Raw genomic sequence first — 72,089 nt, forward strand, 5'->3', positions numbered from 1 at the left:
ACTTTAGCTTCCTAACCATCATATCAAAGAATCTCAGAAAGAAAATTTAAATTTTTTGCTGAATTGTAAGAAGAAAATGATTCATATTACTTATATAACTAATATCCTAACTTGGTTTCCCCACACAGTTGATGATATTGTTTCTTGAAGCACCTGAATTGAATTTAGCAGTATGACTATGTAAAAGGATCACTTTTCACATCTCACTGATATTAATATGGGAGTGAATCCACTATAACCATGGCAAATTCTGAAGCTAAAGGGCATGCTAAGAGAATTAAATTCAACCCTGGCTTGGCCTCTTCTTACTTTTGACCTTCAGTGACAATATATCCATGAATATGAACACATATACCTTACTTATTTCACACAGTAAAGAATAAAATTAATAAGGTTACAAACAAAAAAAGAATGTCCCAGAAGCTTTTAATGCAGTTCTAAGATAACTTCTTTAATTTGATTTTGGCCCTTATCACCATTATTGTTTTTAACTTTTTTTTTTAATTTTTATAAATTTATTTTATTTATTTTTATTTTTGGCTGCATTGGGTCTTCGTTGCAGTGCGCGGGCTTCTCACTGCAGTGGCTTCTCTTACTGCAGAGCACGGCGTGCGGGCTTCAGTAGTTATGGTGCACGGGCTTAGTTGCTCCGCGGTCTGTGGGATCTGCCTGGGCCAGGGCTTGAACCCGTGTCCCCTGCATTGGCAGGCAGATTCTTAACCACCATGCCACCAGGGAAGCCCATTAACTTTCTTTTTTGATCTGTATTCTTTCCTCATTTTGAAGTCCAATGACGGATGAACTCAAGGGATGAACTTAGACATACACCATCAGTGTTCAATCATATCTGTATCATTTCACTGGGCAACAGTTCTAATGCAAAATTAATGGCACACGATAGTGGCAGGAAGATGTAGATTGCTTTAATTAGTGCTATAAATTGTCTAAGTATCTGTACATAAGAATCAAATGGGATTTACATTCAGCCTCCCAAGTTTCCTTACATGATCTAATTTTTAAGATTTATTTCATGTTTTACTTATCTAACTTTGTCATTACTTGGGATACAAAGGCTTAGTAAATCAAGAACAAACATTACATGACATAATCTGCCTCTGGAACTACTGCAAAATGGTCAATTCTAGAAGTGTTGCTGCTGGAATATTTTAATAAGCCAAGCTACATTTTATGATTTGAATGCCAATTGTAAATATATGAACTAGATACAGTTCATGGCATCTTTGGGATATAAACAGAGCTTTAACATGAATAATTTAGTTACAACTCCTACGTAAAACTGAAGTTAGTTAGGGGTGCTAGTGGACTTTCTTTAGGAATCTTTGCTAGTCACAAAGGAAAATTGCTGGGAGGATCTAAAACTGTGGCCTTAATCTAATAAAAACAACTGTTTCCTTACTCTCATCCCTCCTCTATAGTTTCTGCTGCCCCAAGTAGAGTTGATAATGTTGTGGGATTGACTTGGAAGACACGATCAATGGACTTGGAAGAGAAGCTACAGATCCTCTTACGAACTCTTTTTTGATTTAACAGTGAGAAAAACCAAGGCTCAGAATCCAATTAGGCAGCCTTCTGATTCCCAGTCCGTTGTTCTCTTTTCTACTCTCCCTCTACTTCCGTTTAGCACCTTCAAACCACACAAGGTCAACAGCTTATTTGATGCATTAAGTCACTAACTGTCTGCTTTCTACCCAACCTAAATGAGGTTTCTAACAGGTTGTTGAAGAGCTGCACAGCTCTTGTTTCTACCTATAATAACAAAATTCCCCTAAAGCAAAAGATCCCTTACTCAAAAGCTATGAGAGCCAGAAATATGTATTTCTTGTTATGCAGTAACAAGTTTTGAGAAAAGAAAAATAAACTTTTTAGGTGGCTTCAAATACCACTACACTCTGTTAGGTTAGATTTTTCCTAGCTTACTCCCGTTCATCTCTTTAGGCATTTAGACTTTAAATTTTAACAATGTTTGACTTCTATGATAATTTCATGATATTTAATGATAAGACTCTCATGCCATTGCACACTTGAAAAATCTATATAATGCATTTTGGACTTCATAGACTCTTGGAACTAGGAAGATATTGTAAATAATAAAATGTAAAACAAATCCACTAAGGTACACTTCTCTGTTGGATGACATATGTACTAGCAAACCACGTTTTAAGAAATGTAAGTACTCTTTAATGACATATGACTAAGAGGGCCCATTTAAAAATGCTATTCGATATGTACTTAGTAGCAAATCAAAATCAAATGATTCCAGTGTCAAGGATGCCCCCTTTTCATATTCTATTATGTACATAATTGAAATCTGAAAGGGAAAAGTTTGTTTTTCTCAAAGAATGCTACATTTACTTTGAGCTCTAAGTGATTTATAAAAACAGATAGGAGTACCAAAGTACTTTCCAGATAAATGAATTACATGCTAATTTTTAAAAGGTAATGTCTTCTAAACTATTTGTCTTATAATTTTTAGTATACAAAGTAACTATTCTGGGTAGCGTCAGGGAAAAATGAGATGTGTGAAAAAAGTATTTCCCTGCATGATAGGATATACATTAATAGGAACAGACAGAGGAAAAGCAAAGGGGCACATTTTGTCCTGAGCACCGCAGCTCTCTATGTTCTAAGCCTCTCATCTAGGTCAATGGAAGCGCTAGCCATCACAGACCTTCCCCGAGTCGTGGAATCAGTGGGAGGACCCTGACCAGGACAGCCAGCCACAGGCTCCCAGCCAGACTTCCTTTCACCTCTCCTTCCCTTCTTCTCCCTGCAATCCTATGCTGGTACTCTTTATGGAGTTTCTCTTGGCTAATTTCTGGAATAGGTTGCCCTGGTTGGACTTTTTATAAGAAACTATTTGAGACTGAAAACAAGGTCTTTTGTTTTTAAATTTCATTTGATCAGATGATGCCTTGTAGAGATGACACCTTAATGGTAGTATTTTAAGCATCCGGGGGAGGACGTAGGTGAGACATTTAAAAACACAGGCTTTCCTGGTTCCTCTACTCAAATTATACAGTCAGCCACCATAGCAAGCTGATTGGTTCCAATAATGTGAGTCTCCCAGGCAGTTTGTATTTTCATTCATTTATTCATCCAACAAAAATTTACTGAATGCTGACAAAGGGTCAGGCACCGTCCGAGGTGTTGGGCCAACAGCAATGAACAAGATAGGCACAATCTTTGCCTTCACGGAATTTACAATATGACAAGTGAGATACATGTGATGCATATAATGAAAGGTGAAGGACAGGTCGTTATGGGAACACAGGACAGGGAGAGCTAACGTATTTGAAGAGGCAGAGAAAGACTCTGGGATGAATAAGCCAGAAACAAGGGCTGACCAGGTAAGTTAGCCACCCAGCAGAGCCCCAGATGCCTGCTATCTCGCTAGCCAAAGACATTTCTCTGCTTTCTGTCAGGCTGTTCTCGTCATTCCCAGCCTAATGATGGTTGGCACAGAAATGAGAGAAACCATAACCTTTGCTGAGGATTGACATTTATACTTCACTTTCTATTATTTACTTGGTTGATTTGGCTTGTGCTTCATTAAAGAGTAGAAACTTAGGACATTTTTTGTAAATGTGGTAGGTCTTCTGATCAGTTTTCATTAGTCTGACATGAAACTGAAGGTTTGGGAAACAGATAAGTACTTAGAATTATAAAAGATTAATATATAGTAGGGGCTGAGCCAGAAAGAATGCTTAAAAATAAGGCAAAGTCAGAATATTTACTTAAAACACGACTAAACAGTTCAAAGACTACATTCAGAAAAGAAGACCTTTTAAATGACCTGGTAAGAATTATAATTCACTTTTCATTGGACACTCCACACTAGAATACACACACAACACACACATACAACTCTCTCAATGACTATGTGTTTTTCTTAAGGTTAGAATGGTGCTTTAGTAATAGGAATATTTTAAACATTGTGCTGTTAGAAATTTTTGTTTTAAAACAAAGTCAATATTCTTTAAACAAATACTTTCTGGATAGCTGCGGGTGGCACTCTGCCACACGCTAGAAACGAGGAAGGGCACAGGACAAAAGCAGTCCTGCCTCTGCACTGCTTGCAATGTATTTTGATTGTTTTACTCAAACTCAGAGTGTTTTCACTGCTCTAAAAACTTTCAAATATGCTCTTTTAGTGGAAAACTTCAAAACATTATTCTAAAATAATACCATGTAAAATGCTGTCATCTACTTCATCTTAAGTGTTCTATAAAATACTTTCAAGTTCAAACGTGTATGGTTTTCATTTGACCAATCCGCCCAATAAGCACTAGATTGCTGAGAATTCTATACAGTACCTACTTTTCACCTCTCAAGGGTTGACACACTGGTCTACTAGATTATTTCTTATATGACTGTACCATTAACAGATTTGAGGAAGTTTATTTTCTTTATTGGACCCCTTGTTTCTTTAATGCCTTTTTAAAAAATTATTAATTCTTGTTAGGTGGCAATCACAAGTCAGGCCCTCTCCTATGTCTGTGTCTTTTGCTTCTGTATGTGCCATTTTTTCTGACTTTGAACTCTAAGAAGAAAAGCATCATCATTTTTTACTCCACTCAGCACAAGTTTTGTAGGTGAAAGCAAGATACTCTGGGCAGAAATCTAATTCAAATAAAATTAAGCACTGTGAAGAAGAAGCTATATAGACCTCCTTTTAGGAAATATTTAATGAGTGTAAGACAAGTATATATAGGAGACACTAGTTAAAATGTGAAGGAGTTAGTTTTAGAATAGGCAGGTGCTAATTTTAACAAGGGAATAAAACAATCTATGAAACTCATTAATTTTAATGCCTGGTATAGACCTCCAGTAATCTTTACATCAGGGTTGTCAAACTGGCCTGCAGGACAAATCTGGCCCATGGTCGCTTTTTGTAAATAAAGTTATAGTGGGACACAGCCTTGCCCATTCCTTCATGTACTGCCTATGGCTGCTTTTACACTATAATGTCAGAGTTGAGTAGCTGCAGCAAAAACTATATCACCCACAAAGCTGAAAATATTTACTATCTGCCACTTTACAGAAAAAGGCCTACTCTAAATAATTTTGCTTTGTTTCTCCTTTTTTGATTAACAGTAGATCAACTTCTACTAGTCAAAGACAGTTGTCCAACAGAAGCCTGCAGTGTTATATAAAACTGGGCAAAAGAATCAGATTTATAAACCGATCATGAATTATATTGCCTTTTAGTACAGACAGTAAGTTATATGACATACGAACCCAACTGATCTCTGCAAAATTCTCTGGAACTCAGATGCAGGGAGGCAAAAGTTTGTAAAAATGCAAACTTCAGAGAAATATTGTGTCTCATTATGAAGCGAAAAAAGTCAGAAATACCTCTGTGACATTTTTCACAAACACAGATAGATATAGTGATTACACCCTCAGGCAGCAATCTATTCCCTCAGGCAGCAATCTATTTCAAAAAGAATAGGCTATGAGGATAAGTACATCTGCTTTGAATTCTTATTGATTTTCTAAGTCAGTGTTTATACAACAAATGACCTGATGACTCGCAAATGTCAATTTCATCTAGGACTCAAGTAGAAAAAAATGCTAATTGAATGACTAGTGTGAAATGTTTCATAGGTTTGTACATGACTCAGGCTTAATCCATCAAAAATCATCTTCCTGTCTAAATTATTTACCTTTCCAGCCTACGGCTTTTTTGATGAGCATCTTTATATTCCTATTCTCTATATAGCTTTCTATTCTTTATAGTCCTATAACCTCATGCCTGAGCTTGATATGTGGGTATATGATAAAATAACAATACTAAGCTATATCAAATATAAATTATTATAGCTTATACAGAGCATGTGAATATTATCTGATCCCCTCAACAACTCCCTGAGATAGAGCAGATATCCTCAATTTGTACGTGAAGAAACGGAAGCAGAGAGAAGGTAAATTCTTTGTCTATAGTTTAATAATAATAAGTAGAATCAGTATAAAAAGCAGGGTTTTTTCCTAAATCCAGGGCTTATGTCTTTGAATCTACTGCCTTCTCAGACAGAGAATCAGATTATTTTCAATCTGTGAAATGTCATGATATATAACTATTATGTTTATTACTATTATTGTCATTCATAATGCAATAGTTGGTTTTCCCACTGTGAACACAGGCTAAAATTTGAGTGTTGAGAGGATCACAATAAATAGCTATGTTAAAAATATTTGTATAATTTGTAACTCTGATTTAATCAGGCACCATACTTGATTTTCATGGAACAAGTTTAAGGGTTCCCTGAGAGAATCAGTCGGTTGGGTGGGATCATTATAGAAATTCCATTTGTGTATTATTTTATTATCTCTATAAAGCAAATTGTATACATTTGCAAGATAGCAGCAGATTTTTAAGGAGTAAGGGTGAGACACAAAGGTCAATGATATTTAATTAAATTTGTAAGCTCATTTCTTTCTTTCATTCTTTCTTTTTTTTTTTTTTTTAAACTGATGTATGATTGACCTACAACACTATGTTAGTTCCAGGTGCACAACATAGTGATTCAATAGGAGTTTTATGGTTTCAGATCTTATGTTCAAGTCTTTAATCCATTTTGAATTTATTTTTGTTTAAGGTGTGAGAAAGTAGTCCAGTTTGATTCTTTTACATGTAGCTGTCCAGTTTTTCCAACACCATGTATTGAAAAGGTGGTCTTTCCCCCATTCTACATTCTTGCCTCCTTAGTCATAGATTAATTGACTATATAAGTGTGGGTTCATTTCTGGACTCCCTATTCTGTTCTACAGACTTTTCTGTCTGTTTTTTTACCAATACCATACTGTTTTAATTACTGTACCTTTGTAGTATAGTTTGAAATCAGGGAGCATGATAACTGTAGCTTTGTTCTTCTTTCTCAAGATTGCTTTAGCTATTCAGAGCCTTTTGTGTTTTGTGTTCCATACAAATTTTACAGTTATTGGTTCAGTTCTATGAAAAATGCCATTGGTATTTTGATAAGGATTGCACTGAATGTGTAGACTGTCTTGGGTAGATGATCATTTTAATAATATTAATTCTTCTGATCCATGAGCAAGGTATGTCTTTCCATTTGTCTTCGTTGTCTTCTATTTCTTTAATCACTGTCTTATTGTTTTCTGAGTACAAGTCTTTTACCTCCTTGGTTAGATTTATTCCTAGGTATTTTATTCTTTTTGATGCAATTCTAAATGGGATTGTTTTCTTAATTTCTCTTTCTGATAGTTCATTGTTAGTATATAGAAATACAACAGATTTCTGTATACTAATTTTTTTTTTTTTAGATTCCATATATATGTGTTAGCATACAGTATTTGTTTTTCTCTTTCTGACTTACTTCACTCTGTATGACAGTCTCTAGGTCCATCCACCTCAATACAAATAACTCAGTTTCATTCCTTTTTATGGCTGAGTAATATTCCATTGTATATATGTGCCACATCTTCTTTATCCATTCATCTGTTGATGGACACTTAGGTTGCTTCCATGTCCTGGCTATTGTAAATAGAGCTGCAATTAACATTTTGGTACATGACTCTATTTGAATTCTGGTTTTCTCAGGGTATATGCACAGTAGTGGGATTGCTGGGTCATATGGTAGTTCTTTTTTAGTTTTTCAAGGAACCTCCATACTGTTCTCCATAGTGGCTGTACCAATTTACATTCCCACCAACAGTGCAAGAGTGTTCCCTTTTCTCCACAATCAATCCAGCATTTATTGTTTGTAGATGTTTTGATGATGGCCATTCTGACCGGTGTGAGATGATATCTCATTGTAGTTTTGATTTGCATTTCTCTAATGATTAATGATGTTGAGCATTCTTTCATGTGTTTGTTAGCAATCTGTATATCTTCTTTGGAGAAATGTCTATTTAGGTCTTCTGCCCATTTTTGGATTGGGTTTTTTGGTTTTTTTTGATATTGAGCTGCATGAGTTGCTTGTATGTTTTGGAGATTAATCCTTTGTCAGTTGCTTCATTTGCAAATACTTTATCCCATTCTGAGGGTTGTCTTTTCGTCTTGTTTCTGGTTTCCTTTGCTGTGCAAAACCTTTTAACTTTCATTAGGTTCCATTTGTTTATTTTTGTTTTTATTTCCACTTCTCTAGAAGGTGGGTCAAAAAAGATCTTGCTGTGATTTATGTCATACAGTGTTCTGCCTATGTTTTCCTCTAAGAGTTTGATAGTTTCTGGCCTTATATTTAGGTCTTTAATCCATTTTGAGTTTATTTTTGTGTATGGTGTTAGGGAGTGTTCTAATTTCATTCTTTTACCTGTAGCTATCCAGTTTTCCCATCACCACTTATTGAAGAGGCTGTCTTTCCTCCACTGTATATTCTTGCTTCCTTTATCAAAGATAAGGTGACCATATGTGCATGGGTTTATCTCTGGGCTTTCTATCCTTTTCCATTGATCTATATTTCTGTTTGTGTGCCAGTACCATACTGTCTTGATTACTGTAGCTTTGTAGTATAGTCTGAAGTCAGGGAGCCTGATTCTTCCAGCTCTGTTTTTCTTTTTCAAGATTGCTTTGGCTATTCGGGGTCTTTTGTGTTTCCATACAAATTGTGAAGTTTTTTGTTCTAGTTCTGTGAAAAATGCCAGTGGTAGTTTGATAGGGATTGCATTGAATCTGTAGATTGCTTTGGGTAGTACCGTCATTTTCACAATGTTGATTCTTTCAATCCAAGAACATGGTATATCTCTCCATCTATTTGTATCATCTTTAATTTCTTTCATCAGTGTCTTATAATTTTCTGTATAGAGGTCTTTTGTCTCCTTAGGTAGGTTTATTCCTAGATATTTTATTCCTTTTGTTGCAGTGGTAAATGGGAGTGTTTTCTTGATTTCACTTTCAGATTTTTCATCATTGGTGTATAGGAATGCCAGAGATTTCTGTGCATTAATTTTGTATCCTGCTACTTTACCAAATTCATTGATTAGCTCTAGTAGATTTCTGGTAGCATCTTTAGGATTCTCTATGTATAGTATCATGTCATCTGCAAACAGTGACAGCTTTACTTCTTCTTTTCCAATTTGGATTCCTTTTATTTCTTTTTCTTCTCTGATTGCTGTGGCTAAAACTTCCAAAACTATGTTGAATAAGAGTGGTGAGAGTGGGCAATCTTGTCTTGTTCCTGATCTTAGTGGAAATGGTTTCAGTTTTTCACCATTGAAGACAATGTTGGCTGTGGGTTTGTCACATATGGCCTTTATTATGTTGAGGGAAGTTCTCTCTATGCCTATTTTCTGCAGGGTTTTTATCCTAAATCGGTGTTGAATTTTGTCAAAAGCTTTCTCTGCATCTATTCAGATGATCATATGGTTTTTCTCCTTCAATTTGTTAATATGGTGTATCATGTTTGTTGATTTGCATATATTGAAGAATCCTTGCATCCCTGGGATAAACCGCACTTGATCATAGTGTATGATCCTTTTAATGTGCTGCTGGATTCTGTTTGCTAGTATTTTGTTGAGGATTTTTGCATCTATGCTCATCAGCGATATTGGCCTGTAGTTTTCTATACTAATTTTGTATCCTGCAACTTTACTCTATCCATTTATTAGTTCTAATTGTCTTTTGATGATGTGTTTAGGATTTTCTCTATATAGTATCATGTCAACTGCAAACAGTGACAGTTTTACTTCTTCCTTTCCAATTTGGATTCCTTTATTTATTTATTTATTTTCTTGTCGAGTTGCTGTGGCTAGGACTTCCAATACTATGTTGAATAAAAATGGCAAGAGTGGACATCCTTGTCTTGTTTCTGATCTTAGAGTAAATGCTTTCAGTTTTTCATCATTGATTATGATGTTAGCTGTGGGCTTGTCATATATGCCCTTTATTATGTTGTGTTATGTTCCCTCTATGTCTACTTTGTTGATAGATTATGTCATAAATGGATATTGAATTTTATCAAAAGCTTTTTCTTTGCAGCAACTGAAGTAATCATATTATTTTTATTTTTCAATTTGTTAATGTATTGCATCACTTGGATTGATTGATGATGGGGTGTGATTCTTTTAACATGTTACTGAATTTGATATAGTATAATTTTGTTAAGAAGTCTTGCACCTATGTTCATCAGTGATATTGGTTTATAATTTTCTTTTTCTGTATGCTTTGTCTTTGGTCTTGGTATCAGGGTAATGCTGGCCTTGTAGAATGAATTGAGAAGCATTCCTTCCTCTTCAATTTTTTGGGAATAGCTTCTTTAAATGTTTGGTATGTAAGCACATTTCTTATGTAAGCTAGTATATCCTTCTTTGTAGCTTCATGTTATATCTCTAGGATTTTTATTATTCTCCTTTATCATGAAAGAACACGAGCATATATTGATTGAATATGCTCCTATAATAAATATGCATATTTTCATTATTCTATGATTTATATGTGTATTTATAGTCTAATACATTATGCAAGTTTTAAATAAAAATGGAATAGAAACAAAATAGTATGAGAAAATAATTTTAAATTAGTTTTTAATTTTAGCTATTTGCAGTCATCCTGTCTCTTTCCTTCCCCCCAAACAAAAACAAAACTGAGCCCATACAGACTTCTTGACTGCTATTTTTATATTAATTTCTATGTAGCTCTTTGTGATACTTATTACTACTGGTTATCATAGCTGAGGAAGATTCCCATAAGTGTATGCAAACCAGAATAAAACAAGTGTTTTATTGGCTGCTTTACTAACTCAGGATACTATTATTTTTAAATGTCAGTCACAGATTAAATAAAGGGCTTATTTGGTGATTTTATCAGTAAATTTATATAGTCCTTAAGGTCAATTGTTTATTCATACAAAACAATCAGATTTTGTACAATTTTAATAAACTAGTTCAAAATCCACTGAAATATCTCACCTGAAACATTTTTAAATGAGTCAGATAATTTTATGTCCAGGTGATATTTTTCCAATGTTTTTGCACATTGCACGCAAAGTTTTATTAATTTATTTCTGAATCCAATCATGTAATAATGGAAATTTCTCCAAACATCCATTTTCAACATACTCTTTCCACAGCACAGATATTTTTTAAAAAGCAATTACTTCTTCAGTGATTAAAAAAAAGTCTTCTTTACAATACGGATATGGAAAAAGATCTTTTATTTTTTTCCCCAAATACATCCTAGGTAACATTAGCTTACGAGATCATTACTCGTCACCCCCTTGCGCCCATGTGGCTAACAAAGACAGAAGAAGTCAGCTCTGCCATTTTTTTTGGTTGACTGCTTTTGTTGATATGTGTAATAATAATGATATTATGTTCAATCCCTAGTTTCCTGGACAAAAATTTTATGGACCTTCCGCATTTTAAAAATAAGTATGACTTTAATTAAAACCACATAATATAGTTTACTAAACCACTTAACTGGCTAGCTTCAAACCGTGGGACTCTTACTTTTCCATCAGAATAATTCTCTTCTTTATGCTATAGAGGTCTAAGTGAGCCTGACAGCATCAGCTTTATATTCATATTAGCTGAGCTTAATCTTGTATTTTTTCATAATAATTAAATATACAAAATATATTTTGTTCTAAAATATATTTTGGAACAGGGTTCCAAAATTTTCTTCTCTTGTTCTAGTCTAGTAGACGACCTTATACATCAATAGATGCACACAGCCCACTTTGGAGCAAACATGGATGCATGGTTCTACTGGTGAGACAATTGTAGTTGACTATGGAGCATTTGAAATGCAGATGCCTAAGCACTGACACCAAGCCTCTGGAATCAGATCCAAGGGTTGGAACCCCACTTCATTTAATGTATGAATCTAGAGCTTATGGAACACCAGGTCCTGGGGCAACAGTGTATGCCCCCATTCTGGTACCCTTTTGAGTAACTGCAGGAACTTTGGCAGCATTGGAGTTTGTCATACCTCAGAGCCTAGAGAATTGTAATGACCTGTTGTACCCTAGGATCATCTCTGTGACAGCTGGAGAAAATGAGTCCTGAGTTTTCAAAAATACTTCCAGCAAGATAGTAGCAAAGCTGGTCCAAATGTGATGACAAACAGGACTGCTGCTTTCATTTAGAGCTCTTACTCTTTTTTTTTTTTAACATCTTTATTGGAGTATAATTGCTTTACAATGGTGTGTTAGTTTCTGCTTTATAACAAAGTCATTCAGTTATACATATACATATATCCCCATATCTCCTCCCTCTTGCGTCTCCCTCCCTCCCACCCTCCCTATCCCACCCCTCTAGGGTGGTCACAAAGCAGGGAGCTGATCTCCTTGTGCTATGCGGCTGCTTCCCACTAGCTATCTATTTTACATTCGGTAGTGTATGCGTGAAGTCACTACAGGTTTCTGTCAAAGTGAACTTTACTTGAACCTGTTTCAAAGGAAAATACAAGGGGCTTACATGAATGCATAAAATTTTCATAATTTGGACATTAAAAAGAGCCAGATGTCCTTTTATTAAATATATACTCCTATTCTGAGCATAGTCAATATTAAAGGAGGTGAGTAGGGATGGGAACATTCAAAACAGAAGCAATAACACAGTGTAGTTGTTGCTGGAACATTTTTAGTTCTTGGATATGATTACAGGTGTATCTTTGATGCTTGAAATTGAAATTATTTTATACAAAGTTGTTAAATATCTATGTCTAAGAAAAAAACAAGTTGTGTTACAGTTAATGATATGTAGCTTTTGTCAGAGACTAGCCAGATGTTCACCAAAGGCATTTATTTTTCTTTCTGGATAAGCAGTTAGGCTACAAATCCCATTCTCCCTTGCAATCAGGTCTGGTCCTGTGACTGAATTATAGCCAATGGAATATCAGTGGAAGAATGGGTGCTACTTTAAGGCTTGGGCTATAGAATCTTTCTGTGCATGATTATTTCTTCCTCTGTCTGCTAGCCAGCTTCTGAGAACCTGGCAAAGACCTTGGAGATGGCCTAGTTGTAAGATGGAAGGAGCTGGGTCCCTGAATCACTGATTAGAAGATTCTGCAGTAAACACCTCATTGGACTGTGATGGACTCTGTATGGATGTCCAGTGGATTGTGTTAAGCCACTGAGAGCTGTCTGGTTAAGCAGCAAGACATTCTGCTGGCTGATACATCGTGTACCAGTCCCTTTCTATTCTGCAAACTCATGCCACATCAGTGCCATGTACAAAAAAGAAATGGTCAATTTTATTTAAAGAGATGGAAGATACTATCCTTGAGTGGTAACTTGAAAAATCATAAGGTGAAGAGCAGTGTTATGTACAGGAGGACAATTCTTCTAAAAAGGAATTTGGAGTTTTGGGTAAGACAACTTTGAATTTATAAAATTGATTTTTTATGTAGAATAATATGAAACACAATAAAACCCCTTCCTTCTCCTTCCAGAAATACCTCTCCTTCTTGGTTTGTTATGGTGTACAAAGGCCCCTTTAGCTTAAGAGATTATCTTCAGAAATCTGGTACTAAAACGTATTTTTAACTAAAAGGGAACAAAGTTATGGGGACCACCTTTTTTCTAAGATACTGCGCATGTGTTCATTTATCCTAGGAGCTTGTCACTTTGGAAATCAGAGAGTAGAATATCTAAATATACAGAAATCCTTCAGCGGGATTTCTCTTTATTAATATCCAAATAAAAAGCTTGAGCTTCCAGTCCACATTTTGTGAGACGTCTCCACCCTCTCTCAAATTATGTAATTTCACAGGGGACTATATTATTGGGTTTATTCCTTAGTCCACATTTCTGATAATGCTGAGTCATTAATCATGTCAATTGTTGCCTCATTTCCTTGGCTGTCTTCTTTTCTTCACACCACTCTGGGTACCATTCTTCCTTCCACTCTTCTTTAATTCTTCAAAATAATAATGTAAAACTTTTGAGTGCATCTGATTATGAAAACAATGATACTTTGCCCTGCTGACATCACGGATAAGTGGAAACTTCTTTCGATAAATAGAGAGAACAATCACTACATCCTGAGATAAGTCCAAACAGCAAAACAAAACCAACAGCAACAGTAGCAACAACAAAATAGGTTTCTGATTGAATTCTAGTCTTCCGAAGAAATGAAAACTCCAGCATTCGCCTTAAGTTGTTGACTTCCTAACACAAAGAGCTTTATTCCTGGATTTTGCAATGTAGTACCTGATGATATGAAGACATTTGTGGGTCTGATATTCATGTAAGAAAATTGCTTTACATTATGAATAGATGAAGTCTAAACTCAGTAATATGGTTAAACTTTTACCATAAAGTACCTGTTTTATTTTTAACATCTTTATTAGAGTATAATTGCTTTACAATGGTATGTCAGTTTCTGCTTTATAACAAAGTGAATCAGTTATACATATACATATATCTCCATATCTCCTCCCTCTTGCATCTCCCTCCCTCCCACCCTTCCTATCCCACCCCTCTAGGTGGTCACAAAGCACCTGATCTCCCTGTGCTATGCGGCTGCTTCCCACTAGCTATCTATTTTACATTTGGTAGCGTTTATGCGACCTAATGAAACTTAAAAGCTTTTGCACAGCAAAGGAAACCATAAACAAGATGAAAAGACAAACCTCAGAATGGGAGAAAATATTTGCAAATGAAGCAACTGACAAAGGATTAATCTCCAAAACATACAAGCAACTCATGCAGCTCAATATCAAAAAAACAAACAACCCAATCCCAAAATGGGCAGAAGACCTAAATAGACATTTCTCCAAAGAAGATATACAGACTGCCAACAAACACATGAAAGAATGCTCAACATCATTAATCATTAGAGAAATGCAAATCAAAACTACAATGAGATAACTGTTTTATTCTTATTTGATTAACCAGTCTTCTAAAGTCTAGATCCCTTGTAATCCTTTGCAAATAACTTTTTTTTTTCTTTTTCAAATCCTTCCTCTCTAAAGGGAACCCCCCTACACTGTTGGTGGGAATGTAAGTTGGGGCAGCCACTATGAAAAACAGAATTGAGGTTCCTCAAAAAACTAAAAATATAGCTGCCATATGATCCAGCAATCTCACTCCTGGGCATATACCTGGACAAAAATATAATTAAAAAAGACACATGCACCCCTAGTTCATAGCAGCCAAGGCATGGAAGCCAAGACACGGAAGCAACCTAATGTCCATTGACAGATGAATGGATAAAGAAGATGTGGTACATATATACAATGGAATACTCTCAGCCATAAAAAAGAATGAAATAATGCCATTTGCAGCAATATGGAAGGACCTAGAGATTATCAAACTAAGCGAAGTAAGTCGGAAAGAGAAAGACAAATGCCATATGATATCACTTAATGTGGAATCTAAAATATGACACAAATGAACTTTTATGAAACAGAAACAGACTCACAGACATAGAGAACAGACTTGTGGTTGCCAAGGGAGGGGTGGCGGGAGAGAGATGGGGTGGGAATTTGGGGTTAACAGTTGCAAACTATTATATTTAGTATAGGTATGGTCCTACTGTATAGCATAGGGAATTATATTCAATTTTCTGTGATAAACCATAATGGAAAAGAATATAAAAATTGCATATATACGTATAACTGAATCATTTTGCTATACAGCAGAAATTAACACAACATTGTAAATCAACTATATATATATATATATTTTTTTTTTTTTTTTTTTTTTTTTTTTTTTTGCGGCACGCGGGCCTCTCACTGTTGTGGCCTTTCCCGTTGCGGAGCACGGGCTCCGGACGTGCAGGCTCAGTGGCCATGGCTCATGGGCCCAGCCGCTCCGTGGCATGTGGGATCTTCCCGGACCAGGGCACGAACCCGTGTCCCCTGCATCGGCAGGCAGACTCTCAACCACTGTGCCACCAGGGAAGCCCAAATCAACTATATTTTAATAAAAAAATTAAAATCTGGGGAAAAAATCCCAACAAATACTTCATCTCTGAGTATGAGAAAACAGAGAAATCTTTCCACAAATTTAAGGGATTTATATGTTTAGAGAAATGTAGGAACATATTTTTCTTCTCCTATTTGACCAGGAATATATGTTTTCTAAAAGCATGTGGTGACTGATCCTACAAACATAATTTCACAGGTATTTGGGAAACCATTTCAAGTGAATAAATTCATGCTAGTTGAAGGCAGAAAATAGTTTTCTTTCTTAAAAATCAGAGCTGAATCCAGCACACTGTCAGCTAATACAGTAGCAGTAATTTTAATACAAGAATATTATTACATACAATAAAATAAAACATAATTCAGAAATTCTTGTTTTGTGTTTCTCAGTATAATGTGGCCCAAATCCTTACCAATATGGGCCTCTTTTCTCATGTTCTTTTTTTTTTTTAATAGATCTTTATTGGAGTATAATTGCTTTACAATGTTGTGTTAGTTTCTGTTGAACAACATAGTGAATCAGCTATAAGTATACATATGTCCCCATATCCCCTCCCTCTTGAACCTCCCTCCCATCCTCCCTATCCCACCCCTCTAGGTGGTCACAATGCATTGAGCTGATCTCCCTGTGCTATGCAGCAGCTTCCCACTAGCCATACATTTTACATTTGGTAGTGTATATATGTCAGTGCTTAAAGATGTGTTTACTGTAGAAATAGGTCATATGGTTCTCTAGTAATGAAGAAGCTGGACACTGGTCTGTGATCTCAAGCCCACAACAACGAAGATAATTCCTGGCTGCTTATTTTTTGCTGTAGCCCTGGTTGGGCCCCCCCCCAATTATAGATGAGCACACATAGAATTTTCCAAATGAAGACAAGTGCTACTGCTAGACTGTTGGGTCCTGCTGTCTATTGTGCATTTGTTATTCATTATTTTGGAGTCTCCATTCCAGACTCAATTTTCATTTGCAAGGATTACTACATTAAAAGAAGTAGTTCTATTAAGTCAAATGTGCAATAACAGAGCTACCTGCTTTCACAGGGAAGGAACTATAGGGAGAGGGCTTATACCTCCAAAAAACAAACCATAAGATCCTTATTTTATCTCAGAGTGATAGGAAAAATAGTGAAAACAAGAGGGAAACTACTGGCAACTGAACCCACTTCCCATTTGAACAACTTAGATCCTTACAGACATCGAGTTCTGGCTCCATTGGACCTTTCTGAATCTGTACCTCGGGAAGGGACTCAGGGTTTGGAAAAAGTTCTCCCAGTGGGATCAGCGTTTGACCAAGTTCTATTAAGATTATTTCGATGTTCACTCTATGCTTATTCAGTTACGAATAGATTCTAGTATTCTAAATTAGAAGTAGGATGATGTTCATTGTATTATGTTTTCTTCTCTATTGCAGATGACTTTTTGAAAGCAGGCCCGGAAAGTTGAAGAAGAAATATGTCTTTGAATTTGTCTCTAATGAAATGGAAATGGATTCCAAGCTGTTGGAAATTTTGGTTCCTTCTAGAAGAGAAGCAGGGCTGCCCACAACAACAACAAAAATGGGGAATTGCTATATAGTAAGTAGGATAAATAAACTGGTACAAGGTTCCTTATGGGATGATTCTTTTAGCTAAATTTGTCTTCACCCTTCACCCTCTTCCTTCCCACTCAAAGAGGGAATCTCAACCTCATGTCTTCTTTTCCTGGCCTCATTCCAATGATGCCAAAAAAGTTGCTCAATTTAATAAACTTAGGGAAATATGTTGGTAAAACCATCTTGAAATCATAAAAGTAGATATTCAGTTGATTGAACTATTTATTTTTCAACTGAATTTCACAATTTTTTTCCCCTCACTTCAACAGAGTATTACTGACAAGCAAATTGATTTGATTTCAAGTGCAATCTGAAAACAACACAGAAGCCAGTAGGAGAAATAAGTCTCTGATCCCATCACCTTCCCTTTTTGCAGCTAGCTTACTATTTTGCTTTGTTTTATCTTATATCTGCCCAAAGGTACAAAATGCCTTCCTAATGCTCCTGGTGAACCAAGCATGTTACTCCAGCTTGCTTACTTATGGGAGGGCTGAGATACTGTACTAGCCCAATGTCCCTCATTCTTTCATAGTCTACTCTTGATGTACGTGCTTAGAAAGGAGTTGATGTACTTAGCACATTATTCACTTCAGGAGTGTTTAAACAAGAGATGTACTCATCTCATGACTAAATGAAGCTCTAATGGTGAAATGTTGGCATCTAGAAGTCCAGGGGGAGTCAATTTTGAGAGAAATTGACTCATCAAACCTTAAAATCCCAAATGTAGTTGGTTTTCTCTACCTCCTATGAAGTCACCACAGGACAATACCCAAATCAATTCTTAACGCAGAGTTTATTTATTTCCCCTCATCCAGAACTGAGTGCTTGGGTCATAAATTGTGCATAAACTCACAAGGCTTGGTAAAGTCTGAGTGCCCAGCAGAAATAAATATTATTGGTGAACTGAAGGCCCACCACTTTCCATACTGAAATTGAGATTGGCAACAAAAATCAATGGTCTTGGAAATTTGGCCCCAAGAATAGTAAGAACTAGGAAAACATTTTGAGCTTCGGTATGTCATAGTGCATTAGTCTTGCTGTCTGCACATTTACATATGAACATTTACAAGAGTTTTTTTTTTTTTTTAGCATTCTTCTTTGATTTTAATAACTCTACGAAAATATTCTCTCACGATACAACCTATTTACTCTTGTTTCCAAGCCAAAGACAAACTTATTCAGCTCTCCCATAGTTATAAAGGAAGGGCAAAAGACTCCAAGTTAGTCAAAATATGTTTTGTTTGTTTGTTTGTTTGTTTGCGGTACGCGGGCCTCACACTGTTGTGGTCTCTCCCGTTGCGGAGCACAGGCTCCAGACGCGCAGGCTCAGAGGCCATGGCTCACGGGCCTAGCCGCTCCGCGGCATGTGGGATCCTCCCGGACCGGGGCACGAACCCGTGTCCCCTGCATCGGCAGACGGACTCTCAACCACTGCACCACCAGGGAAGCCCCTCAAAATATGTTTTGACTAAACATATTTTGAAGTGCATCCGGGCTATGCTCTTAAAGTTTGCAAAAAGCAATCCAGTCCAATTTTTCAATTGATTGTCACTTAAGATAGAAGTCATTTTAATTTTCAAGATCTTAAGTAATGCATTTTTCCACCAACGTGCTATTACAGAAAATAATCGAAGTTACAGTTTAGCAATAGCTCTCTATTTTTAGTACTCTGATGAGAGGTCGTGTTGATAGAGAACTGGCATTTTCAAGGACTCCTGATGAATATAAGTTCTCAGGCTTGAGGTTGGAAATCTATAACGACAGAGACATATTTCTAATTTCTAATCTACCACAAGGAGGAAGGAATGGTAAGAATGAATGGTGATACTGATGGTAAGGTTATTCACTTTCAGTTTTGTGTGTGTACATAAAAATTTATATTATTGTGTTAACTGAGATTAGGTTCAGTTGCATGTTATAGAAAATCCCAAATAACAGTGGCTTAAATAGGATGGAAATTTATTTTTCATTCAGGTAAAAGTTCTAAAGGTGTCTAAGGCATTGCAGCGTATCAATGACTCAAGATTCTTACAGAATCCTGCTCCACTGTGTCTGACTGCCATTCTCAAGATCACCTCATGACCCAAGATGGCTGTTGAAGATCTAGCCATTACATCTGCATTACAGCAATCAGGAAAGAAGGCAAATAAGAGAATATAGTTTCTCCCTCTACAGCCACTTTCTATCACTTCTACTTTTACCTCATTAGTCAGAATATAGCCAAGTGGCAATACCTAGTTCCAAGGCACTGTAAGAATGTAGTCACTATTTTTTTTCAGCTAAGACTCAGGGGTCTAGTAATAGGAGAGAATGAATATAAGAAGACAAATACAAGTCTCCATTATAATTACATATATAATGTGTGACTTTGGACATGTTACTTTTCTCAGTCTCAGTTTTCTCAGCTATATAAAAAGGATGATATTTTCTACCTTTTAGAGTCATTGGCAGGATTATATGAGATAGTATATATAGACACATTTGCAAGGTGTTTGACATACGACAAATTCACAGTAAGTCCTGTTATTGCAATATACAGCATTTTGGGTCCAAAAACCTCCCATAAGTGTCGGTGATCCTTTATAGCAATGGTTCTTAACATCTTCCATAATCTATGGAACTATAGGGGTATAAATATACCCCTAGATTTCCCTGTGATCCTTTCATACCAATATGACCTCAGGATTAAGAAGAGTACTTTGAACATGCTAAAGCATGATGTTGAGAGACAAAGGAAGCAGTCTTAAAGAGACTGAGAAATATCTAAGCATTTAGCAGTAAATCATTTACAATAATGCTAGGCCTCTCACAAGTATTAGGTAAGTGTTAGCTATTACTATTATTATTATTGTTTTAATATTACTATCATCATCATCATTTTAGTGGATAGACTCTATGTCAGAATGTGGTTGGAAATATCTCATTTGAGAGGGTTGAAATTAGAGATCATAGGTCTAAAATAATATGAATGCATTAGTCAGGGTTAAGTCACGGAAGCAGAGCTCCTTTGAGCATTTGGGGATTGAGAGAGTTATTACAGACATTAGATCTTAGAGAAATGTGGGAGCAGCTGGTGAAGTGAAGGTCTGGAACAGGGAGTAGAGATCAGACACAGACTTCTAACCAGTTCATCTGCCAAAAACATTGGCAAGAATGGATAAGTCAGAGCTTGAAGGTAAATACAAAAGCTAAGCGTGCCCAGACAATGAAGTAGGTGCAGAGGGGAATGCCATGGAGATGTCTACAAGAAGCTCTTAACCTCCATGTAGCCATTGCCAAACACCTACTTGTGGGCCCAGAACAGCAGTTGCCCAGCCTGGTCCTGGGCTGGGAAGGCAAGCTGATTAGAGAGCAGGAAGGAGAGGGGACAAGCTAGGATCGCTGGGTGCCTCTGTATACGAACATCTTTGTAAATGATCTCACTGTCCTTCAATGAATCATGGCTGCTATTTAACTTCCACCTTCCAAGTCCCATCTAGCACAGAGAAGGAGATTCAGGAAAACATAAATCCCAGCTTCACCAAGTTGACGTAGCACAGTCCAGCACCGGATTTAATAAATGAAACTCTTGTTTTCAACTAGAAGTTCACATTAGTTAGTAAATTTGCTCCCCTTAAATCAATATGTATTTAGTAACTTTACAGTTTTTAGATTCTTTAACAATTTATTTATGATGTTACAGAGAACTATTCTTAACTTGGAAGTAAATCAGCAAGATGATTGTGCAACCTTTTTTTTTTTAACATCTTTATTGGAGTATAATTGCTTTACAATGGTGTGTTAGTTTCTGCTTTATAACAAAGTGAATCAGTTAAACATATACATATGTTCCCATATCTCTTCCCTCTTGCGTCTCCCTCCCTCCCACCCTTCCTATCCCACCCCTCTAGGTGGTCACAAAGCACTGAGCTGATCTCCCTGTGTTATGCGGCTGCTTCCCACTAGCTATCTATTGATTGTGCAACCTTTCAATACTATGCCAAAGCATTATCCAACACACCTGCCTCCCTCAGAAAATGGAACTTTCACTGTAGTAATCAAAATTGATTAAGATCCAGGCATTTTACAGATTTGAAATACAGAATTTAAGTTGTGCAAAACTGATAAGATGCAATGATTTGTTTTTCTTCTGTCAGACTTGAGGACTTCAAAGTCACAGTTTTATTGCTCTGTAGAACATAACTCAATTTGCATTTAATTTAGCCATTTTATTTCAGCACCTTTCTTCACTGACCATATTAAATTCCTATTTTTCATTCTACTGGTTCCCTTGTTAATGAGTTAAATAAAACTGTTAGGTATGCTCACCACTATCTATATGTATGTGTGTGTGTGTATACACACACACACACACACACAATTAATTTTTTAACATTTTGAAAATTAAACTTTGACAATCATCACAGGCTATTATTATTTTTATAAACAAGAGGACTTTTCAAAGCCTGATAACACATAAAGGTAGGTAGGACTGAATGTGGGGAATCTGAGAATATTAGCACTGAGAATCTCACTGGAACGGTGTAATGGAGAAAGGAGGCAATTGCAAAGATACTTAGCAGGAGTGGGGAAAACAAGAGTGTTTGGAGGAACACTAAACCCCATAGAATGATGAGGCAATAGAATGGTCACCTAAAGTAAAATGAGCCTGGTTCCCATATGGCACTATAACTTTGGAAACGTGGGACTCATAGGATGAAATCAGAAAATTACTTTATGTTCTCCATTTCTCATACAATCTTGCTCAGCCCTAATCCTTGAGTGAAGTCCAGTACAAGCCTCATAACTCATAGGTAACAAAATAGCCTTTAGTCAGTCCCTTCTCAATTGGTTCAGTAATGATACAACCAGGTCAACCTGGCACTTCTCTGGGCTGGACACCTGCAGTTGGAGGAAGGAGCCATAGACTATTTCATCCCTATTGTTCTGCCTATTTCCTCAGTTACAGTTATATTCCCCCTTCACCACCCACTACATTTCCCCACTGGACCCTTCAGACTTGAAAAAGGAAAAGCAAAGAGAGTAATGCTAGTTTCCCATTGCTGCTGTAACAAATGACCACAAAGTTAGCTAAAACAACACAAATTTCACAGATTTGTTTTCTGATAGTTTAGAGCAGATACCGGTCTGTGACCTGTTAGGAACCGGGCTGCACAGCAGGAGGTGAGCGGTGGGCGAGTGAGCGAAGCTTCATCTGTATTTACAGCCACTCCCCATCGCTCTCATTACCACCTGAGCTCCGCCTCCGGCCAGATCAGCAGCAGCATTACATTCTCATAGGAGCGCAAACCCTCACAGCATGAAGTGTGCATGTGAGGGATCTAGGTTGTGCACTCCTTATGAGAATCTAACGCCTGATGATCTGAGGGGGAGCTGAGGGGGAGATACTAGTGCTGGGGAGCGGCTGCAAATACAGATTATCATTAGCAGAGAGGTTCGACTGCACAGAGACCATAATAAATCAATTGCTTGTAGACTCAGATCAAAACCCTATCAGTGAGTGGCAAGTGAAAACAAGCTCAGGGCTCCCACTGACTCTGCATTATGGTGAGTTGTATAATTATTTCATTATATATTACAATGTAATAATAATAGAAATAAAGTGCACAATAAATGTAATGCACTTGAATCATCCCAAAACCATCCCCCCCACCCCGCATCCATGGAAACATTGTCTTCCATGAAACCAGCCCCTGGTGCCAAAAAGGTTGGGGACCACTGGTTTAGAGGTCAGAAGGCTAAAATCAAGGTGTTGTCAGAGTTGTGTTCCTTCTGGAGGCTTCAGGGGAAGATCTGTTTCGTTGTAATTCTCACCTTCTAGTGGCCTTGTGCATTTATGGGCTAATAGCCCCTTCCTCCATATTCACAGTGCATCATCCAACCTCTGCTTCCATTGTCCCACCTCCTTCTACCTTTCACCCTCTTGCGTCCCTCTTATAAGGACCTTTGTGATTATATTGGGCCTTCTTGGATAATTCAGGGTAAACTTCCTATTTCAAGGTCCCTAACTTAATCACATCAGCAAATTCTTTTACCCTGTAGGGTAACATTTCACAGATTTGGGGGATTAGGATGTAAACGTCTTTGGGAAGGCAGGGGCATTATTCTACCACAGAGGGAAAAATCTTATTTGTACTTGGAAGTTATCTAGCACTGGTGATCTCTGGGTTTGGTAGGTATTTAAAAGTGATTCTTTCTGTTAGGAAGTTTCCACCATGTGTTCTTTGAGGACTACTAACCCTCGGCCCCGTTACTGAGAATCTGTCATTCACGGGCTCATTCTTGTGAGGAACAAATACAACTCTGCATCTAGCAGAGTCCCTAGTTGTTTGTTTGTTTCCTGCCAAGGTCTTCACAGTCGTCCTGGAGGCCCCTTTGGGCAGACTCTAAGTCAGCTCTAGGCGGGCTGTCTTACCTGGATGGCTTATATCTGGTCCATGGAAAACATCCTTTGCTCTTAGAGTATAAGTTTTAGAATTCACAAAATAGGGTTTTGAGACATGGAATATGACATAATAGAAAAAAATGGCTTTGGGTGGGGGCAGTCAGAATGTAACTGAAGCTCTGTTCTATCAGACAAAAGTGGTACAATCTTAGGTAAGTTACCTTTATGAGATAATTTCCTCCTATTTTAAAATGACAAAATAATAATGCTTACGAAAACACCTAGCACATTTTAGGCTCATAATTGTCCTGAAAAAAATTTGCTACTATATTACATTCACATGGACAATGCTTTGCCTAAGCAGAAAGAATCATCTGTTGAAGAATTATCATGAATTATTCAAGATTTAATTGCATCAGGATAAAATAAGCTTTCACATGGTTTAGATACAACAGATCTTTGCAAAGCTAAACGAGCTTACTGACCGCTGAACCTTTTAAATTAACTGAGTTTAACTTTCACATGACCAATTGTTTTTATGGCTTATATAATCATTGACCATTTTTTCAAAAGCATTTGAAATGACTGAGAAACAAAGGTTTCCAAAGTCTATGAAATAAGTAAAATCATATCAATTAGAATTAGAACATTTACGTTCTTCAAGGAAAAAAATGTTACTGGCTTGACCATTTCTGTCTACTCTGAGTTGAGAAAATGAATTCCCTCGGAATTTTGTCTCAATTTTGCTAGCAAATATTGAACTACTTAGAAGCTACTCACCAGTCTTAAACTTTTAACTCACATCCCACATCTTAATCATCCCAAGCTGAAGGGATGATTAATATAAGAGCTCTTCCCTTCCTTTCCTTTACTTTCTTTCCCTAATTTTAAGAAAGAATCTCCATGACTGTCAGGTATTCGGTGTGTGTTTTTTAAGCTATACATTCTTTTGGTTACCAGACATTTTAGCGATGATCAAATATTTGGGAAGCATTCTGAAAAACAAGGTCAACAAGTTCACCTCAAATAGTTATTCAAACTTCAATAACAAAATTTAAAATATTGGGTTAATGACACACTACATGGATAGAGGAGACAGGACTAGTTGTAGAAATTAATTCCTATGAGATGTGAATTATAATCAGTTCCAAGATAATCCAGGTATCAGAGAAGCATATATATTCTCCACAGGGATTAATGTGCAATTCTGTGGAATCGAATGTAAACAAGGCAACATACCTCAAGAAGATCGTAACTACATTTTCAAATTTTACATCCTGTAGAGTGTTTCTTTGTCATAAGGTTTCTTATTCTAAGTGATTACTTATTAATCTGGATCAGAGTAAACTCCTGGAGAAAGGGGCTACGGATTATTCATCTTTCAATGCCCAGTGGATAGCCCAGATCCTGGCCCTAGGGCAGACTCTTAATAAATGTTTATATGATTCATAATCATAAAAAAAGAAGAGCATAACTACTAAAAAACTAAGTGAGAAATTTGATTTATATACTGTTGTATATAATGATAAATCAGAAGAAATAGAGAGCTATGCAATCTGATCTTTCACATTTCTAGATCCTGGTAGTTGAAAGTCTAACCGTCCCTCTTCTGTACAGGATACTCTTAAAAGACTAGAGGTTTTTATGTTCTTAATTCAGTGTTGTAGTTCTTAGATAATATTTCTTGCATGTTTTATATTGTATATGAAAGTATAATACGAAGCACACTTCAATGGACGATTTTAATAACTTACTCTCTTTTTTCTTGTGATGGAGCCAAGGGTCACTATTAACTTCATACTTAATTCTTATTATTTCATCATGTAATCTGTCACCCAGTCCATGGCAAAAAATGTTTCCTACATTTCCTGTTGTAATAGTATAATGATCTCAGGAATCACCACTCTCATTGGGTCCCACTATTTATTTTCTTAGTAACTTTTATTTTTTGTATCTACTATTAATTCAAAATAGAAAACACTTAAAATTTTATCATTTCTGTTCACGTTCTTATAGTATAGGTATTCAGAGGGAATACACAAAGCTCGTTTCCCTGAATTATTTAGGTACTAAATAATTAAATTAATTAATTTAATTTAATTAAATAAATTAATTAAAAACCAGATTTTTAAATTAAATTTATCAACATTATGTGCTAATTACCTTCAAATATCATGCTAATTATGGAATATGTACAGGAAAAAGACTAGCACAATCGAGAATCCCTTAGCTGATTTTTCAGCATGAGATCTTTTGTCACAAACTTTACCTAATCCCAATACATTCCTTCCCTTGAAAGATCTGCCTTTCATCACTGGAGCTCAAACCCCAAACCCTATAAATATTCTCCCTTAAACTTTCCACTCTAAGACATGATTCAGACTCCGTCCATTTGTTATTCCTCCTATCTGCGGTTGAGTCTTCATTAACCTCATTTGATCACCATTTTCTCCTGGTGGTCCCTTGGGGAGTTGAGAGTAGAAATAAGGAAGTATCACCGTGTTGGAAATTATAGTCTCTTTTTCCAGAGGAATATTCTAACCAAGTTATACTCTAATTTTTTTTTTTACAATAAACATCTGCTGCGTCCCTGTATGTGCCTTTACATGTATTGCCTTCTAAAATCCTTACAAAACCCTCCTCAGGTTTGTAGTATGAGTATTTCTATTTTACTGAAGGAAACTGAGGCAAAAAGAAGTTAACTTTCCCAGAGTTACCACATAGTAAGCATCAGAGCCACTTAAAAATTTCTGGCCAGGCACAAAGGCTCTGGATTACTAGACGTAGCTTTGTGAGAAAAATGGCACTGACGGGCTCCAGCCAGACTCAGATTTCCCTGTGTCCCACGTCTCTTGCCGCAGCCTTAGACAGGGTTCTGCTTAAGGCTATCTATCGGGATTGGAAAGACGGGAAGACAGGTTCACACACCAGCCTCGTTCTCACTCACCATTGCATTTCCCTTCCTGTGCTGACTGGCTACAGACTTACCCCTTGAAAACTGGTGGGACTCGTCTCCAAGGAATATTCTCAATCACAATTCAAACAAAAATATCTCCTCCAAAAACTTAAAGCTTTATCATTTTTGTTCAGGTTTTCATAGTATAGATGGTCAAAGGGAAACAATACACAAATCTTGATTCCCTGAATTATTCAGGTTACAGATAGGAATACCAGATTTTTAAAATTAACCTTATCAACATTGGCATCTCTGTAGTGTAGAATTGTCAACCTGCCCATGATTAGTTTGTAAGAAGATAGGATTTGCCACACTGCCCTATACTTACAATCTATTTAGCCCTCCGTTTTATTGCCAAAAAAGTCTCCAAGGGACAGACAACATATTTGATATACAGTCTTTAAAAAAATTTTGTTGCTATCAATTTTCTATTTATAAACTCACTGCTTGTGTAAATATTTTGTTGTGCTTTTTCCCAAAGATTTACTACTATTATTATTCATGTCCATTGGGGGAAGGAGAAAGAGAAAGAGATGAAATGCTCACATTTCAGCCCTTGGTAGTTCTTCAAAAAATTTAAAATACAATTTCCATATAATTGAACATTTCTGCTTTTGGTTATATACCCAAAAGAAGTAAAATCAAAGTCTAGAAGAGATATTTGTACACCGTGTTCGTAGCAGCATTACTCACAATAGCCAAAAGGTGAAAGCAGCCGAACTGCTCATCTACAGACGAAGGGATAAACAAAATGTGGTCTCCATCAATATTTACAAAGGACAATTACTTTAGCCTTCAAAAGGAAGAAAGCTCTGACACATGCTACAATATGGATCAACTTCGAGGATGCTTTGCTAAGTGAAATAAGCCAGTCACAAAAGATGAATACTGTGATTCTATTTATATGAGGTACCTAGAGTAGACAAAATCATAAAGACAGAAAGTAGATGGGTGGTTGCCAGGGGCTGGAGGGAGCAAAGAATGGGAAGACTGTAGTTTAATGGAAATGGAATTTGGGGTTTGCAAAATAAAGAGAGTTCTAGGGACTGGCTGTACAACAAAAACAAAGGTACTTAGTACTACTGAACTGCACACTTATAAGTGGTTTAGGTTGTAAATTTCATGTTACCACAATTTAAAAAAATTATCACTAAAAAAAAAAAAAAACAACCATGGTGCCAGGCTCATAGTAAGTGATCAAAAAAATTAGCCATTACAATTTGAATGTAATGATTCTCTTTAATGATTATCTTTAATGATTAATACTACAAGGTTGAGGAGAGGCAGATATTTTGTTTATATTTTTCAACTGAATGAACTGAGAAGGGAGGTAGGATAGTTGAGCTCATACAGAACCAGTCCTAAATATTGGATGGACTAAGTGTGGCATAGGGAAAAAAGGCTTGAACTGTCATTTCAGAAGACATTCGTTCTAGTCTTGATCCTATTAATAACTGAGTGGGTGACCTGTAGCAATTCACTTTGCTTCTCTGAAACTGAGTTTCTTCAACTAAAATTTTGTTGTTAAAATGGATCATCTCTAGATTTCCTTGCCCACAAAAATACACATTCACAAATTGTGATTTAACTCCACTTGCTTCCTAGTGCCTTGCATACATGTACTCCTCGTCAACAAGTTTACAGTCAAGAAGCAAATTACTACTGCTACGGGCATACTGTTGACTACATATGAATCCTTGACATTTTATTTCATAATAATAGTACTTCCCTAAACAATAGTTCCAAATATGTGAGAAGTGATATGAATATAATGGGATACACAATATAAAATACAAAACTAGATCAATTTTAAGGCTTGAATGTTGGATTGGACCACCTGCCTACAGATCATTTAGCAGAGAACACAGGGAATAATTCTGCCAAGGAATAGCAAAGGAAATATTAAACTTGTGAAAAAAAAATACCACATTCAAATAAGAGTATGTGGGTACAGATTCTTATATAGTCATTTACATTTTTTGAGAACACAGTATTTACAGTAATATCAGCCAAACCTGTCATCCAATCGCTGATGAAAATCTAAATATATTAAATGAACTTCAAAAATCTCAATAGATATGTAAAAAGACCCTAGAAGATGTGATCTGCATTTGTAATATCTCATGAAAAAAAGGGGGTGAATACCCAAGTGACAGTAAATGAGTAAAATATGCATACACTTTCACCTGATAATTTCATATGAAAATTCATTTCATAGAAATAAAACTCCTAGTACATATGGATAAATGTTCAAGGATGTTTATTGCAGCACTGTTTATAGTGGTAAAAAATTATAGGGCTTCCCTGGTGGCGCAGTGGTTGAGAGTCGGCCTGCCAATTCAGGGGACACGGGTTCGTGCCCCGGTCCGGGAAGATACCACATGCCGCGGAGCGGCTGGGCCCGTGAGCCATGGCCGCTGAGCCTGTGCATCCAGAGGCTGTGCTCCGCAACAGGAGAGGCCACAACAGTGAGAGGCCCGCGTACCAAAAAAAAAAAAAAAAAAAAAAAAATTATAAACAGCTGGCATCCTCATCACTTAAGGAATGGAGAACTACATTCATACAATATAATGTCATGTAGTTGTTTAAAAAATGATGCATTAGTGTAGTCCATTTGTTACAATTGATGAGATGATGTTGGTACATTATTATTAACTAAAGTCCATAGTTTACATTAGTACCATGTTAATGCAAGATGTTAATAACGGGGGAAACTGTGTGTGTCTGAGGGAGTATGTGGGAAGTTTCTACTTTAGCTCCATTTTTCTGTAAATCTAAAACTGCCCTAAAAATTACATTAATTAAAAAAAATACACAAAGCAATGATACAAAATTGAGTCAGATGCATATTTTCTGAGTTGAAAAAAGGATCTTTAATGCACTATTAAGTGAGAAAGCTGGTCAACGATTAGCATATATAAGTTGAGTTGTAAAAACAAATATCAACAAAAGTGCCCTATTTTTTTATTGTGATTATATGAAAAGGGTCAAATGAGTGAAATAATACACACTAGGCTACTGACCTGCTTATTTGGATGCAGTTATGTGTTGCGAGGATGGAGAAGAGAAAATGACTTTATAAAAATAGAAAAATATAAAGTTAACTGAAAGTGAAGAAAATAATTTTTCTCTATTTTATCATTAGAACAAATATAACAAATATGAAACTGAATATTCATCATCCTCCATAACTATGGTAAACCTCTAAGCTCAGACTTCCATGATTTAATATGTAAAGGAAAGCTTTTGTAATACAGAAAAAAGCTTTCATATTTCAAAGAAACCTTTCAAGGCCATAATGTCATTATAGATTCAAAAATTTATTTTGAGACTTGAAGTTACCACTTCCTTCTTTGTTCTGGGTGATATCTACAATCTGTGGGGACCTGCAGGGAAACTTGATCTATGAGAAATTGATTTAATATACCAGTTTAATGTTTTTCAAAGATATTATTTTTGTCATTCAGGACAATTATAAAACAAAGTTTTACTCTCCCCAATAAAAGTGAAATAAAATAGTAAGAAAATAAATATAAGTTCTTCATTATGTTGTGTGCTAATAATCTATGAAAAACAAACATTTCTCAATGTAATTCTCAGAATGAAAGGTAAGTGGGTGATAATGATTTACTATCATCACAGAGGCCTTCCTCACCTTAACAGAGAAGTGGTTACCTGCTAGGGCTGGTTGCCGGCCCTCCAGGGTATAGAGGCAAGTACAATGGATTAGGGACGATAATGCTTCCTACCTCTATTTATATACATCTCTCAGCCCTAAATTTCTATAAGCTGACAATAAGACTCAGGTAGACCCAGTGCCACATGGGATATGAGGATGGGTTGATGAAGGGGGTTGGATGGCTGGGTGCAAAGAGGGAGTAGGCTCTTAGAAACAGGAAGAGAAGTCATCAGCTGTTGGAGAGTCAGCTAGTGTTTGGGGTTTAATCACCCCCCTCTCCCCATCTGAGATATTTATATATCAACTGTCAACTGATAGACATTAAAATATCATTGTTATGATTGGTAGAACTGGTTTTAGAGAATATGACTTGGATTAAAAGACAAATAGGCTTCCTTAAACTTTTTCATATTCCCTCAAATTGGAATAATTCCCAAATAGTCCTAGATCCTACGGCTCTCACCACAGAGGTAGACATCTTATAAAATAGGCAAAAAACGTATCTGCTGTGAGCAGGTTGCTCCAAAATAAAGGGACTGAACTACACATACAACTTATCCCAACCTCATAAGTCAGATAAGAAGGTAAAAGAGTGGCCTTAAGTGTAGATTTAATGGATAGGTCCTCAAGGGAATATGAGGATTGGGGACCAGGATTCCTTCAACAGTAAGTGTGTAATATCTCAAAGAGGTGATGGCTGTAATTATCTCACACTTTGCTCTCTAAAAGCAAATAAGTAAATAGGAGCTAGTAAGGGTGACTAATTATAAAAGGAACCTCTAAAATTTGTTGAATATATATATTATTCCAGCCTGCCAGTTCAGTATGATTTAATTCATTGCAATTTAATGCTCTCTATCAGCTACCACACCAGGCAGAAAAAATATAAAGATGAATGAAACATGCTCCCACCCCTCAAGGAGTTTATAACTTGTATACCTTTTCTTAGCATTGTTACACAAGCTTCTCAAATCATTTGAAGGGCATTTTTTTAAAGTCTATCACTGTATAACTGTTTCTAAATTTTGGGTTTTCTGGGAACCATAGTCTGAAACACAGTGTAGCAGACGTTTTTTGCAGGGAAGTCAAATTGAAGTACAGGCCTAATAACAGCCTCTTCCAGGGAGCTCTGGAGTTAAAGTGGCACGGGGAGGGCTGGACAGTAATGGATCACCCCCCACTCCATCAGTCATTGAATGTGGGTCCCCTCGGGAAGGACATGCCTGTGGGTACGCTGACTCTCTTCAGATGAAGCTGGAAGCCGGAGACTACCCATTGACAAGTTCCCTGAAGCTGGGCACCATGTCCTTTCTTGAAGGAGATCTGAGTGTTATATCTCCATGTCCCTCACAATGTACGCCTGCACTGCTTGGAGTCACTTCTTATATATTTGGGGAGGAATTCCCCTAGGCATTTGGTGGGCCTCACTTCCCAAGAGAAAGAGGCAGGTGGGACCAACTACAGCTCTCTCCATTGCGGCTGACTTTGGGGTCACAACAAGTGATCATGGTCTCCTTCCTCTATTATCCATTCTAGATTTTTCTCAATTCAGTGAACAGCTTTGCTGGCCTCAGTGGCTTATCTGGTGTCAGGACTAAGACCATACTAAGACCACAGCGGATCTGAAACTGTGGTTACGATCCTCAGACTGTGGCGCTACACTTGTCCATTTAACATCTCAGCATGGCCAGGGAGTGACAGGAAGTGCTCTAGTCGAAATCAAATATATTCCTCACTGCTTCCCTGCTTCAGAGAGCAGCCCTACCTCTTCCCAATAGTTAGGGTTAATTGCCAGCTACTATGCTGATTCTTCTTACTGCTGGTACTGACCTAAAATGCCCAGAGAGCAGCTAAAATTTATAGATCAATGGGGTTCTTTCTGTGTCCCCTGGAGGAAGTGTTAACTCTTTGGAACAATGAACTCTTAACTCTGCAGAGCCCAGAGTTGTGGGTATGAGAAGAACAAGTTCCCCAAGTGGATTATTGGAAGTGAGAGTTGGTAGGGCCACTCCTGCTTCTATCCCTTGGTTCCTAACCACTGTATTCTTTTTTTTTTTTAATTATTAAAAATTTTTTATGTAGTAGGTTCTTATCAGTTATCCATTTTATACATATTAGTGTATACATGTCAATCCCAATCTCCCAATTCATCACAGTACCATCCCCCCACCACGTTCCCCCCTTGGTGATCATACGTTTGTTCTCTGCATCTGTGTCTCGATTCCTGCCCTGCAGACTGGTTCATCTGTACCATTTTTCTAGGTTCCACATACATGCGTTAATATACGATATTTGTTTTTCTCTTTCTGCTTACTTCACTCTGTATGACAGTCTCTAGATTCATCCACATCTCTACAAATGACCCAATTTCATTCCGTTTTATGGCTGAGTAATATTCCATTGCATATATGTACCACATCTTCTTTATCCATTTGTCTGTCGATGGGCATTTAGGTTGCTTCCATGACCTGGCTATTAAAAACAGTGCTGCAATGAATATTGAGGTGCATGTGTCTTTTTGAATTATGGTTTTCTCTGGGTATATGCCCAGTAGTGGGACTGCTGGGTCATATGGTAATTTTATTTTTAGTTCTTTAAGGAACCTCCATACTGTTCTCCATAGTGGCTGTATCAATTTACATTCCCACCAACAGTGCAACAGGGGTCCCTTTTCTCCACACCCTCTCCAGCATTGTTGTTTGTAGATTTTCTGATGATGCCCATTCTAACTGGTGTGAGGTGATACCTCGTTGTAGTTTTGATTTGCATTTCTCTAATAATTAGTGATGTTGAGCAGCTTTTCATGTGCTTCTTGGCCATCTGTATGTCTTCTTTGGAGAAATGTTTACTTAGGTCTTCTGCCCATTTTTGGATTGGGTTGTTTGTTTATTAAATATTGAGCTACATGAGCTGTTTATATATTTTGGAGATTAATCCTTTGTCCAGTGATTCGTTTGCAAATATTTTCTCCCATTCTGACAGTTGTCTTTTCGTCTTGTTTGTAGTTTCTTTGCTGTGCAAAAGCTTTTAAGTTTCATTAGGTCCCATTTCCTTATTTTTGTTTTTATTTCCATTACTCTAGGAGGTGGATCAAAAGAGAGTTTTATAGTGTCCAGTCTTACATTTAGGTCTCTAATCCATTTTGAGTCTATTTTTGTGTATGGTGTTAGGGAGTGTTCCAATTTCATTCTTTTACATGTAGCTGTCCAGTTTCCCCAGCATTGCTTATTGAAGAGACTGTCTTTTCTCGGTTGTATACCCTTGCCTCCTTTGTCATAGATTAGTTGACCATACGTGCATGGGTTTATCTCTGGGCATTCTATTCTGTTCCATTGATCTATATCTCTGTTTTTGTGCCAGTACCATATTGCCTTGATTACTGTACCTTTGTAGTATAGTCTGAAGTCAGGGAGTCTGATTTTTACAGCTCCATTTTTTTCCCTCAAGACTGCTTCGGCTTTTTGAGGTCTTTTGTGTCTCCATACAAATTAAAAAATTTTTTTGTTCTAGTTCTGTAACAGATGCCATTGGTAATTTGAAAGGGATTTCATTGAATCTGTAGATTGCTTTGGGTAGTATAGTCATTTTCACAATATTGATTCTTCCAATCCAAGAACATGGTATATCTCTCCATCTGTTTGTGTCATCTTTAATTTCTTTCATCAGTGTCTTAAAGTTTTCTGCATACAGGTCTTTTGTCTCCTTAGATAGGTTTATTCCTAGGTATTTTTTCTTTTTGTTGACATGGTAAAGGGGAGTGTCTCCTTAATTTCTCTTTCACATTTTTCATCATTAGTGTATAGGAATGCAAGAGATATCTGTGCATTAATTTTGTGTCCTGCAACTTTACCAAATTGATTGATTAGCTCTAGTAGTTTTCTGGTAGCACCTTTAGGATTCTCTATGTATAGTATCATGTCATCTGCAAACAGTGACAGTTTTACTTCTTCTTTTCCAATTTGTATTCCTTTTAATTCTTTTTCTTCTCTGACGGCTGTGGCTAGGACTTCCAAAACTATGTTGAATAATAGTGGTGAGTGTGGACAGCCTTGTCTTGTTTCTGATCTTAGAGGAAATGGTTTCAGTTTTTCACCATTGAGAATGATGTTTGTTGTGGGTTTGTCATATATGGCCTTTATTATGCTGAGATAGGTTCCCTCTATGCCCACTTTCTGTAGTTTTTATCATAAATGGGTGTTGAATTTTTTCAAAAGCTTTTTCTGCATCTAGTGAGATGATCATATAGTTTTTATTCTTCAGTTTGTTAATATGGTGTATCACATTGATTGATTTGCATATACTGAAGAATCCTTGCATCCCTGGGAGAAATCCCACTTGATCATGGTGTATGAATCTTTTAATATGTTGGATTCTGTTTGCTAGTATTTTGCTGAGGATTTTTGCATCTATATTCATCAGTGATATTGGTCTGTAATTTTCTTTTTTGTAGTATCTTTGTCTGGTTTTAGTATCAGGGTGATGGTGGCCTCATAGAATGAGTTTGAGAGTGTTCCTTCCTCTGCAATTTTTTGGAAGAGTTTGAGAAGGATGGGTGTTAGCTCTTCTCTGAATGTTTGATAGAATTCACCTGTGAAGCCATCGGGACCTGGACTTTGTTTATTGGAAGATTTTTAATCACAGTCTCAATTTCAATGCTTGTGATTGGTCTGTTCATATTTTCTATTTCTTCCTGGTTCAATCTTGGAAGGTTATACCTTTCTAAGAATTTGTCCAGTTTTTTCAGGTTGTCCATTTTATTGGCATAGAGTTGCTTGTAGTAGTCTCTTAGGATGCTTTGTATTTCTGTGGTGTCTGTTGTCATTTCTAATTTTGTCATTTCTAATTTTATTGATTTGAGTCCTCTCCCTCTTTTTCTTGATGAGTCTGGCTAATGGTTTAGCAATTTTGTTTATCTTCTCAAAGAACCACGTTTTAGTTTTATTTATCTTTGCTATTGTTTTCTTTGTTTCTATTTCATTAATTTCTGCTCTGATCTTTATGATTGCTTTCCTTCTGCTAACTTTGGGTTTTGTTTGTTCTTTCTCTATTTCCTTTAGGTGTAATGTTAGATTGTTTATTTGACATTTTTCTGGTTTCTTGAGGTAGGCTTGTATAGCTATAAACTTCCCTCTTATTTTGCTGCATCCCATAGGTTTTGGATCGTCATGTTTCCATTGTCATTTGTCTCTAGGTATTTTTTGATTTCCTCTTTGATTTTTTCAGTGATCTCTTGGTTATTTAGTAAGTTATTGTATGGCCTCCATGTGTTTGAGCTTTTTATGTCTTTTTTTCCCTGTAATTGATTTCTAATCTCATAGCGTTGTGGTCTGAAAAGATGCTTGATATGATTTCAATTTTCTTAAATTTAGTGAGGCTTGATTTGTGACCCAAGATGTGATCTATCCTGGAGAATGTTCTGTGCACACTTGAGAAGAAAGTGTAATCTGCTGTTTTTGGATGGAATGTCCTATATATATGAAACAAATCTATGTGGTCTATTTTGTCATTTAAATCTTGTGTTTCCTTAGTAATTTTCTGTTTGGATGATCTGTCCATTTGTGTAAGGGACGTGTTAAAGTCCCCCAGTATTATTGTGTTACTGTCAATTTTCTCTTTTAGAGCAGTTAGCAGTTGCCTTATGTATTGAGGTGTTCTTATGTTGGGAGCATGTATGTTTATAATTGTTAGATCTTCTGCTTGGATTGATCCCTTCACCATTATGTAGTGTCCTTCCTTGTCTCTTGTAACCTTCTTTATTTTAAAATCTATTTTATCTGATATGTGTATTGCTACTCCAGCTTTCTTTTGATTTCCATTTGCATGGAATATCTTTTTCCATCCCCTCATTTTCAGTCTGTATGTGTCCCCAGGTCTGAAATGGCTCTCTTGTAGACAGCATATATATGGGTCTTGTTTTTGTATTCATTCAGCGAGCCTGTGTCTTTTGGTTGGAGCATTTAATCCATTCATGTTTAAGGTAATTATCGATATGTATGTTCCTGTTACCATTTTCTTAATTGTTTTGGGTTTGTTTTTGCAGGTCGTTTTCTTCTCTTGTGTTTCCCACTTAGAGACGTTCCTTTAGCATTTGTTGTAGAGCTGGTTTGGTGCTGCTGAATTCTCTTAGCTTTTGCTTGTCTGTAAAGCTTTTGATTTCTCCCTCGAATCTGAATGAGATCCTTGCTGGGTAGAGTAATCTTGGTTGTAGGTTCTTCCCTTCCATCACTTTAAATATGTTCTGCCACACCCTTCTGGCTTGTAGAGTTTCTGCTGAGAAATCAGCTGTTAACCTTATGGGAGTTCCCTTGTATGTTATTTGTCATTTTTCCCTTGCTGCTTTCAATAATTTTTCTTTGTCTTTAATTTTTACCAATTTGATTACTATGTATCTCAGCGTGTTTCTCCTTGGGTTTATCCTGTATGGGAGTCTCTGTGCTTCCTGGACCTGAGTGGCTATTTCCTTTTTCATGTTAGGAAACTTTTCTACTATAATCTCTTCAAATATTTTCTCAGGTCCTTTCTCTCTCTCTTCTCCTTCTGGGACCCCTATAATGCGAATGTTGTTACATTTAATGTTGTCCCAGTGGTCTCTTAGGCTGTCTTCGTTTCTCTTCATTCTTTTTCTTTATTCTGTTCCATGGCAGTTAATTCCACCATTCTGTCTTCCAGGTCCCTTATCCATTCTTCTGCCTCAGTTACTCTGCTATTGATTCCTTCTAGTGTAGTTTTCATTTCAGTTATTGTTATTATTCATCTGTGTTTGTTTGTTCTTTAATTCTTCTAGGTCTTTGTTAAACATTTCTTGCATCATCTCGATCTTTGCCTCCATTCTTTTTCCGAGGTCCTGGATCATCTTCACTATCATTATTCTGAATTCTTTTTCTGGAAGGTTGCCTATCTCCACTTCATTTAATTGTTTTTCTGGGGTTTTATCTTGTTCCTTCATCTGGTACATTGCCCTCTGCCTTTTCATCTTGTCTGTCTTTCTGTGAATGTGGTTTTTGTTCCACAGGCTGCAGGATTGTATTTCTTCTTGCTTCTGCTGTCTTCCCTCTGGTGGATGAGGCTATCTAAGAGGCTTGAGCAAGTTTCCTGTGGGAGGGACTGGTCACCACTGTATTCTTCTTGTTGGGCCACAGAACCATTTCAGTTATTTGATTCAATGTAGATACTGTGTCCTAGAGTATGTAAGCACCATCCTCAAAAAGAATTATATCTGAGCTGATGCTTCAGCTGTGCCTTCGGGAAGTTGTTCCAGCATTCAGTGAGGCCAGCAGCTTGTGGATGGCATGATATGTGACAGGATTAGTGGATGCTATGTCATGGACCTACTCCCCAGTATTCTTGACTGTAAAGTGAGCTGCCTGGTCTGTTGTGATGGTATGTGGGATTCCATACTAGAGGGTCAAATCTTTTATAAGCTCTTGGGTAGTGCTGCTGGTTGTAACTGTAGTCAAGAAAGAAAAATCCATACCCAGAATATGTATCTATTTCTACCAAAACAAACAGCTGGCCTGTGCACTAGTGATTAATGATGCAGCTAGTTGGTCTCCTTGAGGAATGGTGCCATATTTTTTTTGTATGTATGTATGTATGTGTGTGTATGTGCATGTGCGTGTTCTTCATTTTAATTTAATTTTATTGTAATAAGAAACAACATAAAGCATATCCTCTTAACTAATGTTAAGTGTACAATACATTACTGTTGACTATACCTACTGATCTCTATAGCTTCTTTAGCTTACTTAGCTGAAACTTTATGCTCTTGATTAATAACTCCCCATTTCCCCTCCCCCAGCCCCTGGTGACCACCATTCCAGTCTTCGATTTTATGAATTTAACTATTTTAGGTAACACATATAAGTGCAATCATGCAATACTTGTTTTTCTGTGTCAGGCTTCTATCACTTAACATAATATCCATGTTGTCACCTATTGTAACATTTCCTTCTTTTTAAAGACTGAATAGCATTCCATTGTGTGTTTATATCACATTTTCTTTATCCACTCATTTGTCAATGGACATTTATATTGTTTCTACATCATAGCTATTGTGAATATGGGGGTGCTAATAGCTCTAAAGATACTGATTTCAGTTCCTTTGGCTATATACCCAAAGTAGTAAGATTGCTGGATCATATGGTAGCTCTATTTTTAACTTTTTGAGGAACCACTGTACTGTTTTCCATAGTGGCTACAGGAATGGTGTCATATTGGAGGTTCAATGTTGTTCCCTACTGAGAATAGTATTAGTTCTCCCCTCTTATTGGCAGGTTGGAGGTTCAGTGATAGCACTAGTTATATCATATTTGGTCCATCTTTGCCACTGTGACCATTTTTTTAATGTGCCTATCATGTCAGCACTGGAGTAGCTAATAATAGATGCTGGCTTATATCAGCTGACAAATCATTTTGTGTACTTGGTGGTTTGGTGCCTCTTCTGTGATGGTTGATCTCTTGTGCATGTTAATATACGCTACAAAAATCTCCATATTTAGTCTCCTCTGGTAGGTCTAGCCACATAGTCTGTTCTAATCTTTCTCTCCTCCAGGCCCTTGACTAGCTAGTTAAATCATTCTTTACTGCTCATGAGTCCTTTCCTTGGATGTGATTATTCTTCTGAGTTGGTACCTTTGCCAAGAGTAGGGAGGATAGTGTTATGAGCTTTCACTTGGCTTCTTCCATTGTGATACCTCTTGCTTCCCAGGCCAAGGCCTAAAAGTGGGGGTTCTTTCAACTTCCAAGTATGTCTGTGGCAATTATCACTCAGGCCTAAGAAGAGAATCTGTGGCGCATTTCTGTGTCTATCACACATACAACACGTGATGCTCTGAAGTCAGTGGATACTGTGTTGACTTGAGAAATTGTATTTTGTCACACATTTATTATGGCTCTAATAAAGGAAATAAACTAAGTTTCTGATAATTCCATGTTGCAATTGATTTCTGGTTTTACTGTTTTCTTATTTTTCTTCATCAATGGGATTGAAATGGTCTTTGTCGCTCCTAGAAAAACTGTTTAGTCAGGAACCAGACCCTAAGTTATCAACAATAATTTTTTTAAAGAGCAGGCATGGCACAATGGTTAAGAATCCACCTGCCAATGAAGGGGATGCAAGTTCCACCCCTTCCCAGGAAGATCTCACATGCCACGGAGCAGCTAAGCCTGTGCACCACAACTACTGAGCCTACTCTCTGGAGCCTATGAGCCACAACTACTAAGCCTGAGTGCTACAACTACTGAAGGCTGCACACCTAGACCCAATGCTCCACAACAAGAGAAGCCACAATAATGAGAAGCCCACACACCACAATGAAGAGTAGCCCCCACTCGTTGCAACTAGAGAAAGCCCTTGTGCAGCAACAAAGACCCAACACAGCTAAAAATTAAAACAAATAAATTAATTAATGTTTAAAAATTCATTTAAAAAGCAGACATAATTACATAGTCCTTCAGCTCTAAATATTTCAATAACTTCTTACTGTTTCCAGAATAATCAAATAGGCAATCATTGTAATAGATCAAATGAGAAAATTTCAATTTATGAACTAGTGCTAAATTTATGAAAGTTAAATGTATGAACTAATTTGTGTATTAGAAGAGAAATTTTCAAAAACATTTTGGAAATGAATTATGCAGACTCTTATAACCAATGTTGTATGATACATGAGGGGGAGAGAAATTTGAGGAGGATGCTGAGATTTCTAGCTTGAGCTAAGTCAATGGTAACTCCATTCTCCATGAAAGAGAATAAAGCAGGTATAAAAGTTGTTTATGCTTAGATGTTAATCCCTTCTATTGGACGCTAATCTATTTGATAAATACACTAATTCATCTTTTTACTCCTTACAGTATTTAATATACTGCTTGTAATATTAGTCTCAAACCAGTATTTGATTTATGAGTGGATAAATGTGGACTACCAAAATCTTATCTACAGACCACAAATCTTCTGAGGTTATTTGAGAAACCAGTCAGAGCAAAAAGGCTGTTTTAAAAAATCCTGACATTCAGATACACATGTAGGGAATCCATATTATATCACTGACACGAAGGCAAAAATGATTATTTCTCCTTCTTTTAGACTCCACATTGACAGACTAGGACTTCTGTTTTCTTTCAAGACTATTCTTTTTTTTTTTTTTTAACATCTTTACTGGAGTATAATTGCTTTACAATGTTGTGTTAGTTTCCACTGTATAACAAAGTGAATCAGCTGTACGTATACATATATCCCCATATCCTCTCCCTCTTGCATCAAGACTATTCTTCATGTTGATGTGAATAAGTAGGGAGCCCTGGAGTGGGAAAGGGAGATTTGTTCACCGGCCACATCAATTGTGCTAAAAAAAAGTGTAAAAGTCTCATAGGATTGTGAGTTAAAATGCAATTTCAAGGTCTTCGTTCTTTAAACTTCAGTTGAGTATAACTACTTAGTTTGCCTCATGGGCAGGCTCAGTCTTTTCCACTTCATATTTGGGGTAGTGAAGTAAATGATAAAGGGAGGATGTAAAATTCTAGCTAGAAGTGGTGACAGGTCCAAGAGTGGTGATTTTGAAAACTAAAGTGGAAAGTAAAACAAAAACCTATTTGCCTTGTTTGGACTCCAAAGAGCATCCAAGGTCAAAGGAGATATCACATTAATAGGCTGTGAAAAAGGCAACTGCCATCCTTGGTATATGTCCAACTCAGAGCCCAGGTGGCCTGGCTCCTTGTTTGTGGGACTGACAAGGTATCTGGCACTGAAAAGACATCATAGAGGAAGAACAAAACCCTGCCCTGGGAAATGGCATCACTGAGGAGCACTAATTCACTTAGCCTGGGACGACTAGGTCTTTTTGTTTGCACAAGCATATGGGTAGTATTACTGGAGTAGCTGATTTGCTCTACTGCATCTGTTGCTAATACAAATAGAACCTCTCAAGCTGCCTTATTTATACCTTCTGTTTGCATGACCAAGAGAATGATTTTCAGTCTGGTCGTGGCACATCTCATAGCAACACATGGTTGTTATTGTAAATAGGTTAGTTTAACTTACTGTCTCCCCCACATGTGAGGAACAGTTTGCTGCCTATGCAAACAGAGCTATAGGCTTGGATGGAGATTCCAGAGGCTTAAGTGAACTGTAACAAAGGGAACTGGGGAACAACTGCCAAAGAGAGAAAAAATTACAGACAAGGCAGAATGGATCAAAGCAAAGGGAGGACAATTATACCAAAACATCTCCTTAAATGCCACGAATAAGTACATAAGAAATCGGGTAAACTGGTGCAATGAACCTTACAAGTGGCAAATAGATTATTATGCCACTATGTTATTGGTAACATTACTACAAAAATAGTAATAATGATCAGCATTTTTGTTGCTGTTTTACAGTTTACAAAGCAGAGCAAATAAGAAACCTGTATGGCATTCACTAGGGAGAACAGTATGGAGGGTCCTTAAAAAACTAAAAATAGAGTTACCATATGATCCATCAATCCCACTCCTGGGCAAATATCCAGAAAAGGCAAAAACTCTAATTCAAAAAGATACATGCACCCCAATGTTCACTGCAGCACTATTTACAATAACCAAGACATGGAAGCAAACTAAATGTCCATCGACAGATGAATGGATAAAGAAGATGTGAGATATATATATATATATATATATATATATATATATATATATATATATATATATAATGGAATACTACTTAGCCATAAAGAAGAATGAAATAATGCCATTTGCAACAACATGGATGGACCTAGAGATTACCATACTAAATGAAATAAGTCAGACAGACAAGACAAATATCATATGATATCACTTATATGTGGAATCTAAAAAAAAATGATACAAATGTACTTATTTACAAAACAGAAATAGACTCACAGACATAGAAAACAAATTTATGATTACCAAAGGAGAAGGGGTGGGAGGGATAAATTAGGAGTTTGGGATTAACAGATATACACTACTATATATAAGATAGGTAAGCAACAAGGACTTACTGTATAGCACAGGGAACTATATTTGATATCTTGATACAACCTATAATGGAAAAGAATCTGAAAAAGAATATATATAGCTGAATCACTTTGCTGTACACCTGAAACTAACACAACATTGTAAATCAACTGTACTAAAAAAAAGAAAACAGTATGAAAATATTACATTTTGAATTTATATATTGAAAATAAACTGTTCATTGAGGAATATCTAAATTCTCAAAGCTAGTTAAGGACTGAGTCAGCCCTGCAACCGAAAGCCTCCTTATACTTTGCCTGTTTTTTCCAGAGGCCCAATTCTTCTTCTTTTTTTTTTTTTTTTTTGCGGTACAGGGGTCTCTCACTGTTGTGGCCTGTCCCGTTGCGGAGCACAGACACCGGACGCGCAGGCTCAGCGTCCATGGCTCACGGGCCTAGCCGCTCCGCGGCATGTGGGATATTCCTGGACCATGGCACGAACCCATGTCCCCTGCATTGGCAGGTGGACTCTCAACCACTGCGCCACCAGGGAAGCCCAGAGGCCCAATTCTAGCACTTAAAATAAAAGTCAAGCAAAATAAGCTAAAATATTAACAATAAAATAGTCTCATCATCTCATTATGCCTGCACTGCTCATTCCTCTCTGTATTTTCATCAAGAATATATAAAGATTGCATATGTCATGGCATGTATTTATACGAAGACTATCAAGCTCATTTCACCACTGGGTGCATGGGTCCGGGTAATATCAAGTCTCAGAACACATAGAAAAGATAATCAGTGTGTAATTGTAACATCTTGGAAGTTGAGGCACTTGTCTTCTCCATAACGATTTACTAGATTTGGGGAAGAGGCAATGGTATCAAAAGTTATCTCCAGAGGGTGCAGTCAAGATGGCAGACTAGGAGGACGCAGAATTTTTGTCTCCACATAACTAGGGCACCTACCAGGCACTGGTGGGGGACCACGGACGCCTAAAGGGATGGGAGGAACCCCACCACCACCATTGACTGGGTAGGATGTGTTGTGTGGAGGGAGTGAAGGGAGAGCAGAAGTGGAGGTGAGATGGGACTGGCACTGCTGAGGGGAGGCTGGGGGAGAGGAAGGGATCTCATGCCCAAAGGGGGAAATTGGGGGACCATTGGGAGGGAAGAGGATCAGAAGGGAGCATTGCCAGGTTTCCCCTGCCCACTTGGGCCCCCAGAAGCCTGCTGAGATCACAGGCCTGATCCTCTGCCCACCTAGGCCTCCTCCAGCTGCGCAGGTCCTGAGGTAGTGGGAGGGAAGGAAGGGGGAGCAAAAATAAAGTCCAGACCTCTGGGCCCAGCACCCCTGACAGGTGGCTGGGGGAGGGGAGGAGTTCCTACACCCAGCAGGACCCATCCATGGTTAGGGGTCCAGCCAGGATGGGGGAGACCCTTGGGAAGATGTGGGGGGATGCGGAGGAACAGAGGGGAATGCAGCCTGTCCACTTAGGCACTGGGAAGCCTGTTGGGCTCCTGGGCCTAATCCTCTTCCCTTGGAGCCTCCCTCCTGCTATGTAGAGCCCAAGCTCCGCCCCTACACCCCCACCCAGGGCCCTACCTCTACACTCGGAGACCCCCTCTGAGACCCCCTCCAACACGCTGGGCCTAAACCCCACCCACACACCCTCACTCAGGGCCCTACCTCCAAACTCCGGAACTCCACACTCCAGAGGCCCTCCTTTCCACATGCTGCCTCTCCCCTTCCAGGCAGGTCCTAAGCAGAGGCCCTGCCCCACTCTTGAATGTTGCCCCACCTAAGTTCCTTCCACAGAACCTTTTCCGGTCCTGAGTCTAGGCCCCACCCCACAGTCAAACGTCACCCGCCCCACATGCCTAGGTTCTGCCCTGCCTTAAACCCTGCCCCTGCCTAAGTTCCATCACCACCTAAACTCTGCCCCTAAAGCCAAAGCTTTTTTTTCTTTTTCTTTTCTTTTCTTTTTCCCTCTTTTAGATTGGGGTTCTGTTTTATCTTGTTGACTCATTGTTGTTCATTCATTTATATTTTTATTTTTCCTAATAAATCTTTTATTTTTCTAATTTTATTTTACTCTTTATACTTTGCTATTATTCTCTCCTTTTGGCTTGTTTCTCCCGCATCCTTTTTTTTTTTTTCTGTTGTGGTTTTATATTAACTTGTTGCAGTTGTTTTAATTATATTTTTATTTTTCCTAATATATTTTTATCTTTCTAATTTTATTTTGTTTTTTATTCTTTGACATTGTACTGCTCCTTTTTTTCGTTCATTCTTTCTTTTGTTTTTTTTTTGATTTGCCATGCCACGCAGCTTGCAGGGTCTTGGTCCCCAGGCAGGAGGTCAGGCCCAAACTCCTGTGGTGGGAGCTCTGAGTCCAAACCGCTGGACTAACAGAGAACCTAAGAACCCAGGGAATATTAATTGGAGTGAGACCTCCTGGAAGTCCTCATCTCAGCACCAAGACCCAGCTCTATCCAACTGCCTGAAAACTCCAGTGCTGGATGCCTTAATCCAAACAACCAGTAAGACAGGAATACAGCCCCACCCATCAAAAGAAAAAAAAAAAAAAGAAATAACAAAAATATATGGTACAGACAAAGGAGCAAGGGAAAAACCCACAAGACCAAACAAATGAAGACAAAATCGGCAGCCTACCTGAAAAAGAATTGAGAGTAATGGTAGTAAAGATGATCCACAATCTTGGATCAGATGTAGAAAATACAAGAAACATTTAACAAGGATCTAGAAGAACTAAAGAGCAAACAAACAGTAATGAACAACACAATAACTGAAATTAAAAATACTCTAGAAGGAATCAATAAGAGAAAAACTGAGGGAGAAGAACGGATAAGTAAGCTGGAATATGAAATGGTGGAAATAAATGCCAGGGAGCAGAATAAAGTAAAAAGAATGAAAAGAATTGAGGACAGTCTCAGAGACCTCTGGGACAACATTAAATGCACCAACATTCGAATTATAGGAGTCCCAGAAGAAGAAGAGAAAAGAAAGGTTCTGAGAAAATATTTGACAATATTACAGTTGAAAACTTCCATAACATAGGAAAGGAAAAGGTCAATCAAGTCCAAGAAGCACAGAGAGTACCATACAGGATAAACCGAAAGAGAAACATGCAGAGACACATATTAATCAAACTATTGAAAATTAAATACAAAGAAAAAATATTAAAAGTGGCAAGGGAAAAACAACAAATAACAAACAAGGGAATCCCCATAAGGTTAAGAGCTGATCTTTCAGCAGAAACCCTGCAAGGAAGAAGGGAGTGGCAGGAAAGTGATGCAAAAGGGAAAAACCTACAACCAACATTACTCTACCCAGCAAGGACCTCATTCAGATTCAACAGACAAATTGAAACCATTACAGACAAGGAAAAGTTAAGAGAATTCAGGACCACCAAACCAGCTTTACAACAAATGCTAAAGGAAATTCTCTAGGCAGGAAACACAAGAGAAGGAAAAGACAAACAAAAACAAACCAAAACAATTAAGAAAATGGTAATAGGAATATACATATTGATAATTACCTTAAATGTAAATGGATTAAATACTCCAACCAAAAGACATAGACTGGCTAAATGGATACAAAAACAAGACCCATATATATGCTGTCTACAAGGGACCCACTTCAGACCTAGGGACACATACAGACTGAAAGTGAGGGAATGGAAAAAGATATTCCATGAAAAGGAAATCAAAAGAAAGCTAGAGTAGCAATTCTGGTATCAGAAAAAAATAGACTTTAAAATAAAGACTATTACAAGAGAAAAAGAAGGACACTACATAATGATCAAGGGATCAATCCAAGAAGAAGATATAACAATGGTAAATGTTTATGCAACCAACATAGGAGCATATCAATACATAAGGCAAATGCTAACATCCATAAAATAGGAAATCGACAGTAACAAAATCATAGTAGGGGATTTTAACACCCCACTTTCACCAAAGGACAGATCATCCAGACAGAAAACTAATAAGGAAACACAAGCTTTAAATGACACATTAAACAGGATGGATTTAATTGATATTTATAGGACATTCCATCCAAAAACATCAGAATACACTTTCTTCTCAAGTGTTCAAGGAACAGTCTCCACGATAGACCATATCTTGGGTCACAAATCGAGCCTTGGTAAATTTAAGAAAATTGAAATCACATCAAGTATCTTTTCCGACCACAACGCTATGATACTAGATACCAAGTACAGGAAAAAAAAACTGTAAAAAATACAAACACATGGAGGCTAAACAATATGCTATTAAATAACCAAAAGATCACTGAAGAAATCAAAAAATACCTAGAAACAAATGACAATGAAAATGTGATGACCCAAAACCTATGGGATGCAGCAAAAGGAGTTCTATGAGGGAAGTTCATAGCAATACAATCCTACCTCAAGAAATAAGAAAAATCTCAAATAAACAACCTAAACTTATACCTAAAGCAATTAGAGAAAGAAGAACAAAACTCCCCAGAATTAGCAGAAGGAAACAAATCATAATGACTAGATCAGAAATAAATGAAAAAGAAATGAAGAAAACAATAGGAAAGATCAATAAAACTAAAAGCTGGTTCTTTGAGAAGATAAACAAAATTGATAAATCTTTAGCCAGACTCATCAAGAAAAAAAGGGAGAGGACTCAAACCAACAGAATTAGAAATGAAAAAGGATTGGTAACAACTGACACTGCAGAAATACGAAGGATCATGAGAGAGTATTACAAGCAACTATATGCCAGTAAAATGGACAACTTGGAAGAAATGGACAAATTCTTAGAAAAGCACAAATTTCCAAGAATGAACCAGGAAGAAACAGAAAATATGAACAGGCCAATCACAAGCATTGAAATTGAGACTGTGATTAAAAATCTTCCAACAAACAAACGTCCAGGACCAGATGGCTTCACAGGTGAATTCTATCAAACTTTTAGAGAAGCGCTAACACCTATCCTTCTCAAACTCTTCCAAAATACAGCAGAGAGAAGAACACTCCCAAACTCATTCTGTGAGGCCACAATTACCCTGATACCAAAACCAGACAAAAATGTCACAAAAAAGAAAACTACAGGCCTATATCACTGATGAACATAGATGCAAAAGTCCTCAACAAAATACTAGCAAACAGAATCCAACAGCACATTAAAAGGACCAGACACCAGGATCAAGTGGAATTTATCACAGGAATGCAAATATTCTTCAATATATGCAAATCAATCAATGTGATACACCATATTAACAAATTGAAGGATAAAAACCATATGATAATCTCAATAAATGCAGAAAAAGCTTTTGACAAATTTCAACACCAATTTATGATAAAAACGCTCCAGAAAGTTAGGCATAGAGGGAACCTACCACACATAATAAAGGCCATATATGACAAACCCACAGCCAACATCATTCTCAGTGGTGAAAAACTGAAACCATTTCCTCTAAGATCAGGAGCAAGACAAGGTTGACCACTCTCACCACTATTATTTAACATGCTTTTGGAAGTTTTAGCTACAGCAATCAGAAAAGAAAAAGAAATACAGGAATCCAGATCAGAAAAGAAGAAGTAAAACTGTCACTGTTTGCAGATGACATGATACTATACATAGAGAATCTTAAGGCTGCTACCAGAAAACTACTAGAGCTAATCAATGAATATGGTAGAGTAGCAACATACAAAATTAATGCACAGAAATCTCTTGCATTCCGATACACTAATGATGGAAAATCTGAAAGAGAAATTAAGGAAACACTCTCATTTACCATTGCAACAAAAAGAATAAAATACCTAGGAATAAACCTACTTAAAGAGACAAAAGACCTGTATGCAGAAAATTATAAGACACTGATGAAAGAAATTAAAGATGATACAAACAGATGGAGAGATATACCATGTTCTTGGATTGGAAGAATCAACTTTGTGAAAATGACTATACTACCCAAAGCAATCTACAGATTCAATGAAATCCCTTTCAAACTACCAATGGCATTTTTCACAGAAGTAGAACAAAAAGTTTCACAATTTGTATGGAAGCACAAAAGACCCCAAATAGCCAAAGCAATGTTGAGAAAGAAAAATGGAGCTGGAGGAACCAGGCTCCCTGACTTCAGACTATACTACAAAGCTGCAGTAATCAAGACAGTATGGTACTTGCACAAAAACAGAAATATAGATCAATGGAAAAGGACAGAAAGCCCAGAGATAAACCCATGCACGTTTGGTCACCTTATCTTTGAGAAAGGAGGCAAGAGTATACAATGGAGAAAAGACAGCCTCTTCAATGAGTGGTGCTCGGAAAACTGAACAGCTACATGTAAAAGAATGAAATTAGAAGACGTCCTAACACCATACACAAAAATAAACTCAAAATGGATTAAAGACCTAAATGTAGGGCTTCCCTGGTGGTTCAGTGGTTAAAAATCTGCCTGCCAATTCAGGGGACACGGGTTCGAGCCCTGGTTAGGGAAGATCCCTCATGCCACAGAGCAACTAAGCCTATGTGCCACAACTACTGAGCCTGCGCTCTTGAGTCTGCAAGCTACAACTACTGAGCCCACGTGCCACAACTACTGAAGCCCACATGTCTAGAGCCCATGCTCTGCGACAAGTGAAGCTACTGCAATGGGACGCTCACACACCACAACGAAGAGCAGCCCCTGCTTGCTGCAACTACAGAAAGCCCGCGCAAAGCAACAAAGACCTAATGCAGCCAAAAATGAATAAATAAATAAGTTAATTAATTTTTAAAAAGACTTAAATGTAAGGCCAGACCCTATAAAACTCTTACAGGAAAACATAGGCAGAACACTCTATAACATAAATCACAGCAAGATACTTTTTGACCCACCTCCTAGAGAAATGGAAATAAAAACAAAAATAAACAAATGGGACTTAATGAAACTTAAAAGCTTTTGCACAGCAAAGGAAACCATAAACAAGATGAAAAGACAACCCTCAGAATGGGAGAAAATATTCCCAAATGAAACAACTGACAAAGGATTAATCTCCAAAATATACAAGCAGCTCATGCAGCTGAATATCAAAAAAACCAACAACCCAATCACAAAATGGGCAGAAGACCTAGACATTTCTCCAAAGAAGATATACAGATTGCCAACAAACACATGAAAGGATCCTCAACATCACTAATCATTAGAGAAATGCAAATCAAAACTACAATGAGGTATCACCTCACACTGGTCAAAATGGCCATCATCAAAAATCTAGAAACAATAAATGCTGGAGAGGGTGTGGAGAAAAGGGAACCCTCTTGCACTGTTGGTGGGAATGTAAATTGATACAGCCACTATGGAGAACACTATGGAGGTTCCTTAAAAAACTAAAAATAGAACTACCATATGACCCAGCACTCCCATTACTGGGCATATACCCTGAGAAATCCATAACTGAAAAAGACGACAATGGACCACATTGGACCACAATGTTCATTGCAGCTCTATTTACAATAGCTAGAATATGTAAGCAACCTAAGTGTCCATCAACAGATGAATGGATAAAGAAGATGTGGCACATATATACAGTGGAATGTTACTCAGCCATAAAAAGAAATAAAATTGAGTTATTTGTAAGGAGGTGGATGGACCTAGTAGAGTCTGTCATACAAAGCGAAGTAAGTCAGAAAGAGAAAAACAAATACCATATGCTAACACATATATTTGGAATCCAGAAAAATATATATGGTTCTGATGAACCTAGGGGCAGGACAGGAATAAAGACGTAGAGAACAGACTTGAGGACGTGGGGAGGGGGAAGGGTAAGCTGGTATGAAGTGAGAGAGTAGCACTGACATATATACACTACCAAATGTGAAATAGATAGCTAGTGGGAAGCAGCTGCATAGCACAGGGAGATCAGCTCAGTGCTTTGCGACCACCTAGAGGGGTGGGATAGGGAGGGTGGGAAGGAGACACAAAAGGGAGGGGATATGGGGATATACGTATGCATATAGCTGATTCACTTTGTTATACAGCAGAAACTAACATAACACTGTAAAGCAATTATACTCCAATAAAGATGTTAAAAAAACATTCATCTCCACCACCACTTGTTTGACTGTGAGTTGAATGGAAGAAGAAACAGTTTTTACGAAGCAAAATAATCAGAAAACAATAAGTTTTTAAAATGTTGAGGCACAATGTATCAAACAGGAAGGCATGGAAAGAAAAATCAGCTAGTCATTTAACTATCTCTCATCCTACTGCCTCATTATCCTGCCCTTATTTTCTTCATTTATTTCTCTTTTCACTGCTTTTTCCTTCCCTGCCTTCTTGAAACCCCTCTCTCACTTTCATTTGTTCTGTCATCTTTTCTTTTTGCTCCCATCTTCCATTTCCCTAATCTATTTCTGGAAAGTTGAAAACAGGAAGGGCTTTGGGGTAAAATGACTATATGTGTTTGCTAACATCCATGTCTGGGATCTTAAGTGATTATTTTAAATTAATTATATTTTTAAATGAATTCAAATCTATCTATTTTCTGTTATGCAGAGAGAGAAAAGGAAAAAAGATAATTGAATTAAAAGTTTTGATTTAATTTTAATGTTCTTGGGTTTTTTTTAGATAGAATACAACCATTTTCTTTGTTAGGATATTTGACCACTAAGCTTCCAGGTTCAGAGCATAATTCCCTGATAAATTGGCATAGCTAAGAGACAGGCTTTTTAGCAAATACCCTGTGGCAAGGCTAGACTAAACCTGGAACCCAAACATTTTGCTCACTGATAGTTACACTTACTTTGGATTGGCTGCGTTTACCAATGAACCTAAAAATGTAATTAATTAAATCACTGTTTGTCTGAGAGAGAATTTCAGGAAAAAAAGTGTAAAGAAGTCATAAACATTCAAAATTATTCAAGTGGATTTGTGGGAAAATGTAAAAATACCAAATTTCCTGAAAACTTTTCCAATGCAATTTTAATTCACCTAATCTGGCAAAATCTACATCTACTAAAGACAAATGTCTTAAATTTATGCCTTGGCAGAGCTCTATTTCTTTAATATGACAAAGTCCAGAGTTGTTTTCATTCTAATTTTCCCGACATGCTGTGTCAAAGTGTGTACATTCCTTTTAGAGCCTGATAAGTAGAGAAGTAATCTGTCATCTCTGATATCATCTATGATAGCAAAAGTCTGGCAAAAATTTAAATAAATACCCATGAGCAACACTGAGATTATGGGCTATAGAAACTATTTATAATTTTCCTTTGGAATTTTCCAAGAGAGAAAGGTGCTTTCCCACCCTTATCTCATGTAATTTTCAAAACTCTGGAGTTTGGGGACCAAAATAAAGCAAAAATTCCCAGGGGTCATTCAGAGAGTTTGCAGTGAAGCTAGGAATTGAATTGGGGCCGGCCCGGATATCCTTCTATCTAAATGATGTGTGTGTCCAGGCCCTGAGAGCTCCTTTCAGCTTCTTATTTATCACTGTGCTTTTTGCTCTGTAGCTTGTACCATCCTGGAGTTGCTCTCTCAGAAGATGTTCCTGGCATTCTAATTCTAGAAGTAGAAAGACCTTGGGGGTCATCTAGGTCATCTATACCTTTCATTTTTTTATAGAAAAGAAATTGATCCCGAGAGGTGGAAGATTCCATTACAGTTAATAAATTCTAAATCCAGGAATAGAATCTGCATTTCTTACTTCCATATCACTGCTTTATTTTCAATTCAACAGAATAATTCATGTTATTTAATTTTCCAGTAAATCTTCCTACACTCTGGTCAAAATTTAATCTATGTATTTACAGATTTTCACACTTGTCATTTTAATTGGCTAAGTGTTAGTCAATGGTATCTTTAGCTGTGTGATGGAGTTGCAATTTGTATTTAACAGTTGCCATTCCGCTGAAGTGTAGCTTTTATTTCCTTTTTTGACTCAAGAGTTTCCCCATGATTGAACTCTAGGAATTTGTGCAGGTAGCTAGTAAAATGATATAGTCAGAAAGGGCCACAGTACTGAGGCATACTGGTAGATTTTTCATAAGTATCATGTCTGAGATTTCAAAATTTAATTAAGAACACTGAACAAAATTCTTCTTTATGGGTGTTCCCCCTTTAATTAAATAAATTTCCAATAAGATGCATGACAACCGATGTTGAATATTATTTTCATATCGTTGACATAAAGAGTAACATATTAATACACTATTTCAAAGATCAAATACTATTACAAAAAAAGCATATATTTCCATGTAGAAGTTGTCATTTGCACTTATTTCCTGGCCTATGTTTTGTATAAAACTCCATTTAGTCTTCACAGAATTTTAATAAAATAGGTGATCTGTATAGATGGTGACTGGAGTATAATTCTAGTACTTTATGATTTATACAGAACTTTTAATTTGTGATCTCAGTTGAGATTCATTATAGTCTTATAATTTACAGGTCTGTTATCATTATATTATGAAAACTAGCACTTAGTGATGTCAAATTATTTACTGAGCCACAAAATGAGTTAATGGTGTGATTTGAGATTTAACCATGTTTTACAACTCCAGGCCTGAAGAGGTACCATTTAAGATTCAAGTTATGAGAAGAAATCAACTGGTAAATACTCCAGGGGAAGTCTTCCAAGCAGAGGAACTTGAGATCGGAATGTTCATGGTGTGTCCAAAGGAAATGATTAGGAGCAGTAGTAAGAGATAAGGATGGTGATAGAGGCAAAGGGGAGATTGTATAGGACCTCACATACTGTGTTGAATAGTTTGGAATGTTTGATAGTTTCAGTGTGCAGCCATTAAAGGATTTTGAGTACAGGTGTGGTGGGCTCAGATTTGTGATTTAGAAAAAACACTCAATGTAGTGTGCAGGAGGATCTCTTGGGTCAGAGGGCAAAATTGGTGGTGCGGAGAAAATGGTTAGGAGCCCACAGAAATAGCCCAGTGAGATGGTGGTATCTTGGACTGAAAGTGAAAAGCAATTAAGATAGTGAGAAATTTTAAGATGTGAGATGCATTTTGAGTTAGACTAACAGGATGGACTGTGAAGGGTGAGAGAAAGAGAAGAATTAGGTATAATTCTGGGGGCTTTCATTCTGAGCAAATGGGTACACAGTGATGCCATTTTCTGAGCAGGAAAGACTTGTGAGGGATATTAATTTCACAAATATTTTTGAGTGCACATTACTAGTCCATGATTATACTTAGCCCTGGAAATATAGCTGTGAAGGCAACAGAATAAGCCTCTATCTTTATGGGGCTACATTTCCTGTGGGGAAGACAATCAATAAATCATAGATGTCAGATGGTGATGAGTATAATAAAGAAAATTTTAATGTTACAAGGCAAACAGGAACGCTTAAGGTGGATTTGCTCTTTTAAGTAGGTTTGTTGGGGAAGTGTCAGCAGGGAGGTGATGTTTGCAGAAAGACCTAAAGATCATGAAGATACAATCTGTGCCAAACCTGACTGTTTATTGGACATCCATCACATATATGAATTGAACAACTAGATATTCAAGTCTGGAGTTTAGGAGCGAGGTTGAAGATCAAGATGTAAATTTGAAAACCTTTAGTACACAGCTGCATTTTAATGCCATAGAATTTGTGGGGAAAAGATGAGGGCTCAAGATATAGACCTTGGCCTTGGGCATCAACATAGAGACCATATGGGGGAAGAGTAGCTAGGAGAGACAGACAGACACACACACACACACATGCACAGAGCAAGTATCCAATAAAGTATGAAGAACACACTTAGTTTTCTCAGTTTTCCAGCTGTGAATTTTTTACTTCCCATTATAATCAACAGAGAGAATATGATTAACTCTCGTGTCAGACCAAGTGATTAAGCATCCCATAGATAAATTGCCTCTAATCAGGGACTAGTCTTGCTTCAATTAGCTGAGGTAGGTAATGAGAGGGGTGTGATCATGTGGCTACTTGGGCAGCAGAGGTTGTGGATGGGTAGAATACCTCAGGGGGATACAAGAGCACGTGGGCGAAGATTGCCATCACTAACTACTAAGTTGTTTCAGGTCAGAGAAAAACATGAGCAAATGTCAAACTTGACATTTTTGGATTGGGGAGTGATCGTCAGCATTCTGAATTCATGTATATCTAGTCTTCTGATTGTAATTTTTATTATTGCATGTCTCATTTGAGCTCATACTCTAGAACTCTTTTTAGAAACTAGTATATGAACCACAGGAAGGGAAATGATTTAATAAGAAAGTTCTCAGATGATTGTCGTATTACTTTTTCTGGAGACTGCTGGGCATTGAGTGTGGGGATATAGAGGAAACATATTTGATAGGAAATTTACAACTTACTACTAAAATATGTTTCTGTTCCTAAAATTACACCAAGTGAATGGAACAGATTGTCCTTTACTAATATAACAAATGTAACCCTTAGTACAACTATGTCTCTGCCAGGATAAGGATGAGATAATTTGAGGAAGGGAATTTGGGGATACTCATCTTTGACTTTGTTTAAGCCTTGTTTCCCTTCAGCCAAGAAAATAGACTTTAGTGAACAACCTGGTACTTCCTACTTGTATAAACTTTTAACCCAATGTTATAGAAATCAAAAAGTTACCATAGCCTTTGTGAATAAAATTAAACTATTAAAAAATTTCAACTAGTGCTTTTCATTGCTAAAATCTTTCTTAAAATCATGCAAAACCCGGTCAGCCACCCATGTTCTTTAATCTTTGCAATAGACTGCAAGGATTCAAATGATTTCTTCCTCTTTTGTAAGTGCTACCTTATCTTCCAGCCCCTTGGACTTCCTTTCTGCCCTACAAAATAGAGCTCATAAATGAGACACCATCACCCCAGTTCCCTTGGTATTTATTGTTCTCAAGGATAATCAGGAAGGCTACTACTACTACTAAAAAGTCCCTATATGGGACTTCCCTGGTGGTCCAGTGGCTAAGACTCCATGCTTCCAATGCAGGGACCCCGGGTTCTATCCCTGATCAGGGAACTAGACGTTATATGCTGCAACTGAGGGTTCGCATGCTGCAACTAAAGATCCCATGTGCCACAACTAAGACCTGGTGCAGCCAAATAAATAAATAAATATATTTTTTTTAAGTCCCTATAACAATGACAAAATTGCAAACATAAGGAATGATAAGACTTCTAAATTTCTTATAAAGGTAGTTCCTAACCTGTATCTAAATTGGTAACTGAAACTCCCATAGACTTCTACTCTTAGTTTTTTTAATCCTTTCAATAGGATTTATGAAAACGCTCATCTTTTCTCACATTCCATCCTTCCCCGATGACAGGATGAACAGATGGAATGCTAAGTCTTATCTTGGCTCAATATTTTCAAAGACCACCTGATTAATTGACAACTACTCCACTAGACACTAGCCTTGCTCGAGAAGAATCTTCTTTGGTGCATTTCTTCCTAAGGCCCACAATTACTGTTTCCTATTGATTAAGGACAAAAGGGCTCATCCTATACAAATGTCCTTATGGCCTCCCCTGTTAGGCTACGCCATGAATCCAGCTCCTTGCCCTCCCTACGGTTGAGTACCCATATTATTCGTCTCCACTGGGCTTTCATTTTTGGTCGGTCTAATGTTATTCTTCTTCAGGCGTGGGGTTAGCTAGACAAGTCAACCCAATTCCATTTATCTCTATCATATATTATAGAAAGAGTCTGGGGTTAACATATACCCACTACTATATATAAAATAGATAACCAACAAGGACCGATGTATAGCACAGGGAACTATACTCAATATTTCTTTTTAACATCTTTATTGGAGTATAATTGCTTTACAATGGTGTGTTAGTTTCTGCTTTATAACAAAGTGAATCAGTTATACATATACATATGTCCCCATATCTCCTCCCGCTTGCATCTCCCTCCCTCCCGCCCTCCCTATCCCACCCCTCTAGGTGGTCACAAAGCACCGAGCTGATCTCCCTGTGCTATGCGGCTGCCTCCCACTAGCTATCTATTTTACGTTTGGTAGTACTATACTCAATATTTTCTAATACCCTACAAAGTAAAAGAATTTGAAAAGGAATATATATAAAACTGAATCACTTTGCTGTACACCAAACTAACATTGTAAATCAACTATACTTCAGCTTAAAAAAAAATACATAAAAAAGCTTGTAAAGGAGAAAAAATATGGCAATAAATCTTGTTTTCTCTCTTCCATGTCTCATTACTAGCACCGGCCACAAGGATTGCTTCAGGCATCCAAACTTCAAGTTTGCATCCCTAGGACCATATTTACTGTTCTTTTTGTAAAATATCTAAGTGAGAGTTGGGGTATGGGATGGGAATACAGTTATTTTTTCTTTCTTGGAGAGTCATTTGTTCCAAAAGGGGCTCACAAGTCAGATCAAGGACAGATTAAAGAGAAATAGATCCCTGCAATCTCTAGAGTCTGTACAACTGACTTTATCAGTTGTAGCTTTCAAAGAAATTCATGAAATATTGATTCTGTCTAAAAACTAAGTAAGAAACTGTGCCTTACTATTTACAACGTAAATGGGATCATTTTTCACAACCTGACCTTTACTCCGGCTATTTTTTCTTCAGAAAACATATCAACAGAAGAGAAAGAGAGCAAGTGAGAGAGAGAAAATATGAATGAATAGTTCATTCATTAGTATGAGATTAGTATGACAAATATGAAACTATAAATCTACTTTTAAGACAGAAGGCTTGGGCTTCCCTGGTGGCACAGTGGTTGAGAGTCCGCCTGCCGATGCAGGGGACACGGGTTCGTGCCTCGGTCCGGGAAGATCCCACATGCCGCGTAGCGGCTGGGCCCGTGAGCCATGGCCGCTGAGCCTGCGAGTCCGGAGCCTGTGCTCCGCAATGAGAGAGACAGAAGGCTTGAAATCCTTGAACACTGGGTGGAGTTTCTGTTTTCCACATAAATCAAAAGGCTTATCTAAGATAATGCATCCTACTATTTGACTACATCTTACACAGAATAGAAGTACGTTTTGAATTTATGGGAAATGGGTTCCTTTTCCACTTGTAACACAGACAACTTTAAGTTCCTGATAAGAAAGCAACTGAACTTGATTTTATCTGATAGTTTGAGGACAAAATTAAAAAATGGAAAAACTAGATTACAGTAATATTACGTCAGTGAATAGCAGAATGTTTAAATTGAAAATAATCTGTGCCAAAAGATGTTGATGTTATTTCTATTATTTCAATATTTAGAGAATTTATTCAGTACAAACATAGTGCCATTCAAAGAGTAAAAATGTGTACCCTAAAGGTGCAAATACATTACTGCATTTTTTATTGCATTTTTTCTCATATTACCAAAAAAAGTGAAATTCAGCCTCAACCACACTATTACACAATTATATAAAGGGTGAAAAATTTCTCCAATAACGTTTCCAACATAACCACTTTTAGGACTTTAGCGTGACTCCTCCTTGATTTTCCTGTGCTTTTTCTAATTCTCTCTTTCTTACACTTTTACCTTATATAGTCCCATACTGTTTCAATACTTACAAGTAGTTATTTTTAATTAAAAAAGGTATAAAAGGACATGGCTGATTTTGAAACTTATTCCAGTGGGTGTATTTGCATGATCTGGGACGGATGACTAAATGTGTGAGCACAGAAAAAGCTAAAACGTTTTGGGACTCATGCACCATTGCTGTGGAGTATTCCCTAACTAAGCAAAAGGTATGAACATAGTGGATAGGTGGAAAATACATATTCACTTCACCACATATAATGCTGATCCTGGGTAAATCAGGAGGCAACCTCAAAGGCAGAGATGGCAGTGGTGGTGGTGACACTCAAGGTCAAGGGAACTGGTGACTGCATAGAGATGCCCCTCTCAGTGCACGTCTGGGGCTGTGAGAAACTGTCTGGCCATGTTCTCATATGACAAGTGGAAAGAGTGCTATCATTAGCTACCAGGAGATTTTAAGGCATGAACCCCTTGCTATAGGACCTTTCCCTAACTTGAGCATCATGCAAGAAGAGTGGTGATACAGTAACGGGTCAGGAGTAGGATTTCAGCTCCAAGGTGGTACCTGTTTTCAAAGACATCTACCAGGCTGGGGAAAAGCACCAGTAGCAGAAGGAGGCAAAAGGCCAGAATTGATGAGACAAAGCTTGTAAGCACCCATGAGAATCCTTGAAGACAAACACTTAAAGAAGTGCTCTCCATAAGTAGGCAAGTAGGGATCTGGAGCTCCAGATTTGAGTACTAATGAATATTAATGTTAATATTCCTACATTGCATTTGCTTTGTTGTGAGTGTATTGGTGGAGGGGATGTCTCCCATTTTACCCAAGATGAGTCTTGAACAAGTTTTGCATAGACAATAAATCGGAAATTTTGTTTCAAGTCACTGTGGCTACTTTTCATGCATATCATCAGATTAAGAATTGTGGCTTTTAAATGTTTTAGATCACTAAAACTTATGCAGTAAAGTCACAAAACTGTACTTTCAACAAGTGAAGTTATTATTAAATTAATGTTTTGTGTGTGTTTACTTGTTTTAGATTTTGCCAAGAGCAAAAAACTAATACTTGTTTGGCTTAGAAAAATTTGAAGATCAAGGAAAGCATAACAAAAAGTAAGTATTATCCATAACTCTACCATAATTCTTTCAAAAACCCACACAGCCAATGATCAGGATGTATCAAACCAGGGAATTCTTTTATTCCTAGCTCTGTTTTTGACCCATCTAAGAAAGAAATTAATGCCCCTAATTCCTTTTATCTCTGATTTTCTAATGCAGAAGTTAAATTGACTATTCATAATCTCTCAAAATAAAATGTTATGCTTGTGAGAATTATTATTCCCAGTTCTTGATCTGGTGAGTTGATAGCATGATTTCATGGTAGCGTGACAATGAACAATGGGATATCACCAAAATGTATGGAATATGGTAGCAATACTAACAGGAGCTAAAATATTTTGTACTTAGTATATTTCAGACTCTGTTCCATGAGTTTTACATGTGTTATCTTATTTGGTCTTTACAAGAATCCTATAAGTGGATGCTATTATTATCTCTACTTTACAAATGAGGAAATGAAGGCATATAACATTCCAGTAGCTTGTCTAGGGCTACACAACTATAGTCAGTCCATGGTCACATATGCAGACCACTTTAGTTTATTTAGTATGGGAAATTAGTGGATGGGCTGGCATTTACTGGTATGTCTTCCATTTGGTATTGGGTATTGACATATAATTGGTGAGTTTCTGAATTAAAATAAGGCATATATGAAGGATTGCATTTCAAAATGCCACTTGGCAAACATCACAAAGCAATGTAACTCTCTTTGAGAGAGGCCAATCATTGGTGCCTTTCCTGTTAGGGAGAAGTTAAATCATGGTGCTTTAATCACAGATCACATTTCCGACTTACTCTGAATAAGGGAAGGACACACTGGTGAATTTTAAGTGTTAGCGTTAAGCAATGTTAAATTGTTTGTGAAATTGGCCAATTTATTCTGGTCAAAAGAAAGAGGTATGGAATTGAATATTATTGTAAATTCATGTTGCCTCATACAGTTCCTCTTCCAGGCATCTAAATTTAATGTCATGGTTTTGGTAAATCTAATAAGTTGTACGAGAGAAGATGGATCAAGTTATTCCAGATGAACACAAGTGAACCATTTCCAGCGAATGGAAAGCATTATTATCCACACCATTCTTTTATTCATTCAAGGTACAGAAATGTTAAGCAATGAACCTTATAGTTGGGAAGCTTATTCATGTTGCCATTATCAGAATTTGCACCTGATGTGATCTATATTTTGCCAACCTTGTTTGTCTGGGGTCATGAAATATAGAGGGTGGGAAGAAGAAGAAATAATAGAGAAATTTGATCACACAGAAATCCAATTTAGATAACTTGCACGTTGTGTAAAAGAGATCTTTCTACTTAAAGCAGCACTTGCCTAGAAGATATCAAAACCAAATGCTGTTTTTCATCACAGCTCATTGAAACCATGAAGAGACACATCCACTGACGGAGATCAACAGCAAAGAACTTGGAGTGCTATCAGTACCCGATACCCTCACGAGATCTAAATAAAGATTCTTTCCTGAACAAGGAATAATAGGATTTGTTAATTAAGCACAGACTTAGTAACCTATTCCATCCTATCCAGAAAATGATTTGCAATGCTTAATTAACATAACTATAATGAACCCCACCTTTCTAGCACATTAAAACCCCTTGGTTTTTTCCACTAAGATCATCCCTTAGTAAATTTCTTTATTGGTCTGTGTTCCTTTGCTTGGCAAGGAAATAAACTCATTGGTCACATTCTTAATCATGGCAGTAGTCCTTGTCTTTTCTCTAACAATTGCTTCTGCTCTGCTTCCAAAAGTTAATATGCTACATCCGTTTTTCAATACTTAAATGTTGCTTTTCATTTAAAATCCAAATACAAGTTTATGCCAAAAATATAATTTTAATGCATTGAGTTCTATATAACTAAAGCATTCTAAACGTTTTTCATCTTGAAATGGGATTCTGTCACTTCTTGCTGGAGTTAAGTCGTGGAGTTACTGCACAGATTACATGGGCTGCCAACATCAAAATTATGTTACAAGGGCTTAGGCCAGTCATCCTCATTTCATTAGATTCTCTTTACATTGTAGTTCTCATCTTCATGCCTTATCTGTATCACTCTGCATTCTTACTTAGAGAACTTCTTCATCTAAAACATGAAGAATTGCCCTTTTAAACCAGAAAAATCTGATTTTAATAATATAATCAAACATCTTCCTTCAAGAGGTGATTTAAAACTCATCTCCCTCAGATTTTCCCTGATCAACTCCATCACTCTGATTTTGCCTCATCTTTGATATTAGTATACTTAGATGGATTGTTTTTGATGTTTTATTTAGTAATGGTTCTTTACCTGTGATTTTAACTTAAAAGAGTATTCCAAGTTTCCTATTTTTGTTCACAATATCCCCTACCTCTTTTATAATTTCTCCCATCATCTGTTGGTTATGATAATTTATTATCCTTGGTAGAGTTTGAGAACTGATCAGTTCAACCATTTATTAATTGTCAGGGTTTTTTTTTGTTGTTTGTTTTTGGAAGAAATAAATGTCAGTCCCTCTAGCTTTTAGAAGCTCCTTCATAATCTCTTTATTTGGTGAAATGCTGTGGTAAAAGCAAGTTTAAACCAATATCTGTCAAACATAAAATAATTATTAGAAAGAAGGGACAAAACAGTAATAAATTCTAACCTCAGCCACATTGGACAATCACCTTGCAGGAACAAAATATAAGAATCCAGGGTGTATGGCATTGTCATCCCAAAGCTCTGATGTGTCCAGTGCCACCACTCCTGTCACGGAGGGATTTGTTGCCTTATCTGATGGAAAAGGTAGATCGATCCTGCTACTAAAAGCAGCTTAAGGCTCACAAGGACCCAGGGATAGAAGAATAGTCTCAACCAATGTGGGGAATCCCAACTAGTAGAAAACCATTCTGCAAGTCAGAACATCACCAAAAATGTACTGAGGGGCACGTATAGATGTTGCAAAGCACACTTTGCATATATTTGAGAACTGGAAATGAATCAGGTGATGATATTCAGGAATAATTTTTAGTTTTAGTAGGCATTAATTTATTTTAACAATGTAAAAAGATACTTTTGTCTTTTAGGGTGGGCTATTATATTGTCTGTGTAATGGCTGGTTGTAACTCTCCCTGCACTGCCACTTACCCCTTCATTTCACAGAGTCATTTTGTGAACTAACTAGAAGGTTGGATAATTCTGTCAAAAGGCTGGCGTTTCACCTTCCTTGTGTGAGTACATGAGGACAGAGTGGGGATTCTCCTGGCTTGCATGACTAGATGGGGTGACTTCTTGTTCATTAATAAATGTTTGTATATTTGGCAGAAGGTGGTTTAAAACTTGCTTCTATTGTAACAAACCACCTGTTAGCAAGAGGGTCATAGTCTTACCCTCACATAGCTGGAGGCTTTCTACTTATAACAAAAAGAACTTCGTAGCTTCTAAAAACAAAATTGATTTACACTGGTTTCAACAATAGGATTATCACTGAGCATTTGAATATGTTCTCTAAACCTTCTTCCCACAATAAGATACTAACCATCTAAGATAAACTTTACTGACCTATTAGTAATGAGATAATTTTCTTCCAGACCTTGTCTCTGAAATTGTAGCTGCTCCATGAAGATCTTGTCTGAGTTTTTTTTTTTTCCAAATTACCATCTTCTCTCTTTAAGTAGTTCTAGATGTACTAGGAATTCAATCCAAAGGCTCATTTTGCAGTGAGTATTAGCATATTTTACAGGAAGAATGGCCAGTGTAGGTTGTACAGCAAATCAGGTTAAGTATAGGTCAGATACTATGGTTTCTGTGATAGTTCTCTTTCCCTTGCCCTTCCATGCAGCAGAGGGCAGTAGTGAACTGTGCATATTTCCTCCAGAAACAAACAAAATACATAATTAAAAAATCATATTGACAATGTCTCCATTCAATAGTATTTTTGGTCACCTGAATGAACAGTAACTTATCCGAGCTACAATCCAGTATACAGTAGCTAATTTCAGATCTCAGACATATGGTTCAGTTCAGACAATTTAGGATTTGAGTAATAACATTACATTGCATCTAGTCATTCACAAACAACATGTAGGCAGAAATTAAATATTTTAATTTTTTTCTAAGAAATTTCCTTAAGGAAATGTTATAGCATAAAGTTATCTTAACTACTTCTAGCTTAAGACATTGTCTTCTTCAAGGTAAATAGAATATTTTAATGAAATTCTATCTTCTTTAAAAGGCTTTTTAATAAATTAAAATATTGTTTCTTACCAAATAACCACATTTATGAATATACAATTGACCTGAAGTATTAAATTTCAACTTCAAAAAAAAAATTTATTTTCTGGTATTTACCTACATAGTTTTATGTTTATCCGCAGTTTTCCTTATTTTGTATCTTAAATGTCATCTACTGTCTTCCTAGTAAAGAAGATGAAAAGTCAGCTCTCTTACACTCCCCTCAGATATTCTCTCACCTTCTCCCTCCAAAAATGCCATTTTAAATTACTCAGTTTTGGGCCCTGTGCCTTAATCATAGAAGGCAATTAATAATGGCAACATATTCAAACAGTTGAAAGGGATTTCCAATGAAGAAAAGATTACTCACATTTACTGAGTTCTGACTCTGTGCCCAGAATTTTCACCTGGTTTTAAATCACCATCACACAGAAAACCATTTCTGATTATCTTTCCAGACTGCAACATTTAAGCAGGCCTTTTCTAAGTAGAAAAGGACATGGGTTCTTGCCAAAAGCTTGGTAAAGCAAAAACGATCTCAGACTTCAGTTGCATAGCTCACAGTTAAATCCGCTCTTTCACTTACTAGCTGCCAGATCTTCCACTTCACAACCTCTGCTTCCCATCTAAGGCTTCCCAGAGCTGGGTAGCCGTGGCAGTGACCATTTTCCTGTCCCACTTACCTTGTTTGCTTACCTCTTATTGGAGGAACCTACCACTCCCTTGATGAGGGTCAGTATTTAAACACACATATATATATAATATATATATATGTAATTATATTACATGTAAAAGGAAAAATGTTCAATTAAAATACACAGTTTGTTCTACTGGATAAAAAAAGAAAATTGAACTATATGCTATTCGTAAGAAGCATGCATTAATTACAACAACACAGAGAAGATGAAAGCAAAAGAAAGAAAATGATTTCCTATACAAACCCTAGTGAGAAAAAAAAAGCTGATGTATATTGATATCAAAGTAGACTTTAAGAGAAAAAGTATTACTAGATATGTGAGCCATTTCATATGATAACATGATCAATTCAAGAGAAAGATATAACACTTCAATATTTGTATTCACCTAATTTATTTTTTAAAATATATAAAGATGGGCTTCCCTGGTGGCACAGTGGTTGAGAGTCCGCCTGCCGATGCAGGGGGACACAGGTTCGTGCTCTGGTCCGGGAAGATTCCACATGCCGCGGAGCGGCTGGGCCCGTGAGCCATGGCTGCTGAGCCTGCGTGTCCGGAGCCTGTGCTCCGCAATGGGAGAGGCCACGACAGTGAGAGGCCCGCGTACAGCAAAAAACAAAACAAAACAAAACAAAACATAAACGTTTAAGGTCGATCCTCATTCCCTGTCTTACAAACCTGTCTCTTCATGGTGAAATGTGGCCTGCCCAGCAGGATATTTTGTCTCTGTTAGGATGTTTCGAATCTGGACATACGGTGATGTGGAGAGGTGGGACTAACCCATTTAACAAATTCAAATGAACAAAGTCAAAGAATGCATTGCTCTTTTTTAAAAAACATTTTTAATTTTATTGGAGTATAGTTGATTTACAATGTTGTGTAGTTTCAGGTGTACAGCAAAGTGATTCTGCATTGCTCTTAAGAAAGGGTACTAGTACAGCAAAGATAAGGAAGCATGAGAATGAAATGCTGAGTGGAAAGAAAAAGGTTTAAAAACATATTTAAACCCAAGCAGTTATTTTCAGAAATTCTTAACACTCATCTCTAAAATGTTTTAGTTTCTCTTAAAAACAATCACTTTCAAATTGTCAAAGCAGCATCAGTGGTAATGTTAATCCTTACAGTTAATCACTAACTAAATATTCTTTGATATTATCAAAATTTTCAATATACATTGGATAGAATCCCTGGGCAAAACTCATATATAATTTCTTTTAATTTGAGTGTACGTTAGCCAATAAAATAAATAAAACTGACTTTATCAAACCACTATTTTGACTTATCATTCCAATTTTAGTAAATGCTCACTATTTTATCTCATAAATTATTTAATATATTCTGTCTCCTTCTAAGAAAAAACATTACAGACTACATTCTGTAATTTTTATTATGTTTCATTATTACCTACTAACATTAATACACATAAAATGTTTTATTATGATGTTTAATAAAATTATTGGCATTACAGATTTTTATTATCAACTCTTGTTTGTTTTTTCCCAAAAGCCCAACATTAGAAATTGGCATTGTACTCACACACATTAAAAGTGTATCATATCTTATATCATGCTCTATCATAAATAATAATTTTAGTTACTGATTTTGCATTGCAAATTAAGCATGAAAAAAGTACAATGATATATTATCTTGTTTTTCTAATTTATAAAGATGGATAAACTGATTAAATTATTTGTACATCTTTTTAACCTTTGCTGATTTTACTAGTCTATCTTTCATGTATATGCTGCAATTCATTTTTCAGCGGTTATTATGGTACTTTTTGAAATACTTTATTAACACTTGTCTGAAATTAAAAATGAAGTCTTTTTCTAAAATAAGACTAATTATATTTGAAATGACAATGAAGGTTTGATTTACCAACTTAAATAATAAGGCAAATATTTTCCATAGGCTGAATATGCTAACTGCTGCAGCCCCAATATTTGAAGAAAAGATATTGTATACAAATAAGAAAATTTAAAACATTTTATCAGAAATACTGTATTGGTAAAGATGTAATACAGAAAAACATTTTGATTTTTCAAAGTTTTCTGAGCTAATTGAATTTAATGTAGAAATGAGTAACCAATGCAATTAATAGTTATTTGATACTTCTTGGAAATGTCATTTGGGGATCCATTCCAGAAACTGAAGAAAATGAATATCATAGTTGCCTATTGTGAACAAATATTTTTAATAATATAATATCTGAGAATTCAATTAGGCTTTCCTTCAGTGTCATCTTGACATATAATTCATAAGATGTTCAAAGAAATAAATGAAATTGCTCTAGTACAATTCTTTCAATTACCCTCTAATTATTTACATGAACAAGGTTTCTCAAAGCTTATAAATATTAAAATGAAAAATAATAGAATTGACTGAGTCTTTCTAGGACTGTATTATGTTTATGCATGGACATATAAACTAATTGGGTATTAAAAAACACTATTTGGTTCATGAAGAGGTGCATTTCCAGAAGTATATACTTGTATTGGATGCATTTAAAAAAGTGTTGTAACAATTTTATTTTAAAATGTCAATATGTACTATATTACAGAAATTACACTCTCTGTTAGTGTTTAGGCTCCTATGAAGAAATAGGTTGTCACTTTAACATATGCCTGAGGTCCATACTAGTTTAAAATTCCTTGAGGAAGTTGTGAGCAAAAAAGTTTTCAGAACAGTTATTTCTCTTAGCAACTTGTTTGTTTTCTTCACAGTAGTTGGCATTTTGCAGATGATTACATTATTGCTCAGAGAATCTCAGATGTCAATAGCAGACTACTCTGGTACCAGAAGGCTTACTAAATATTATAGACCCTTTCAGAATTTCCAAGAGTACTAAAGATATAGACCCTAAGACCATATTAAACTGGTCACAGTTCCCAAGCATGCTGTGGGGTTTTCTCTGGCAATAACACCACTGCCACCAGCACTCGGTCATGTGACACTTTGGACTGCCATCCCAGGATTTCAAGTGCCTTTGCCCACACCTGCCAGGTGACTGATTTCCCACTCTCCCCAACATTTACCTCTACTATTTGCTCATTTGCTTGGGTGCTAATGACTGGTGAAACCTAGACCATCTACCTGCACCTGACTTAAGGGAGTTGGATGTATGTTTTTTGTTCTATCTTTACAAGCTAGAACTCAAAATACAGAAGATTACTAAGATTAAAGAAGGAAATGTAATGATTATGGACAAGTACAAAGGAAAAATGTCCACTGTAGAGATTTCTTTGTCTTCTCCAACGGAGAATAATCTCCTTGAAAGCTGTCCTTTTTCTTTTTCACTCCATCCACAGCAATGGACAGACCATACCTTCATGGAAAAAGTGTGTCACTTGCATTGCATAATTTAGGAAGTAGAATTGGGATAAGGAGAGACTTTCTCTGGCAACATCAATGAGCAGCATGTTTGTAATAGATGGTCAACTGCCTCATATTTTTGTTTTTGTTTTTGTTTTTGCGGTACACGGGCCTCTCACTGTTGTGGCCTCTCCCGTTGCGGAGCACAGGCTCCGGACGCGCAGGTTCAGCAGCCATGGCTCACGGGCCCAGCCGTTCTGCGGCATGTGGGATCTTCCCAGACCGGGGCACGAACCCGTGTCCCCTGCATCAGCAGGCGGACTCTCAACCACTGCACCACGAGGAAAGCCCCTGCCTCATATTTTGATTGATAAAGCCCAAGGCCTCTGAGCTATGTGACATAGAAGGAAAGAAATAAAAATACTTTCCTTATCCTTCTTTATGTGGATGTTGCTGCTTTCTCATGAGAAGCATAGGAAGGCCCAAATTGGCAATTTACACTCACTATTAGAGACAGTGCGTGGTTTGTCAGTTTCTAAATTAAACGTGATTCAGGGTTCTTCAGAATATGCTGGGATGAGTATTGTCTAAACATGTTTGTGTTATGTTTTCAGTGTATTCACTGAATCTATACTCATTTTTATATGCTTTGCATTATTAATCTATTTATCACACCATTCTATTAGCTCAGTATAAATGAAAATTGATGTTACTTCCTTCTAACTTCTGAAAACATGTATTATTACTAAAAAAACCTGGGAACCACTAAAAAATGTTCTTCTGCTTATAGCACATTACAAAGCCAGCTTCCTATACTTATTAATGTTAAAGTTCCATTGACCTTCATTATAGATTGAATTTTGTTCCCCCCAGATTCATATGTTAAAGTCCTAACCCCCAGTACCTTAGGATGAGAGCTTATTTGGAGAGATAGGAGGTAATAAAGTTAAAGTGAACCCTAATCCAATATGACCTGTGTCCTTATGAAAAGGGAAAATCTGACCACAGACATGTGTTCAAAATGCTATGTGAGTGTGAAGGCAGAGATAAGAGTGACGCATGGGGTGAAGCCAAGGAAAACTACAGGTTGACAGCAAATCACCAGAAGCTAAGAGAAAGGCATGGAACAGGTTATCTTCCAGCCCTCAGAAGGAACCAACTCTCCTGGCACCTTGATCTTGGACTTCCAGACTCCAGAGCTGTGAGAACCTAAATTCTCAAGTAGCCTTGAGGAATTTTTTAATCTATAGGAGAACTTCAGAGCTTGTTTTTACATTGTACTCCAGCTCCTGGAGAGGTGTTCTTGGGCACAGGTCACATCTAAGGCCATTTGTTGGATCACTGTGCTGGATGTCAGCTTTTCTGGGGAACTGAGAAAAAAGGATAAAACTCTGGAAGCCAAAGAATTATAGTCTTTCCTTTGGGTCAGCATCTATTGGGATACCCCTTCTTTTGAGTTACCTGTCTGCCATGCAGCTAGTGGAGTATAATCTTCCTACTTACTCCTGAGGGGCTCTATTCTAGGCAGCATGAAAATGAGCAGTTTAGACAAACTGAGTCAGGCCTTGGCAACAACTTTCTTTTGCCTTGTCTTTTCTTTCTGATCTTTCTTTGGATTTAGTTTTCTCATTCCATTACGATGAAATAGTCACAAATAGCTGGGATTCTGGTATGAGTTTAGAAGAAAAGGACCAAGGAAGCAGCTCACCCTGTCTTTATTACCTAAGCGTTCTTGCAGCTCCATATTGCCCAGGAGACTACATCCAATTTACAGATGAAGTTGGGAAGAATTGAAATCTTAACAATATTGATACTCTAACAATAAATACAGTATATCTCTCCATTTATTTACATCTTTGATTTCTTTCAACAGAGTTCTTTAGCTTTCCACATGTAGATACTGTACATATTTTGTTGAATTTGTAACAAAGTATTTTTTGGTGCTTTTGTAAATGGTGTTGTGTTTCTAATTTCAAACTTCAATTGTTCATTGTTGGGACTCAGGATAGCAAAAATAACTTTCCTGTATCAAACTTTTATCCTGGAATCTTATATTTGCTTATTAGTTCCAGGAAATTTTTCGTAGATTCTTTGGAATTTTCTCCATAGGCAATCATGTCATCTGTGAACAAAGAGAGGTTTGTTCCTTCTTCCAATATGTATACATTTTATTTCATTTTATTGCCTTATTGCACTAGCTATGACTTCCAGGGTAACATTTAATAGGTGTGGTAAGAGAGGACATAAGTGTCTTGATCCTGATGTTAGGGAGAAAGCATCCAGCTTCTCACCATTAAGTATAATGATAGCTGTAGTTTTTTTTGTTTTTTTTTAAATAGTTGTTCTTCATCAAGTTGAGAAAGTTTCCCTCTATTCCTATTTTTCTGAGACATTTTATCATGTATAGGTGTTCGATTTTGTCAACTGCTTTTTCTGCATCAATTGTTACAATCATACAATTTTTCTTCTCTGGCCTACTGATGTGACTTTGTTTTTTTGTTTTGAATGTTGATTTTTTGAATGTCAAACCAGCCTTGCATACCTGGAATAAGTCTCACTTGGTAAGACATACTATTCTTTTCATTCATTGTTGCATTTAACCTGCTAATGTTTTTGTTGAGGGTTTCACATCTATCTTCATGAAAGATATTGGTCTATAGTCTCCTTTATTTTGCAATGCCCTTATCTTGTTTTGGTATAAAAGTAATGCCACTCTCATAGAATGAATTAGGAAGTGTTTACTTCAGTCTTCTGAAAGAGATTGTAGAGAGTTGGCACAAGATACACCACATCATAAATGTGTGGTAGAATTCAGCAGTGAAACTATCTGGGTCTGGTTCTTTCAGCTTTGATGGGCTATTAGTTATGGATCCAATTTCTTTAGTATATATAAGCCTATTCAGATTATCTGTTTCTCCTTGTATGAGTTTTGGGTGGATTGTGTCTTTCAGGAATTAGTTCATTTTATCTAGAAATTTATAAAACTTGTGAGCATAGACTTGTTCATAATGTTCTCTTATTATCCTTTTAATGTCCCTATGATCAGTAGTGGTAGCCCATTTTTTATTTCTGATATTAATACTTTGTGTCTCCTGTCATTTTTCTTTAATCTGGCTAGAGATTTCTCAGTTTTATTGATCTTTTAACAGAATCAACTTTTGATTTTGTTGAGTTTCTCTATTATCTTCCTGTTTTCAATTTTATTGATTTTTGCTCTAATTTTTACTATTTTCTTCTGCTTTTTTAGACTTATATTCATCCTCTGTCTCTTCTTTCATAAGATGGAAACTTAGGTTATTTATTTTAGATCTTTATTCTTTTATAATGTGTATGTAACATTATAAACTTTCCTCTAAGCACGACTTTTTTTGCATCTCACAAATTTTGATGTTGTATTTTCATTTTTACGTAGTTCAAAATATTTTAAAAATTATTTTAAGAGCTTTTATTTTCCCTATGTGTTATTTAGGAATGTGTTGTTTAATTTCCAAACATTTGTGGATTTTGCCAGCTATCTTTCCCTTATTGACGTTTCATTTAATCCATTGAAGTCTGAGAACGTACTTCGTATGATTTCTAGTCTTTTAAATTTGTTAAGCTTCATTTTATAGTCATGAATTTGGTCTCTCATTGAATGTTCCATGTGAACTTAAGAAGGATATATATTCTGTTGTTATTGGATGGAGTATTTTATAAATGTCAGTTGCATCAAGTTGTTCAGGTCAATTCTATGCTTACTGATTTAGTGCCTGCTTGATTTATCAGTTAATAAAAGATGGATGTTGAAATCTCCAAATATAATAGTGGATTTGTCTATTTCTCCTTTTAGTTCTATCAGTTTGCATTTCTCTTATCAATTTTTACCTCATGTATTTAAGCTCTGTTGTTAGATGCATACATATTTAGGATTTTTAGGTCTTCCTGGAGATTTGATCTCCTATCATTATTTCATGTCCCTTTTGAACCCCTGGTAATTTTCCTTGTTCTGAGTTCTGCTCTGTCTGAAATTAATATAGCTACTCCAGCTGTCCTTTGATTAGTGTTAGTGCGGTATAGTTTTCTTCTTCTTTTCCTTTAACTTACTTGAATTTTATAATTAAAGTGGGTTTCTTATGAACAAACTAAAGTGGAATCATTTTTTTAAAAAATTTCAGTTTGGGAAGTTCCTATTGATATGTCTTCAAACTAACTGATTCTTTCCTTGGCCATGTCCAGTTGATCAAAGGCATTCTTCATTTCTGTTCTGTTGTTTTTATTTTTATCATTTCCCTTTGATTCTTTCTTAGTGTTTCCATATTTCTGCTTGCATTATCCATATGTTCATGCATGTTGTGTACTTTTTTCCTTTAGAATTCTTAACATATTAGTTATGTTATTTTAAGTTCTCAGTCTGATAATTCCAATAACTGTGTCATATCTGAATATGATTCTGGTGCTTGCCTTGTCTGTTCAGACTCAGATGTTTTTTCTTTTTGGTGTGTCTTTTAATATTTTCGAAAGCTGAACATTTGGATCAGTAATAGAAACCGTGGTAAATAGACCTGTAGTGTGAAAATGTACTAATCTGGCTAAGAGTTGGGATGTGTTTAATGCTTACCATTGTTGTTAGTGCCAAAGGCTTCAGATTCCTCTGTTGTCTTTCTTTGTGTCTCTCCTCTTGACTTTGGGCTTCCCTAAGCACTTCTTCTCAAAGAAAGTCCGTGTCTTGCAGTTTTTTCAGCTGCAATCCATGGTTACCTTCCTGAGGCCCTGTTGCTGTGGTGATCATGTGTGGGAGAGAAGTGTTCTATAATCTCATGATTAAATCTCAGTCTTTTAGTCCATCTATCTAGGCTATGACTTTCACAGGCACTTCTTAAGTGATACAGCTTTTCTCC

The sequence above is a fragment of the Grampus griseus genome, assembly GCF_964374135.1.
Source record: "Grampus griseus genome assembly, chromosome: 3".
In the NCBI taxonomy this organism is placed as follows: domain Eukaryota; kingdom Metazoa; phylum Chordata; class Mammalia; order Artiodactyla; family Delphinidae; genus Grampus; species Grampus griseus.